The 70091-nt window shown below is 33.5% G+C and overlaps 3 protein-coding genes across 6 annotated transcripts; 2 read left to right on the top strand and 1 right to left on the bottom strand.

Moving 5' to 3' along the window:
- The first annotated feature begins 29684 nt into the window (after positions 1-29684).
- On the top strand, positions 29685-33356 carry LOC120091115. Of its 2 annotated transcripts, none has more exons than XM_039048955.1 (4): positions 29685-29873; positions 31075-31239; positions 31325-31612; positions 32393-33356. In XM_039048955.1, exons 2-4 carry the CDS (start codon positions 31099-31101, stop codon positions 33038-33040), a joined length of 1077 nt encoding a protein of 358 aa, XP_038904883.1. In that variant the 5' UTR covers positions 29685-29873; positions 31075-31098; the 3' UTR covers positions 33041-33356. The 2 variants fall into 2 exon arrangements, with proteins under 2 accessions (XP_038904883.1, XP_038904884.1); XM_039048956.1 differs by lacking the exon at positions 29685-29873 and adding an exon at positions 29887-30042.
- Positions 33357-34421: 1065 nt separating this feature from the next.
- On the bottom strand, positions 34422-38783 carry LOC120090391 (replication protein A 70 kDa DNA-binding subunit A-like). Its single transcript, XM_039048021.1, has 2 exons — positions 38269-38783; positions 34422-37087 (listed from the first exon to the last, which is right to left on the bottom strand). Exons 1-2 carry the CDS (start codon positions 38562-38564, stop codon positions 34804-34806), a joined length of 2580 nt encoding a protein of 859 aa, XP_038903949.1. The 5' UTR covers positions 38565-38783; the 3' UTR covers positions 34422-34803.
- A 6117-nt stretch (positions 38784-44900) lies between these two features.
- On the top strand, positions 44901-50779 carry LOC120091229. 3 transcript variants are annotated; one of them, XM_039049155.1, is made up of 3 exons: positions 44901-45359; positions 45941-46071; positions 50181-50779. In XM_039049155.1, the coding sequence occupies exons 1-3, from the start codon at positions 45146-45148 to the stop codon at positions 50193-50195; spliced, it is 360 nt and encodes a 119-aa protein (XP_038905083.1). In that variant the 5' UTR covers positions 44901-45145; the 3' UTR covers positions 50196-50779. The 3 variants fall into 3 exon arrangements, with proteins under 3 accessions (XP_038905083.1, XP_038905084.1, XP_038905082.1); XM_039049156.1 differs by lacking the exon at positions 50181-50779 and adding an exon at positions 47396-47749; XM_039049154.1 differs by lacking the exon at positions 50181-50779 and having other exon boundaries at positions 45941-46281.
- Positions 50780-70091: the final 19312 nt, after the last annotated feature.

Raw genomic sequence — 70091 nt, 5'->3', positions numbered from 1 at the left:
CCCGCAAAGGCTTACAACTCTCCCATTCGATCACCTTAGGGAGGATCTCGGAAAGGTCTACCTTGTAGCACCGCTCGTGTATCCTGATCGTCATGGGAGGGGCCCCGCAAAGGCTTACAACTCTCCTATTCGATCGCCCTAGGGAGGATCTCGAAAAGATCTACCTTGTAGCGCCACTCGTGTATCCCGATCGTCATGGGAAGGGATCTCGCAAAGGCATACAACTCTCCCATTCGATCACTCTTGGGAGGATCCTCGAAAGGTTTGTCTTGTTATGTTACCCCTTGATCAAAATTTGAAGATAAGGGAAATATGTCATTGAGTATTTGAAGATGAAGTGGATATGCCATCAAATCTTGAAGATGAGAAGAATGTGCCATCAAGATTTTGAACGGAGCCAGGTTGGCTAGAGTTGATCTCGCGTACAAGGCGGAGCCAGACAGATCGAAGTTGTCCTCGCATATGAGGTGGAGTTGGATGGACTAAAGTCGTCCTCGCATATGAGGTAGAGCTAGACAAACCAAACTTGATCTCACATATGAAGTGGAACCACACCCACATTTTTTGAGAGGAAGCGAAGCTACACAAATTTTGGAGAAGAGGTGAAGTTGTACCAATATTTTGAAGAGGAAACGAAACCGCACCACGACTTTGAAGATGGAGCGAAGTCGCATCATCAGTTTGGAGATGAAACGAAGCCACGCCACGACTTGAAGATGAAGCGAAGCCGCGTCATTAGTTTGGAGATGAAGTGAAGCTGCGTCATGATTTTGTAGACCGAGTCATTGAAGATGGAGCCGAGCCATGCACACCGACCTTGAACTTGAAGATGGAGTGCAGTCATGCACACCGATCTTTAACTTGAAGATGGAAGTGGGGCCATGCATGCCAATCTTGAACTTAAAGATGGAGAGGCATCAACGAAGCCTGAAGCCTTTGAACTTATATATGGAGAAGCATCGACGAAACCTTCGCACTTGAGTTTGACAAAGCATCGACAAATTCTTCGCATTTGAGTTTGATGAAGCATGAAGCTTTGGTAGTAGGCTTGACTTTGTGACTTTGAGTATGAAGATGAAGCATTGATGGAGCCTCTAAACTTGAAGAGGGAGAAGCGTATAAGTTTACTTTTAAAGAGGAAGTGAAGCGCATTCCACGTGTGTGCCTTTTATTTACTATGTTGGCTCCTTACGAGGGATGAACATCTTCAACCCATTGTGTTACCCCAAATAGGGATGAACATCTTCAATCTGAAGTGTCATTCTTTGACAGGGATGATCAACATCAATCTTGTAGTATTATACTTAGGTCATTGTGGTACCTCTTCTAATGGACTAAACTTAAATTTCTTTAACTTTCCTTCGTACCTTTAAAGAAAGGGATCGAATCATGACGTAGTTCAAGTTTTTTTTTTAAACTAGACTGAACTTGAAGTTTCTTTCAAGCTACCTATATACCCTTCTTAATGATAGGGATCAAGTTATAATGTAGTTTGAAGAGAATTTTTTTTCTTTTTATGCACGATTGAACTTAAATTTCTTTAAGTTGCCTACGTACCCTTTATAATGAAAGGGATCAAGTCGTAATGTAGTTCATACAATTTTTTTTGGGTCGTTCACATTTTAAGCTCATGTGGGCTAGAAGCATCATGCAGTTTAGGCTCGTGCGATGAGGAGCTTCTTCATTTAAACTTCAGAAGCTCTTATTTCATCATGGTTTTGATTATCCTCTTTATTTGTAGGATTCGTCAATATGATAAGTTTTGGCTTCACTATCAAGGAACCTTCTGTACTTATGTCAACAGAAAATTTCCTCTTCATGCGTGAAGGGACACGACTGTGAATATTTTCGTCATTGTTTTCTTCATGAAATGACGTTGGCTTCAAGATTTTCATCCTTCCTTTATGTTGATCACTTGTTGTCTTGAGACGATCAAAAGCAGATGCTGGAGGCTGAGACCTTTCTTTGATGTGGATATACTTAGCCTTTTGAAGGCTAAATTTCGAGCAGAAGTAGTCGGGACATTGATCTTCTTCTCCTACCGTGGCCATACTCAAATCTTTGAAAAACTGAAGATCGAGCACTTGAAGGCTTAATACGATCGAAGACAGAAGTTATTTGCTTCATTTCTTCTAAGACTTTGACTTTTTCAACAGTCACATGATTGTTGTCGACTTCCACTATGCCGACAATGTGACATGCAATAACTTCTGATACTTTCTCTGGATGATTATTGAGAAAGCTTCTTAGGAGAAATTCTGTCGAAGTTGTCGGCCATTGGAATCGAGGTAAGTCTTTGTCTTCTTTCTTAGCAGGATTAGGCTTCCATGTTATCTTTTTTCCTTTCTTTTTATGAGTCTTGTTTCTTCTTCTATAGCTTCGATAGGAACGCGACTCTTTTTGGATGGAGTTTGGTTGTCTTCTCTTTCGATGAGTCACTTCTATCCACCCTTCGTTGTCATCTTCAACAAGCTCATCTTTGTTTTCGGAATTTGCTGTTTGAATCTCTTGTTGGAACCGAACAACTATAGGCTCGAATTCTCCAAACTGGATCGGACTTTGTCTTTGAGCATGGGACACAGACAGTATTGGAACATTTGAAGTCACTGCTATTGTAGCGTGATTTGTCTGAGCTACTTCATCCAAATCTAGCTCAATCTTCTTTTCACGAGCCAACTTCATAATTTGTTCCTTCAGCACGAAGCACCTTTCAACTGGGTGATTAATGACCCGATGATACTTGCAGTAGTTAGGATCATCTATTTTTCCTTCTTGTTCCGACCGCTTGCATTCCGGTAGCTGAATAAGTTGCTTCTCTATTAGTTGCTCCAACATATCTGCCACATCAGAGTCAGGGAATGGATAAACCTTGTCTTGTCGTTTTTTAAGAGTTGGACGACGCTTCTCGCCCTCATTGTGCCTTCTTTCAAATTTTGTTTGTTTTCCTTTGGAGGAAAATTTCAGCGGGGTTACATGAACGATCATAGATTCTTTTGTGGCACTACCCATGATCTTTTCAGTGCCCTTGGCATCATTTTTATATTTTCTCCCTTCAGAGACTAGGAAATCTTTAGTTCCCCTATTGGCAATGCTCAGCTCCATATCATGAGCGCGTGTTGCCAACTCCTCAAACGTACAAGGTTTTATCCCTTGTAAGTTGTAGAGAAGCTCCCAGTGCAAGCCTTGAGTGCACATCTCCACTGCAGATAATTCAGTAAGTCTATCTTTGCAATTCAGACTTAAAGCTCTCCATTGGTTGATGTAATTGATGACTGTCTCTCCCTTCCACTGTTTGGTATTTGTCAGCTCAATCATGCTAAAATATGTCTTGTACTGTAGAAGCGGTTCAGGAACTCCCTTTCTAGTTGTTCCTAACTGATCACTTCTGGCTCTAAATCAGTATACCAATCGAAAGCATTTCCTTTCAAGGTACGGACGAACTGCCTAACTAGCTGGTCTCCTCTGGTTCCTGCATTTTCACAGGTTTCAATGAAGTGTGCAACATGTTGTTTTGGATTGCCCTTTTCATCGAGCTGTTGGAACTTTGGAGGTTGATACCCAGCTGGCATTCTCAGGTTGTCGATTCTCTTGGTGTATGGCTTGGAGTACATAAAGGAGCTTTACAACGGTCCTTTGTACTGAACTCTTATAGAGTTTGTGATCATATCCTGGAGCTGTTGAATTGACAGGGAGGCAACAGAGGTGGATTGTGGTGGCTGACTTTCCTGCAAGACAGTCTTTCCTTTGTCATTGGCTTGTGTAGCTAAGGATTGACTTGATTCAGCAGTATCTCGAGCCTGTATCTGATCTCTTAAAGCAGCGATTTCATGATCTTGCTCCTCTACAGCCTTCATTAGGAGATTTATCTTTACCTCCATCTCTGCCATGGTCAACTCAGTCGTTACGTCAGTCATCATGACAGACACTACATCAAAATGTGATTCTTTCTTTGATAGATTAGTAACAGAAGCATAGTTTTCAAACAAGGGATTTTCTCTGATGACGATCTCGCCTTTAGGAAATTCCATCAGCTGGCCCTAGATTTCCTCTGTGATGATAGAGCTTATGTAAGTGTTACTTGCGATAGTAGCTTTGGATGCAACTTTCTTTGGTGCCATTTGTAGATTTGTTGACTCGGATGACGAAAGAGAGATGAGAGGTAGAGAGGTCCCACTGGGCGTGCCAATTTGTTCACACGAGTTTCCAGAAAAACGTGTTTTGTGGAGTTGAACTTGAGTTGGTGTTGATGTTGGAGTTGATTTGATACGATGTGGTTCGATCTCTAACACTTGATCCTTTAATTCTCTCTCAGTTGGGTGAATATGCTTGACTTGGAAAAGAAAAGCATCGAACGTTCTTGAGTAGAAGTCTGGAAGCTTGAAAGTAGAGTCATTGGAAGATATTTGTATTTCAAAGGTCTTCTTCTGGGAGTGCAGCTTAGAGCTTTGGAGCTTGAAGTAGAAGTCTTGAAAGAGTTATTTGTTGTCTTCAAAGTTCTTCTTGCTTTATAGAAGTGCAGTTTCAGGTACTTGGAGCTTGAAGTAGAGTCTTAGAAGAGTAATGGTGTCTTCAAGGTCTTATGCTTATAGGACATTGCAGTTCAGGAGTACTTGGAATGCTTGAAGTCAAAGGTCTTGAAGGAGTATTTGTGTCTTCAAAGGTCTTCTGCCTTATAGGAATGCAGCTTCAGGAGTCTTGGAAGCTTGAAGTAGAAGTCTTGGAAGAGTATTTGTGCCTTCAAGTCTTTTTCCTTATAGGAGTGTAGCTTCAGGAGTCTTGGAAGCTCGAAGTAGAAGTCTTGGAAGAGTATTTGTGTCTTCAAAGGTCTTCTGCCTTATAGGAGTGTAGCTTCAGGAGTCTTAGAAGCTTGAAGTAGAAGCCTTGGAAGAGTATTTGTATCTTCAAAGGTCTTCTCCTTTATAGGAGTGCAGCTTCAGGAGTCTTTGAAACTTGAAATAGAAGTCTTGGAAGAGTATTTGTATCTTCAAAGGTCTTCTGCCTTATAGGAGTGCAACTTCAGGAGTCTTAGGAGTCCTCTACTTGTTAGTGAATTCTCTCTGGGTCTTCTAAGTGTAGAAAAATGTTGCCCTTACAAATGAAGAGAACTTCTCTATTTATAGAGTTCTCAGGTGGGCTTCGTGGGCTTGGTTGGTCCATGGGCCTGACCCTTGGGCCCAATTAGTTGGTTTTGGCCTGATCTGGAATTTGGGCCAAATTCAACTTTTTTTTGTAGTTTGGACTTTAAGCCCAAATAGTAATATCAAATTGGACCAATTTAATCTCATCTGATTCATCCGCGTGACGTCATCGAAACTTGACTTCAATTCAATTCGGGACATATGTCAACTTCTAATTGGACCCAAAGTCAATAATTTAGAAATTCGTCGTTAATTTAGCAAACGACGTGGTGGCTTGTGATTGGTCCAAAATTTCTCATTCAACAAATATCACGATACGATAAGGAAAGAAAATAATTTATTTTATTATATTATATATAGCGATACAACAAATCATAATTCATGTTATCTCAGAAGAAAATCATAATTTATGTTATTTCAAAAGAAATAAATTGGAGTGTTAAAAAGTTATCGAAAATTTTCCTATGAAATGACTAGGCACATGTATGTTTTTTTTTTTTTTTTTTTTTCATTTTTTGAAGTGTGAAAACATGTTTGGTGCAATATGACTATTTTTTTTTTATTAGTTAAACCGTATAAAACTACTACATCTTAAGGTCTAGAAATTTTTTTTTGAAAAATGTTTTTTTCTAAAAAAATTATTATTATTTAAAGGACTCTTTTTAAATATAAAAAATATTTAAAAATATTTAAATTTTATAGGAAAAAGTTCCAAAAGTACAAGCATTTCTAGAATTTTTTTCTATAAAGTGTAAATATTTTTTGGATTTTTTTATTTATAAGAATTTTTCTTATTTTTAAACTCTTTTGATAAAATCTATTTAAAGTACATTATGAAGGTGTTTCAAAAGCTATTTTGAGTGTTTGTCAAACACCTCATTTTTTTTTTTCAAAATGACTTATTTTCAAAATTAAACATTTATACATATGTTATACATTTAAAATCATTCTCGTCTCTAACTTATTTGGTTTGAAATCATTTTCGTACAAATATAAGTATTAATACACATTTGAAGCTACGTCATTAATTTAATTTGTTAAAATTAACATAATGGCAATGACAAAAACAACTATTTATTAAAAGTTCAAAATTTAAAATAACATTCTAAAATTTAAAAGTTCAATGACCAAAATAGAATAAGCTTGAAACTTCATAGACTAATATATGATTTTAACTTAAAAAAGATTTATTTTCGTCTAGGTTACGACGTCAAAACCCCATACCTCTACTTGTATTCTTAGAAGAAAAAAAAATTGTTTTTCTTACAATTCGATTCAATTCAATTTTTAAAAATTAGTTTAACAACATAGGAACAAGAAGATTTGAATCGTTGATCTCTTGGTCCGTTATATGTATTTGAACTATTAGAACTATATTCGGGTTGGCTCAATTGGATTTATTTCAATTAATAATGATACTTAGCCAACTTGAGCACAACTCATTTAATTTAGACAGGTATTCTTGATTAAAAAGTTTCTATTAATCTTTCATTCTTGTATTAAAAAAAGAAAAGAAAAGAAAAATAATGATACTTCGTGAAAAGTACATTTAACACAATTTATAAAGCCTTTAAGAAAAAGTCATATTATAAATATGTTAAATTAGGTGAAATGTAGATGTTCATTATTAGTATCCATTGGTCATGTATCACCTTTACATTATCCCATGTGTTGTTCACGTGTCTCAAAATTACACACTATTAGTGTCCATGTAATCCGTTTCCTATTTCCCAAATTGCCTATAAATAGTGTCATTTCATGGGTTTTGAAAGACACACATATTGGTGATCAATCCAAAAAGATTGGAGAAAATGGAGAAATCCATTCTTTGTTATTTTATTTACTTTTTGTTATTTATTCATTTTATATATTATATTATATTCATTTTATTATATTTTATTATTATATTATATTTTCTCCATATCCGTGTTCTCGTTGTGCATTGTTGTGCTTCTCAAATTCACAATAGTTATTAGCACGAACTCCTACAATTTCCAATCCCTAAAGGAAAAAGAGAAAAATGTGGAAGTAAATTTTGCATACTAGGATAATGACATATTTAACCTATCCCATATGAAAAATTTGGACGCGGCGGACTTCTTTGACTCTCCTGAAGAGGAAATCGGAATTAATGGAACATCAAGTGTTTCCTTTAACTTTGAAAATATCTAGACATAATGATGTTTTTTATTCATCTCCATGTTTTTTTTCCTCTTAGTAGATGTTAACCTCTGTATATTCTAAATGTTATTTTTATTATTGTAATTATTTTCTTTTAATCAAGAAACTTGGATCATTTTCATATGTTGGATGACTAAAAAATGATTAAAGAAGATCTATATCTGATAGACAATGCAACTACACATACAATACTTACAAGTAGAATATATTTTTTCAAACTAACAATGCTGGAAGCAAAAGTCAATATAATATTAGGTTCTGCAAACCTAATTGAGTAGTTTGGAAAAGAAAATATTATTTTACCTAGAGGAACAAAATTTACAATTGACAATACATTGTTCTCTGGTTAATCAAAGAGAAATCTACATTGTTCTCTAGTCAATCAAAGAGAAATCTACTTAGTTTTAAAGATATACATTGCAATGGTTATCATATTGAGATTGATGGAAAGAATAATATGGAGTATCTTTATATTATATCTACTATCTCATATGAAAAACGTATACTAGAAGAGTTGCCTACTTTATCTTCTGGATTATATTATACTTATATATGAGTAATTGAAACATATGCAACAATGAACCTAAAGTTCATAAATCCAGACATATTTACAATTTGGCATGACAGATTAGGTCATCCAGGGTCTATAATGATGAGAAAAATTATTAAGAATTTAAATGGGTATCCATTGAAAAGCTAGAAGATTCTTCAATCTAATGAATTATCATGTGATGCTTGCTCTCAAGGAAAATTAATCATTAGATCATCACCAGTTAAAGTGGAGAATGAATCACCTACATTTTTAGAACGAATTCATGGTGATATATATCGACCTATTAACCCATCAAGTAGACCATTTAGATATTTTATGGTATTATAGATGCCTCGAGCAGATGGTCACACATGTGCTTATTATCAAGTCGAAATCTTGCATTTGCAAGATTATTTGCTCAAATAATTAAGTTAAGAGTACAATTTCCTGATTATACAATTAAGATCATTCGTCTTGATAATATTGGTGAATTTACATCCCAAGCTTTTGATAATTATTGTGTGTCAATTATGAGAATTGTTGAACATCCTGTAGCTCATGTTCATACACAAAATGGTTTAGCATAATCATTCATAAAACGTTTACAGTTAATTGCTATACCATTGCCTATGAGAGTTAAGCTTCTTACTTATATATAGGGACATGCAATTTGCATGCAACGTCACTTGTTCGCATTAGGCCAGTATTTTATTATAAGCACTCGTCATTCCAATTAGCTTATGACCATGAGCCAAATATTTTCCATCTGAGAATTTTTGGATGTGCAGTATATTTTTCAATTGCTCCACCACAACATACTAAAATGAGTTCTCAAATGAGGTTAGAAATATATATTAGATATGATTTCCCACCAATTATCAAATATTTTAAACCCCTTGACAAGTGATGTATTTACTGCACAATTAGCTGATTATCATTTTAATGAGACAAATTTTTCAACATTAGGGGGAGGAATTCAGATATTGGAAAAAGAAATTACATGTAATGCATCATTATCATCTCATTTAGATCCCCGTATAGATCAATGTGAACTTGAAGTTTAGAAGATAATTCATTTTCAAAATAAATAAGTTACCAGATGTTGGGATTGGTGTCCTAGTTCTCCCAGAGTCTCGTAGTTTGTAATATGTACACATTGTTATGAATAAAATAAGAGTTATTTTATTTGGCATTTACTCATATTCAATAAACAAAGCTCCATGGTTATTGTATGTAAACTTAAGCATGTATATGAGATATACAAGTGGATCATGCCTTAAGTGATAACCTAAATAGGTTTGTAGTATAAGGATTAGGAAGGATACCTGATCCTGGTGACATTACAGATATGGCCCGCTTTGTAGAGGTTTGCAAGTAATGTGAACTACTACAGATGGTAGATCCTGACCATTCATGTGGAGACATGCGAGCGGGGGTGTCCTATACAAAGAGTTTGTATAAGATCGAACCACAAGATGATTCGTCTCTTTATATAACGATGTTGATACTTGATACTTACATCTCACATAAATGATCATAGGTGACATGACATCAATCTTGAGTGTTTTGGAAACTTCTACCTTTGAAGGCAGTTCTTTGATTAGAATTGGTGAGAATGGCCAGAATGGCAACTCAACATGCCTACCTTTTTGGGAATTTGTCTGATTTAAGAGCTGGGAACTCAGTTACACAAGATGGAATTCACTCCTTCCTTAAAGCAGGGGTGAGTAGATAGATTGCTCTCTTAAGGGCTGATTTCGGGTCTTTAACATAGTGGCCACAACTTCTCTTTGGAAGAGATGACTTAGTCATAGTAGGACTTTGACTTATGTTCATTAGAGGGGTCAGTGGTACTTAAGGAGTTAGATGTAACTATAGGGGCATAACGGTTATTGGCCAACTGTACTTACGAGCGATCTGTGAAGGGTTATCGCACTGTTGATTGGTTGATATAGACACATAATATATTTGTAGTAAGGAGAGTTCAGTTGTCCATCTTTAATGGAGTGCCCGATTGTTAACGGATGGTGGATTCCGTGACTAAAGAGTTTAGTCAGTTATTCACGTATCGTTGGAGCTTCAAGCTACAGGTTTATAAGGTCCCCTTGATACAATGGATTCAAGTTGAGAATCAGTTCTTGGTGTTGATTTGAAATGTTCAAATTGACAAGAGACAATTCGATTATATATGATATGTTCGGTGTGATGTATGAGATACATCAAGTGGATGATTAATGTAAATGAGATTTACATTAAGTACCATGAAATAGAAAAAGAACTATGGTTCATATGTTTCATGAGATGAAATATTAAAACTATAGGTTATAAATATAATATGGTAAGTTAGTTATCATATATATTTATAATAATATTATTTATTGGATAATTATATTTTTTTTTTCTCTGATAACCAATTGAGTGGGAGGTTATTGGTGGTTTCATGGTAACCGTGAGATAAAAGGAAAAATGTTTTTCTAAATTTAGAAGTTGTTGTGAGAGTTGCCATTCTCGAAAAGAAACTCACGGTATGTTGTCAAGTGAATAGGATTCATTAAACGATAGCTGAAGAGAGACTAAGTGATCGTGGAGTGACACTACATGATAGTTCACTTAGCTGGCCATTAGCTAAACGATCGCGGAGTATTTGCTAAGTGATCGCGGAGCTTTTGTTAAACAATTGGGCATTCGTCTATACGATAGAATTTTGTCATCTCCTACTTGCTTAATCGTTTACACAATTGTTATGATGGAACTCATACTTAGGATTTAATTACACTCTAATTGCTTTTAATTTAAAGGAAAAATAAACATTAATTAGCTTACCTTTGTAGCTCCCGAAAACCGCTCTTCCTCGCTGAATCTCGACCCGAACTCTTTTGGACCACCACTAGAGTTGACCTACTATCCTCTGGACTCAGAACCGGGTTGTGGGACCCGATGGATGAAGAAAATTGACAGAGAGAAAAGAGATGGAAAATAAGAATAAATTTGGGTTTGGGTTTTTTTTCACTCAAAGAAAAGAGAATTTTCCAGCCCAAATTTAGAAAACTCTTTTGGCAAAATGGCAAAAGTTTTTTCATCCAAATTGAAAGCCCAATTTATAGAAAAAACTATGCAACAATTGCATGAACCAAATCCATAAAAACTCAATACCTATAATCCACTATCTTAGTGGGCTTAATGTCTCCACTATAAGCCAACACCTAGCCCACTATTTTGTTAGTAGAATTATCCAACAAAAGTATGAATTTTTCCACTAACTATAGTCGAAGGGAAAATTTGTCATTTGGTCAAAGTCAAACTTTGACCAAAAGTCAACATTTTGACTTTTTATGATTTTTTTCGTGTTGACTAATTTTGACCTCCCGAGCATGAATCCGCATTCATTTTCTCGAAATTCAAATCAAATTTGAATATAAGGTCGGTCAAAGTATGACTTCTCAAAGTCAAAAAGTCAACTTTTTAACTTTTTACATCTTTGACCATTTCCAATATTTTCGAGCTTCCGAATATGAAAATATTCATATTCTTGATATTTAAATCACATTTAAATATTAAAGTTGTATCTCTAAACTGAAAACCCGACTACTATATCACATATACTTGTTGGTTTCTCTCTCTTCACCTAATTCGAACAATTCAAATCATTCTATCATACTGTTCTAAGTTTATTCCATATGAGCTAGTAGGGAACCTAATGGACCTATAGATCATGGGCTTCAACGATCCGAGATTGGCTAGCTAAACTCTTTAGACGAAGCTAATCAACATTCGTTAACTAATGGGTTATTCCACGATAGTCCCGTAGTTGCACTCCCCTCACTATAGATATATTTGTATCCATCTGATATAACCATGATTAGTAAGCTAATCCTTCACAGATTGTTCGTAATCTCGGTTGGGTCATAAAAACCGTTTAACAAAAAGACTACATCTTGTTCCTTAAGTTCCACTGATCCTCTAATGAATAATTTGTTTAAGGTCCAACCTATAAACCGAATCCCTCTTGGGCCAAGGAGAGGGTGGGGCCCTTTGTTCAAGACCTGGATTCAGTACTAAAGGGAACAACCTATCTACTATCCCTATAACGGGTATGAGTGAATTTCTTCTTGCACCCTATGTTCCCAACTATCCACCTGATCTTACCACTGAAATGGGAGGTTTATTGGGTCAGCGATGATGAGCTACCCTCACCTATGCAGATCTAAGGATAATTCCGAGTAAACAGGAGTTCATAGTTAGCTCAGGATTAAGATTAAGTTACCTAGGTCACCAATTAACGAAATAGTCAGTTTTATTCATAAAACGACATTTAGAACGTAAAAAGTGACTATTTCATGGTTCAGTCTTATGCAAACTTATTGCATAGGATGCCCCCACTCATATATCTCTATATGAACGATTCAGGATCACATCATTTATACTAACTACAAAGTGGGCCGCATCCATAGTGTCCCCAGAATAAGGCGCCCAATCTTATTCATATACTATAGACCATTTTGGCTATATATTTGAACTTGATCTACCTTTATGTCACTACATAAAATTCAAACTACATTAAATAGCCTTAGGACCTTGGTTTATTGGATTCAAGATTACTATTTCAATAACAACTTTATCGAAAAACAAAACAGAATATGTTTATTAATTTACAAACTTCGAGTTTTAGGACATAAAATCCAACATGTTATTCCTCCGGTCTCTTCCTCTAACCAAGTCCACACAGAGCCCACACTCCTGGATTCTCACATTAAGAATACTAAGGTAGTCATTATGGTGGTGTCTTACTCAACTCGACTAAATCGAGGTTTTAGAGTTTGTTCATTGAGTTTGCGGTGTTCGTGTGGTGGATGCTGATTGATCATGCGCTGTGTTCGAGCGTTCGCGTGTTGCAGTCTTGGAGATTGAATGAGCGTTCGTGATCAAGGGAGTTTGAAGATGAGTCTTTAAAGGTATGTATTATCTTTCTCTTGATTATCATGTAAAGCATGCTGTAATTTCGTTTTGTGCATGACCAGTTAGTTTTCATTTGTGTACTGTAATTGTTGTTGTTCAATTTCTAATGGAATTTGAAACAATCATTCTGCTGCTCATGAAAATCCTCATGTCAGATTTCCTTCATTAGATGCATTCATAGATGCAAAGAAAATAACTAAGTCACATATACCAGCTGCAATTATTCCATCAAAAATTGATATCCCAACACAACAAGTTGTCACTGATGAGTTTAAAACATGTCAGAAGCGTGGTAGACCAATGGGTTCCAAAGATAAAAATGATCAAAAAAGAAAAATAATTAATAGTCAAGAAAAATTGGTAAAGGATGTGAATACCCATGAAGAAATTCATGACATGACTAATGAGGAAGGTGAAATACATAAAGATAATAATGAGATTTCAATAAACTATGTCATGATAGGAAAAAGATGGAACCGAACTCATATAGTTATTGACAACATTTTTGCATATAATGTTGCTCTTGATATTATATCTGAAAATGAAGATTCTGAATCAAATTTTTTTGAAGAATATCGACATATAAAGGATTGGCTTCAGTGGAAAGAAGCAATCGATGTAGAATTAAACTCACTTTCAAAATGTAGGGTTTTTGGACGAGTAGTTTGAACAGCGGAATGTGTCAAACCTATGGGATACAAATGGGTATTTATGAGGAAAAGAAATAAAAATAATGAGGTCACAAGATATATCAAATAAAGCAAGACTAGTTGCACAAGGTTTTACACAAAGACCTGGTATTGATTATAAGGAGACATATTCTCCAGTGGTGGATGCAACTACACTAAGATATTTAATTAGTCTGACTGTGTATGAAAGTTTGGATATGCATCTTATGGATGTAGTCACAATATATTTACATGAATCTCTTGATAATGATATATATATAAGAATCCCAGAAGAATTTAAGGTACTTAAAACATATAAATAAAATTCTCGGGAATTGTATTCAATAAAGTTATAGAGGTCATTATATGGATTGAAACAATTAGGACGAATGTGGTACAATCGCCTAAGTGGATATTTGTTGAAAGAATAATATCAAAATAATCCAACATGTCCGTGTGATTTTATATGGAAATCACAGCCAGGATTTGCTCTTTGTATATGTTGACGACTTAAATATAATTGGAACTCCTGAAGAGCTTCCAAACGTAATAGAATATCTTAAAAAAGAATTTGAGATGAAAGATCTCAGGAAAAAAAATTACCTTGGTTTGCAAATTGAGCATTTAGCAAATGAGATATTTTTTTCATCAGTCAACTTATACAAGAAATTTTTTAAAAAGATTTTATATGGTCAAAACACATCCATTGAACATTCAAATGGAAATTTATTCATTAGATGTGAAGAAAGATATATTTCAACCTCGAGACGATGATGAAGAACTTCTTGGTCCTGAAGTACCACATCTTAGTACAATTAGTGCACTTATGTAACTTACTAATAATACAAGACCAGATATTGCATTTTCAATAAATTTATTAGCAAAATATAGTTTTTCTCCAACAAAAAGACATTGGAATGGAGTTAAGCATATACTCCGTTATCTCCAAAGAACGATAAATATGAGTTTGTTTTATTCAAATAAATCAAATTTCGATCTAGTTGGTTATGCAAATTCTAGATATTTGTCTAATGCAAACAAAACTAGATCTCAAATAGATTATCTGTTCACATGTGGAGGAATTGCTATATCATGGTGATCGATGAAATAGACCATAACAACACTTCCTCAAATCATGCTGAAATTCTTGCAATTCACGAGGCTAGTCGAGAATGTGTATGACTAAGATCAATGTCTTCTAGTAAAAGTCTTCCAACAATGTTATATGAAGACAAAACAACATGCATATCCCAAATCAAATGATGATATATTAAAGGAGATAGAACAAAACATATTTCACCGAAGCTTTTCTACACTCGTGATCTTGAAGAAAATGACGACATCACTGTACAACAAATTTGTTCGAAAGATAACCTAGCAGACTTATTTACAAAGGCATTACCTATCGCAACCTTTGAAAAACTGGTGCAACATTAGAATTCGACGACTCAAAGATCTCAAGTGATGTTTCCATGAGAGGGAGTAAATATACTTTTCAAAAGTATCAGATTATATAAAATATTTACTATTTTTTTTCAATAAGATTTTTTTCCCAGTATGTTTTTTCCTATTAAGGTTTTAACGAGGCATATTTCATATATAATGGACATCTAAGGGAAAGTATTATAAATATGTTAAATTAGGTGTAATGTAGATGCTCATTATTAGTGTCTATTGGCCATGTGACACTTATCCATTACCCCATATGTTGTCCATGTGTCTCAAGATTACACACTAGTGTCCATTTAATCCATTTCCTACTTGCCAAATTGTCTATAAATAGTGGCATTTGGTGGGTTTTGAAAAATACAATTAATCCAAAAAGATTGGAGAGTGGAGAAAAAATCATTCTTTGTTATTTTATTTACTTTTTGTTATTTATTTATTTTATATATGTATATATTATATTATAATTATTTTAATATTTATTTAGTTTATTTTATATTATTATTATATTATATTTTCTCCATATACGTGTTCTCGTTATGTCATTGTGCTCCTCAAATTCACAACAACTCAATTTATATAGTTATTTTTTCAAGAAAAAGAGAGAGAGAAAGACCTTATTATAGAGATTGAATTGAAATTTTATGTCCTATAAACTAAATGGAAAGTAATATCAAATCCATAGACCAACTCAACTAGATAATTTAAGAGGGAGAGGGAAAGAAAAGGATTCATAAATTTTCAAGGCAAATATTCATTTACATCTTTGAACTTTGGAGTTGTATCAATTTAAACTCTAAACTAATAATTATATCAATTTAAATCCTTAACTTTCATAAGTATATCAATTTAAATCTCAAATTAATAATTGTACAATTTTAAACCCGAAACTTTTATAAGTATATCAATTTAAACCTTAAAGTTTCATAAGTGCATCAATTTAAACCCTCCATTAAGTTTTATTTGGATACACTAATGAAAATTTAGGGTTTAAACTAATATACTTATATACAAAATTTAAAGGTTTGGTTGGATTGACTTGAAAAAAAAATGTTTTTTTAAGAAACTCATTTTTATTTAAATATTTTTTTATAAAAATTGATTAAAATACACATAAAGAACTATTTGAAGTAGATGCCAAACACTTCAATTTATTCTAAACTGACTTATTTTTTAAATTAAACACTTGAAAATATATTTCAATACAACCTAAATCGATACAATTATTATTTTGAGATTTAAATTGATATTACCTCAAAATTTAAATTTTTTAAATTGATGCAATAATTAATTTAGAATTTAAATTATACCATCTACAAAATTCAAGGATACACGTTGATATTTGCCCTAAATTTTCACCTTACATTTTCTTTAGAAAGCCCAAGGGCTCATCAAATTCTTATGATTATGATTATGATTTTTGTTAGACGGGGAAGTTTCATGGAATTTTTTCAACAAAAGCATTGGAAGTGTTTTAATCTTCACTCAAAAGATATTTTCATATTTGGTGGTCCACTTGGAATCTACCACCACTTATTCTTACGAAATTCAAATTCTGTTAGGTTAAACCTCATAAAAAGACAAAACTAGGGCTGGTGGATAATCATTCAACCTATTTGATAATCATTTTCTTTTGAGTTTTTAGTGTCTAAAATCAAACATAAAAATACTTATTCCAATTATGTACATTTTTATCAATATTTTTAAAAATTAAGTCAAATTTTTAAAATAAAAAAAAATAGATTTAGAAATTTATTCTTTTAGAAATTGACTAATAATTCAACTTTTTTTACCTAAAAAAATCATTTTAAGAAATTAAATGAAAAATAGACATAATTTTCAAAAATCAAAAACAAAAAACGAAAGTCACAATGGTTTTTTATTATTGAAAATTAAGTCTTATTTTCTTACCTTTTTTTAATCTACTTCTTACAAATATTTTAAAAAATTAAGTCAAGTTTTGAAAACTACAAAAAAAAAATGTTTTTGAAATTTAGCTAAGAATTCAACTTTTTTACTTAATATGTAAAACATGGAAAGAAATTGAAAAAAAAAAAACTTAATTTCTAAAAACCAAATAGTTATAGAATGAAGCTGAAATAATTACCAAATGAGATTTTGGTTTTTAATTTTCGATTTTTTAAAAATATGTTTGTTTTTTCACATTCTTTTAAAAATGATTTTTGTCATTCCAAAGTAAACATTTGAATCCTTAATAAATTCCAAAAAAAAAAAAAAAAAAAAAAAAAAACCAAGCATTTTTTTTTCCTTTCAAAACTTGGCTTACATTTTGAAAACACTTTTTTAAGTACAATCATTACAAAAATGAGGCATTGAACTTCAATCAATGGAGTGCATGTCAATTATCCATTGACTACCATTCAGTTAAACTCACTTAGGCAATAACACTCATAGAAGGTATACAACAAAAAAAAAAAAATAGATAAAAATAGTTCTCATAAGCTAAATTTTCAAAAGCAAAAAAAAAAAAAAAAGGTATTGCATGAGGTCTAATATAAATTTTATTTGAGTTAAACTACTAGTCTAGATAAGGCCTTGTTTTTATAATTTCGTTTTCGATTGTTTAATACTAAACTTATAAACAATACTTCAACATATAGTTTTTTTTTTTTTGCTTCATCATTTATCCCTATTGAGATTGAAGGTTCAAATCCTCACATTTCCATTTATTGTACTTAAACAATGAATATCATTGTCATACTTTTTCTTTTCTTAAATTATAAATTCTTGCATTTTAGAAAAAACATAACTAACTTATTTGATTTAAAAATATAGATCTTCTTGTTATTTTCTAGGATTCTAAGGGTTAGATGTGTGGTCTCAAATAAGAAAAGCAGAAGATTTGGAAATCTTTCACTATATTTTCTTGAATTTCATAGAGGTACAGAGGCCTATTTTATACAGCATTTTCCCCTAATTTAAGGACAATAAAAATAATAATAAATGAAGGAATATAGGAATAACAAATTGTACAGATGGCCCAATCAGAGTAAGAGAATGGGAATCAATATAACAACCTATAACAAAATGAATAATTGGGGAGGTTTTTATACGTGGCCTTCTTGCCTACTTGGCACCTTTGTGTGTGAGTTGGTTGTATTAGATTTGCTGACCTCTTCCACTTGGAAATTCTCCCTAATATCCCCGTGTAAAACTTGAGGGTAGTTCAACGATCCCAAGTTTGTTACGCAACATAAAAATCTGTGAGTGAGTAAGGGCCTTTGTAAGACAGTCTGCAAGCTGATCAGTGATGGAAACATATCTTATTTCAAGAGTCCCTTTGTGAACTTGATTTCACACAAAGTGAATATCAATCTCGATATGTTTAATGCGAGCATGGAATATAGGATTGGAGGCAAGAGCATTCACACTAAGGTTATCACACCAAAGAATAGGCTTGACTGAACATTTCATATTGAGTTTGCCTAACAGTTGTTGCAACCATACAATTTCAGAAGAAGCTTGAGCTAGGGCCCTGTATTCTGACTTGGTGCTTAAGCATGCCACAGCTATTTACTTCTTTGATGACCAAGATACAAGGTTGGTACCAAGGAAAACACAATATGTAGCTGTAGATTTCAGATCATTAGTCTGCATTAGAGAAAGCAGAGATATACAAGTCAGAGCTAGGCTGAAAAATTATAGTCCCACTGATGTACCTCAATACCCTCTTAACCGCTTGCCAGTGAATATCAGTTAGCTTTTGCATAAACTGACTAAGATGATTTACAACATAAGATATATCAGGTCGTGTTGTGGTAGGATATTGAAGTGCCTCTACTGTGCTTATGTAGATAAACGGATTTGCAAAAAGGGTCCCATCAATTTTTTAGAGATGTTTGCCTTGAACACAGGGAAAATGAGTGGGTTTGAGGTCAGACAACTTCAATTTGTGAAGTAGATCGTCAACATATTTAGCTTGATGAAGTATAAAGCCAGAATCAAGATACGTTACTTGAATACCCAAGAAGTAGCTAAGATGTCCCAAGTCTTTTAAAGCAACAGTTTTATCCAAAACTTGTATCAATTGAGTAATTAGGCAATGACCATTCCCAGTTAATATAACATCATTCATGTAAACTAAAAGAAAAATAACAGTGTCCTTCTTTCTATATATGAAGAGAGAAGTATCAGACTGTGAGTGAACGAAGCCCCATTGGAGTAAGACCATTTTGAGTGCATTGTTCCAGGCCTTTGGAGCTTGTTTTAAACCATAGATTGCCTTATTTAGCTTACACACATAATGTGGATAACAAGAATCAATATATCCTTGTGCCTGTGACATATATACATCTTCGGAGAGCTGGCCATTGAGGAAGGCATTATTAAAGTCAAGTTGCCTAAGCTTCTATCCTTTTGATATAGCAATACCGAGAACGACACGAATGACTGAGGCTTTTAAAACGATGCTAAAATTTTTGAAATAAATTAACACCTAGATGTTGGTGAAATCCTTTAGCAACAAAGCGAGCCTTGTATTTCTATATTGACCTATTGGCATTGCGTTTCAGGTGAAAAACCCACTTGTTACCAACAACATTAAACATTGGTAAAGGAAGAACCAGCTGTCATGTATTGTTGTTGACAAGAGCAGAGTATTCACTATCCATTGCACTTTTCCACTGTGGAGTGGAATAGCATCACGTACCCTAGTAGGTTCAGTGCACGTCCAATCTATTAGGTCTTTAGATAGAAAAACCTTTGGTTTGAAAATTCCAACCTTGCCTCTTGTGATCATTGGATGAGTAGGAATGAAAGTGGGATTTAGAGGTTTATGTTGAGGAGATGGAGTACTTACGGCAGAAGGAAAGGAAGTAGGGTTGAATGGTGCGTATATTGAGGCTGGTGTTAGAGTGAAGGATAGTGGGTTGGTGGAGACATAGGGTATACAGAATCAGGAGCATTAGAAGGATAAGTTTTAGTAGCATCAGGGGAATGATCTAATGTGGTTGTCGGGGCACCAGGTGGGCCAGCATGCTCATGAGGAGAGGGGCTGATGGTGGGCTGAGAAGGTAGTGAGGGTGATGGTTATGATGAACTGGAGAGTTGGGCCTGATTCAGGTGAGGAACATTATTCAGGATAGTTTGAAAATTGAGTTGAATAGGCAAGTTGGTCTCCGAAGTCTTTTTAGACTGAAATTCAGACGCAAAAGCGAAATCCTGTTCATTGAATTTCACATGGCGAGATATATATAACCGGCTAGATATGTTAAGACATTTGTATCCCTTGTGTAAAAGGCTTGGCCCAAGATAAACACACTTCTCAGAGTGATACTGGAATTTGCTGGATTGATAGGGTTGCAGACAAGGGAAACGTGCACAACCAAAGATTCTTAAAGCAGTCAGATCTAACTTCGTATGAACATTAGTTCAATGGGAGCTATTCCACGTAAAACAGGTGTGGGTAATCCATTTATCAGATATACTGTCGTTGAGAAAGCATCCCACCAGAATGAAAGAAGCATGGATGCCTGTGCAAGGAGTATTAGGCCCGTTTCTACTAGATGTTTATGCTTCCTCTCAGCCCTTCCATTTTAGGTTAAGGTGTAGGGACGGGTCATTCTAACTCAAATTCCCAGTGTAGCGTAGGCTTGATGAACTCGATGGTACTCACCACCATTATCAGATTCGAGCACTTTGATGTGTGTATTGAACTGTGTTTGTACAAATTTAACAAAGTGGTGAAAGTCTGAGAGTGTTTCACTTTTCTGCTAAAGAGGATAGATCCATAGGTATTGACTGTGATCATCTATAAACAAAACATAATACCTATAGCCATTTGTTGAGGTTATGAGAGCTGGCCTCAAGACATTTGTGTGTATGAGGTCAAAACAGTGTATAGCACGAGATGTAGATAGAGGAAATGGTAACGCATAAGGTTTTCCCAATTGGCATGATTCACATAACGACTCTTCATTTGATTTAGTAATAAAATTACAACGACTAAGTAGATAATCTAATGTTTTGGACGCTAGATGACCCAAACGCCTATGCCAGACAGTACGTGATTCTACAACATTTACTTGAATTCCTGATAAGACAAAGGCTGCAAACTTCTTATTTTTATGCAAGGATTGTTCATGGCAGACTTCACCATTGTGCACGATCTTGACTCCATCCAGACGATACAGACCATCGCTAAGCTCCCCTTTTAGTAACATGTAACCAGTATGTTTGCCCTTTATAAGACAATGATCAGCATAAAACTTAACAAATATAGCATTATCATTAGCAAGTTTGGAGACACTGAGTAAATTCTTAGCTATATCTGGTACACATAAAATATTTTTCAGTTGAAAGTTGATTTTCCCATCAGACAAACAAGAATTTCCTATATAAATAATATGTAGTTTCTCACCATTTCCTACAGTAACTAATTCAGTACCTCCATATTCGGCTGGATGAGCAATGTTTGAGTGATCAGCTGTGACATGATTTGTGGCTCCACTGTCAGTATACCAGTTAGGATCAGCTACCGTTTCAGGGGTTGCGAGGAATAAATGACTACTTTATGCAGTCATTAAGGTAGCTGGATTGGTGGGATTGTTAACTGAACCGGATGTATTCCCACTGCTTCATCCTTGATTGAACGTTGGAGAGAAGTCCTTCTCAAATCAATGATAGCAGACCAAGGTTATGTGGCCAAACTTCCCACACACTTGGCACATTGGTCGATTGTTCCCATGGCCTCTGCCTCGCCTTCGATTGCCTCTATTATTACTTATGTGAAAGTAGTTACTAGAGACATTGTTGCCTTGACCATTCTTACCAGTGGGCTGGTATCGATTAAAATTCTGATTACCCGAGGTCGTGATCCATTTGAGGGTCAATTGAACACTACATCGACAACAATATTCTGATTGAAGGAGGTTTTGGTTTTCACAACATTCTGATGTTCTAGGCGTTTCTCATATGACAAGAGTTCGGACTGCATATCTAGCCACGATATACTTGGCTTTCCTTGAATGCCCACAACTATCAAATTATACTCTTCATCTAACCCGAGTAAAACTTGAGAGATCAGTGCTTGAGTCGTAAATGGACATCCAACCTAGGCTAAGTTATCAGAGTGAGATTTCATCAATAGCAAGTATTCACTCATTTTAGTGTTACATTTGTGAGTTTATTGAAAAATCTACATTTGTGAGTTTATTGAAAAATCTGACACATATAGTCCTCCTTAGCTCTGGATTGAACGCCAAACAACTCTTGAATGGCTTCTCAAAGTTCTTTTACATTGCCAAATCCAATCAACTGCACAGCTACCTCTAGCATCAGTGAATTGTAGAGCCACCCGAGGAGGAGCTTGTCCACTGTTATCCAGGCCTCATATTGAGGATTTAGACTACGCTCAGTAGTGGTGCTAACAGAGTCTTCACGAATCACCTGAGAACTTAAAGCTTCACTTGCACTGCTTGCATCCGGTGTCAAGTTATCACCAGGGGGGGTTGGGAGAAGCATGAGAGGGCAAGGGTTCTTCCCAGACAGGCGACCTTTAAGCTTATAGCTTCAAAGAATGGGTAAAGCAAGAGTTTTCCACAGCAAGAAATTTGCTCGATCGAGCTTCATGCTTATTATCTAATTCAAAAGTTGATTCAACGGTGGATTGTTGAACTTTGCAGGCTCAAGTCCCCTAGATATGGCATTTGCCATGGCGCTCTGATACCAAAATAGGAAATGCACAACAGAGGATTTGGAAATCTTTCACTATATTTCCTTGAATTTCAAAGAGGCACAGAGGCCTATTTTATACAGCATTTTGCCCTAATTTAAGGATAATAAAATAATAATAAACAAAAGAATACAGGAATAACAAATTGTATAGATGGCCCAATCAGAGGAGAATGAGAATCAATATAACAACCTATAATAGAATGAATAATTGGGGAGGTTTCTATACGTGGCCTTCTTGCCCACTTGGCACCTTTGTGTGTGAGTTGGTTGTGTTAGATTTGTTGACCTCTTCCACCTGGACATTCTCACTAATAGTCTCTAACATTTGGAGGAAGAAGAGGTAGAGAGAATTTGTTAAGAGAGTAAGAAGGAATTTGGTGGAGGCTTGGGTTTTTTTTCTCGCAAATGAAGCATCTTATCTTAAATGGACTATAAAGATATATTTATATAGAGAAGGGATAACCCCTTCTTCAAGTTTTTCTTTTTCACCCTTTTAAGCTAATTAATTAAATAACCCTTATTTAATTAATTGGCATACAAATTAAATAATCATATATTAAATTCAATTTAATATATAGTTAATGAACTGACATATAAACATCACATATTTATATGCATACACCTATCCAACATTAACGTTAATTAATTCTTCGTGAATCTAATTCACATGAATTTAATATTTGAATCTCATTCAAATATTTCTCTCTTTCATAATTTGGATTATAGATCAGATTTATAATTAACCATATTATACATTAATCATATTAATATAAAATTTCTTCAAGTGATTTGAACAATTCAAATCATTCCTTATAACTATCCTTTAGTGAACTAATAAGAGGACCTTATGGACCTATAGATTAGAAGCTTCAATGATATGAGATTAGTTAATTAAACTAATTAATGTTCATTAACTACCGGTCACTCCACTAGAGACTGAAAGCTACACTCTATATATTTCTGTGTCTAAGGATATAACCAATCAACAGCGCGTCGACGCTTCACAAATTGCTCATAACTACAACTGGATCAAATTTCTATTTTAACCCTGTAGTTATATCTAACTTCTTAAATACCACTGATTCCTCAAATGAACAAATAGTTTATAGTCCAACTATAAACTAACACCTCACGGGCCAATGAGAGGTTGAATACCCCCGCTCACATGTCTCCACGTGAACAATCAGGATCAGATCATTTGTAGCACTTTACGAAAATTATAACAACTACAAAGCGGGTCGTATTCGTAGTGTCGCCAAGGTAAGGTACCCAACCTTATCTATCTACTACAGACCATTTAGGTTATTATTTAAACATGATCCACTTGTATGTCAACCACATGCATGTTTTAAGTTTCAAAAAACAACCTTGGATCGTAGTTTATTGAAATGAATTAATGCAGTTTAAATGTTAATAAAATATCTCTTATTTTATTAGATATATGATTTGTATTTATAAACTACAAGATATATGAGATTTAAAACACCAAATCCAACAATTAGAACGAGAGATCAAACTTTAAATCAATTGAATGTATGTCAATTACCTATTAATTACCATTAAGCTAAATTCAATTTGGCAAAACACACCCATAAAAAGTATACGACGAAAAAAAAAAAAAGGATAGAAATAGTATTTATAAGCTAAATTTTAAAAAACAAGAAACAACAAACAAATACTCATCACATGAGATCTAATATATTTAGTATTATTTGGGTTAAACTACTAGTCGATAAGGCCCTGTTTTTTCAATTTTTGTTTTTTGTTTTTTGCTTTTTTTCAATTATTTAAAACTAGATTTACAAACAATACTTCAACACATAGTTTTCTTACTTCATCACTTGCCCTTCTTGAGATTGAATTTTTAAATCCTCATATTTCCATTTGTTGTACTTAAAAACAATAAATATCATTGCCATACTTTTTCTTTTCTTAAATTATAAATTCTTGCATTTTAAAAAATCGTAAATCTATTTTGATTCAAATATCATATTGATCATTTTACTTTGAATTTCATTCTATTTTAGTCTCTATAATTTCAATAGTTCAAATCTTAGTCCATATTCACAAATCTTAAATTTAGTCATGACAAAATTTAGTCATTCACAATCCAATTTTATTGAAAATTGGTTAAATATTAATAGTAATAAATGTCATGCCAGAAAAAAAAAACACTTTATGAATATATTTTTCAAAAATTACAAAATGAATGCTAATAAAAGCCTTTAGTATAATTATTTTTTAAATATCAACAATTAACTATAAATCATATTTAAATCAGAAGGGGCTTTTTCAATATAAAAAATATTTAAAAATATTTATACTTTATAGCAAAAAAATTTCAAAAGTACAAACACTTTTAGAATTTTTTATTATAAAGTATAAATATTGTTTAAATTTTTTTATATATAAGAATTTCTCTTTATTAAAAGTACAAAGACAAAAATAAAACAGTCCAAATATCATGATCAGAATAGTAATTTAACTTTTTATTTTAAAAGAATTGAAAAAAAAATTTTATTACAACAATTACGAAAAGGAAGATCAAATCTCTAACCTCAAGAAAAATAGTATATATTAATTATCGTCGAATTAAACTTCTTTATGTGAAATTGTTGCACTACAAACATGAATTTCAATGGAAAACGTTTATCACGTGCCACCCTTCTATTATTATTATTTTTTCTTTTTGTTATTACTATTGTTATTTTCTTTTTCTTTTTTTTTTTTTTTTTTCGTTTTTTTTTTTTTTTTTTTTTTTTTTTTTTTTTTTTTGAGAGGGAGGCTAAAAACAAACAAATGTACACCTCATAAGAAACTATGCCATACAAGATAACTATCAAACTTCGCTAATGTTGAAAATATTGAAAAGAAAATAATTTTAACCTATAAACTTTGATAACTTGTATTAATCTTTATGTATAATTACAAACTTTGTTCTTAGGTATAAAAAAAAATAGTTAGAATTTAATTTGATTTTAAAAATTAAAATTTAGTCTTTATGGTCTATAAAGGGTCATAAATAGTTTTTATGGTTTGGTAAAATTCTCATATCTAGTCCACACATATCGATACCGTTGATATTAAATTATAATTATAAATGATAGAGACTAAATTCTAACTTTCTCCAAACTATAGAGATCAAAATTTAATCTAATATTTATCTTAAATTTTCAATGTCATTAAATTAAACTCTATTTTTAATTCTTAATTTAATGGTGGTTAATTCACATATTAATTTTAACAATAAATAAATATCGCTCGTAGTTCTTAATTTAATTGTTGTTAATTCACGTCTTAATTTTAACAATAAATAAATAAAATAAAATAAAAACTCAAAAACTTTTATGTTAAATAGAATTTAGATTGCTTATAATTAGAACTTAATTCACATAATTCGATAAAACTATTATAGCGTAATGAATAAATTTTATTTTTTTGAAAAACTATAAATTACAATTCAACGTAAAAGAAAAACTAGCTATAACCTAACGTTATTTTTTGTTTGCATCTGTCGAACTTTGTCTAAATTTTATCAATTTCATATCAAATGTGTTTTATATTTCAATTGACGCACGTAAGCATATCTTTTTTTCCCTAATGATTTCTAGAAAGAAAACTTGCCCTAAGGTAAAGTCGTAAGGTTGCAAATGCAATAGGATGATGTTATAAATTTAGATCTCGTTTAGTTATCTTTTCATTTTTAAAAATTCAGTTCATTTCATCTATATTTCTTATAATGATATACATCTTTCTTTAAGTATAATGGTTACATTTTTAGCCAAATTTCAAAAATAAAAATAACTTTTTGAAAGCTATGTGTTTTAATTTTTAAAATTTGACTTATTTTTTAAACCATCGATGAAAATTAAATTAAGAAAAAAAATCGAAGGTGGAAGTAGTGTTCATAAAGTTAATTTTTAAAAACAAAAACAAAAAATAAAATTAGTACGGAGCTTAATATTAAAATTGATACACTTTTTTTTAGGAAAAAAAAAACTCAAGAAATTTGATATATTTCTTTTTTAAAAAATATATTTAGGTGGATTCAATAGAATTATGGAGATTTGATTAAAATTTCAGGTTAAATTAAGAGTTGAGTTGATCTTATGTGTATATATATATATAGTATTAACAAACATTTTCTTAAGTTAACAATCTGTGGGGTGAAAATTTGATTCTATAGCTTTATTTTATTGGTCGAGATGATGTAACACCTTAATGCTCATATATGAGGAAAATTAATGAACTTAATTGATACAAATTTTGTTTTGGGTGAATTTTAGGTCAATAAAGTTACGTGTATGATATATATACATATATAAGAGAGAGATTATTACTTTCTGATTATTATTATTATTATTTTTCTTTTACAAAGGTATCGTATGAATCGAACTTTTAACCTCAAAATTACGAACATTATGTCAGTTGAACTACACTCATGTTGTCTAGTTTGTGAAAATTTGAGATACATTAAAATTTCAAACACTTATTACATGTAACATTGAAAGTTTAAAGATAAATTTTTTTAAGTCACATGAAAAATTGTGAATTTTTAAAATTAAAATAACAATAAAATTATTTGATCTATAAATTTTTATTTTGTTAAAACACCATCTACAATCTAATATTTTAAGGATTGTATCACTTATTTTACGGTGTCTAATTTAAACTTTTAATATTTAATAACTATTTTTTCGTTCAACAAGTGGGGGTAGAGGATTCTATACTCTTAACATCTTGATTCATGATATGCCTATCTTAATCGGTTTAATAATATTCAATTCCACAATAATTAATAAATATTATATAATTTTATATAGAGAGAGAGGCTTTATTTGGTTAGAATAGGAAGAAAATTTGAATGAAAACAAATTATACTATTTTAGGTCAATTTGATTTGATTTGATTTAGACATCATTTATTTGGTTTATTCAAGCATATCAATTTGGTTCCATCTTTCTTTAAATTATGCCACTGTCCATTCGAGAATAGGTTAATGGATACAACATTGATTACTATCCCAAATATAGATGATTCGATCTTCAACTTGCAATTGTTGAACTAAAAAAAATGTGCAAAGTTTTTTATATATTGTGTTGTTCTATAGATGTTACACCTAAAATGTTTGTCAATATTACACCAATTTTTTTTTAGCGGATTAATTTAAATATTAAAGCGAACATTTGAACATGTTAAAAATGATAATATTATACTTAGGTCAATCTTGAGTCCATTTGAGTACAAGTCGACTTTTCTTCTTAGCCTATTTTCTCAAGCTAATTTTAACTTTTAAAAAGAAAAGTAAATATATATATATATAAAAAAAATCACAAATTTAATGAAAAAAAAGTTTTTACATAAAATTAAATTTGAATAACATACAAAATCAGATATTAACAAACTTTACTAAAACTTGCAATTTTCAATTAATATACCAATTCTCTACTTTTCTTTTTATTGTTCATATCAAATTTAAATCGGATATGTTTTACGATTCATTTGACACAAAATATATTTTCTAACGATTTCTCCAACTAAACACCTACTATATGGTATAGATTATATTATTTTTTTTAAAAGGTTAAAAAGTTAAAAATCACAAGATTTATCTATGGTAAAGTACAATAAGATAAAATTTGATAGACCTCAACTTTTAGATGCGTAATAACACTTTATTCCAATATTATCTAACATACAAAATTTGAAAGAAAATAATACTACTTACAATAGTATGAAAAAATTTCTATATTATTTCATTTGACACTATTCTATTCAAAAGTTCAAATTAAAAGATCTTTTTCAACAATTCTCCATCGAACATGTAACATGAAGCATCGATTATATTATTTTTTAAAGTTTCAAGTTAAAAATTGCAACATTTATTTGACACTATTCTATTCAAAAATTCAAATTAAAAGATCTTTTTCAACGATTTCTCCACCATACACGTACCATGAAGCATATATTTTATTATTTCCTAAAGTTCAAGTTAAAAATTGTAACGCTTATCTATTTTAAGAAGTCATGAGATAAAATTTGATACACGCCAACTTTTAGATTAGTCATGACAGTTTATTCCAATATTATCGAGTAGATCAATTTTGAGAAAAAATATAGTACTATTGTAGTATTTTACTATTTTCCATACTACTTTCCTCTATTACTTGTCCATAATAATATATTTTAAAAATAATGTGGAAGAAAATGCACAATACTGCATTAGTATGTACTTTTTCTCACACATATTTTATCACGTCACAAAATGATATATTAATTTACTTAATGAACTCTACATTATTCTTAAATACTACTATTGTGACAAACGATGAGTCGAGGTAGGTAATAGTAAGATTAAATTTTCATTGATATGTCAACATTTTCTATCAGTGTATCTATTGACTAAATATCGATATGAAGATCAAATCAACATTTCATTATTTCATAAAAGATTTTAGAAAATAAATTAACAAAATACTACTGAATATAATATAAATAATAAATATTTCAGCTTGTTTTAAAAACTCATAGATAAATATTTTTAAAAAACCTGTTGAAGAAAATATATTCTAATTATCCTTTTAATGAATTTTTCTTCTTATAATTTTTCCAAAAATATTCGATATTTTAAACTTAGGGTAATTGTTTTTTATTTCTAATTTTTTATACAATAAATTTATTGACCATGCGAATCAATAAAAAGTCAAGAATCTATCCATAGAAGGTGGTTGTCAAATCAAATTACTGAACATCCAAAATTTCGCTCATAGATGACCAACTCATAAGCAATAAAATCTGTTCAATAAAATTTAGTTTATGTCAGTTGAGCTATACTAATTTTTCTTACCTAAAATTTTTGAAAAACACAACAAATTATACAAATCGGGATAAAATGACCATCACATTAGGACTATGATAGAGATGATCATCCATGATTCAATAAAAATTAGATTTTAATTTGTTTGTGGGAACGAGTCATCAATCACTCTTGAGAAGGTCATTCATATAAAAATATATGATATTTATCCACAAAATTTCCATCGTGCCCACATTGAAACGGCGTCGTACGGGGACGATTATTCGAACAATTATTGGCAAATTTATTGGGGGAGTGGTTAGCCGTAGGCAGCCATTCTGGAACAGAGAAAAATACGTTGAAGTTCGTGTTTGTGGCCACCACACGTCTGAACCTGCTCCTTCTCTCTTCTTGGCTGCGATTTTCCGGCTTCAATCACTCGCCGATACTCACTTTCTTCGGTCATTTTCTCTCCCTCAAACGCTTCTGATCTTTCTTTCCTTCATTTTCGATGTCTTTCAATGTCAATTTTGTAGTTTCTTCATCTTCAAGCTCAAAAGAAAATCCGATTTGTAGGGTTACATGTAATCAGATACTTGCTTTCTAAATACCCCTGTTTCTGAAATTTCAGTGAGTGTGTTTCTATGCTATTTTATGCGAATTACTCTCCCGTTGCGGGAGCATGATGTATAATTGATTTTACTGCTGGAGAAATTCATATGGGCTTTCTTCTTGTTCTTGCCGATCGATGCATTTCTTTTCAGTTTTGTAGATTTTATTTCCTGTGCTTGGTTAGTGATTTGAAAAGTTTAATTAGAGATTAGGTGTTCAGGATCATCTCTCATTTGGGTGTAATGATATAGACTGTTTATTGGTAATCGGTTATAATTGTCAATCTCTCTTCGAAATAGCTGGACTCCGGTTGTCGAAGATTGACGGAGAATCATCTTTATGATGTGTTCTTTTTGTTTTAACGAGTTTGATTCAGCACTGGCTTCCTTGTGAGGGTGGTTATACCTCGAAATTTAAAAGCATGTATTTCTAACATCTAATATCTGAGGAGGAACTGGGGCGTGTGAATTAAGTAAAGTGACGTAACCATCATGGATTTGCTTAGTGGTAAATATGAGGCATGACCTTGATGAAAGGTAAAGAGGTCATGGGTTCAATCCATGGCAGTCACGTATCTAAGATTTTATATTCTACGAGTTTCTTTGACACCCAAATATTGTAAAGTCAGGCAGGTTGGTAAGATTAGTCGAGGTGCACGTAAGTTGGTTCAGACATTCATGGACACCAAAATAATAATAGTAATAATAACAATAATAATAAGTAAAGTGACTTTGGGGTAGGATCAAACTCCCAGGGGGTGGGGGAGGGAAGTTCGGCGTATGTATGGGACCTTTATCTTGTGAGATTAGTTGGAGTTCATATAAGATATCGATTACTCACAGTATACAAAGCAAATTGAATTTGGAGAGAAACTACTATGATTCGATTTGAACTGATATCTTTATGGTGTTATCTTTTGTAAAGTTCACTCGTGCCTTGCTTTTTCCTTTTGTGTCTTAGCATATGGAAGTTGATAATCATTTATCCTAGAGGGCATCTGACCTTTCTACTTTTTATCCCCTTTTGTTTCTAAACCCTATATTTTTGCAGGAAAACTCTTATTAAGAAACAGTAATGGAGTTTATATTAAGAGGAATGAATGATGAGGGATCTGAGTGCTACTCTAATGAAATGGACATTCAAAGATGCCCTTTCCTCAGAAATATCAATAAACCAACCTGCTTTTCCTTCTCCACCTTGAGTTTCACCTTACCGGTAGCTTCCTTATCTGCTCTACCCCTACACATGTGCAATGGCAGATCTGTTTTAGAAAATTCATTATATGATTTTGTAATTTCAGGTTCGGGGAGCGAAAGGGCCAATTTTTGAGGATGGTCCTAATTTTGACACAGCATTTAAGCTCTTTCATGGTAAAGATGGAGTTGTCCCACTATCTGAGAGAACCGGCTTTGAGAAAATATCGTCAGAACCAGAGACGGCTCCTCATTTCAACCCCTTGGCAGCAAAAGCTGCAACCATCAGTCTGTCAGCTTTTGGACCAGGAGGGCCATTCAGCTTCGGTAACTTCTCTGAGAAATGGAAGAAACAAAAGTCTGAGGCATCCAACAAGAATGATCATTCGTCAAAGGTAGACTAGATGTGCATTCTTCTTAACCTTTAAACTTGGGACACAAAGTTGGATCATCCATAGTACTTTTTCTATGGGATGCCTACTTACGTGGAGACTGAATTTCAGAATTTAATTTAATTTGCTTACGAAAATGTGATTGACGTTCAATTCTATTGCTAAAAAAGAACAAGAATTTGACAATGCATGAATATCTTGAATCTAGCATGTTTATGAAGGAAAGCTAGAAAATATGGGACTTGAACTTGTGAAACGTCACATGTGGAGGAGATAGTCTGATAATATGATGTTTGGAAGACATTTGCCCTGTCTGTTTCCTTGGGATTTGAAGGGTCCTAAATCCCATTGGATTGGAAATGAGAATTTTCGTTTGTCATCCGTTGAAATGGTCAAAGTATACCAGATTTTAAAGAAAATTATCTCATCAAAACAAAAAAAGATTTCTTAGTCAATTATTAATTTAATTTCACTAGGTTTCATTTTTCATTCACAAATTAAGATTTTAAAGTGTTCTCTTCTTGCCTGCCCCCTTTTTATAAAAAGATGAAAATGGTTATATTTGTAAAATTCGTATTTTCTTTTCGTTTCTCGCAAACAGTCCAAACAAAATTGTTTAATCAAATCAATTGCAGATGTTTCTTATTCCAAACACAACAATCTTAAGATCAGTTCTAGTTTCAGTTTGTATTACAGTTGCGTGCATGATTGAAGTTGGTAAGCCGTTGCTCATTGGCCTTCTTTCTGTATTTAGTTCATTTTTGTTTCTTGCATGTTTTCCAGAAAAAAGAAAGTTCATCCAAGCACGAGGCTCTGGGAAATGAATGGTTGGAAACAGGAAACTGTCCAATTGCTAAGTCTTTTAGAGCTGTTAGCGGAGTTCTCCCACTTGTTGCAACAGCTTTTCAGCTACCACCTGGTATGAAGCTTAAGTGCCCGCCTGCTATAGTTGCTGCTCGTGCTGCCCTCGCTCGTACAGCATTTGTAAAAAATCTGCGTCCTCAGCCCCTTCCTTCAAAAATGCTTGTCATTGCGGCCTTAGGCATGGCAGCAAACGTTCCTCTTGGTATATGGAGAGAACACACTCAGAAGTTTTCATTTTCATGGTTTGTGGCAATTCATGCAGCTGTACCCTTTATTGCCATGCTTCGGAAATCTGTCTTGATGCCAAAGACAGCCATGGCGATGACCATAGCTGCTTCTGTACTAGGGCAGGTTATCGGCTCGAGGGCTGAACGTATGCGATTGAAAGCTATTGCCGAGAAGGGAAAGGCAACAACAGTTATACCAGCACTAGAGTCTACTCCAAGCTATGAGTTAACCCAGGTGGATGCCATAGTAGGTGGTCGTTGTGGTGTAGAAAGAATGGTGTTTGATCCTCTCCGAAAGGATGGTAGGCAAACGTCTTCACCGGCAAATGTATGCTCGTAAGGTGACTTCGTATAGATACAAGCATATTACGAAATAAATGAAGTGCCATTGATATTGTTAATGGGACTGGACTTGTTATGAAATGTAGATTTAATAGATATTCAACCTTTGTCATGGCTGGCTATCATATAATGTTATGCATTACGCTTTTGAAAAGTTACCCTTTAGCTAAACATAAATGAAAAATCCTTATTAAAGACTGGTTGAATGTGAAAACCGATCTTGTAATGTAATCCCAGTTCATGTTGCCTTTTACAGAGCCCCTACAAGATGGCGATTATGGAATGAAATAGACCGTAATTATTGTGCACTGATATATAGTGAATTTCCGTGTATGATTTGTTGAGAAGATCTTGTGTTATCATAAGAGCTCTTTCAATCTTTGTATTTTCAACTCAGATTGATCAAATTTTTTTAGGTCCAAGTGTTCTTGTTTACTTTGAGCTATGTTCGAGGGTGCTTTTCCTCGTACTACAGGCATTTTTCATTCAAAATCATCACGGAGAAGACTAGTAAATTGGTCAAGTATTTAAAAAATATTTGGAAAAAGATAATAGATTTAAGGTTGTATCAGTTTAAAACTCCAAACTAATTGTATCAGCATCAGTTAAAAATCTAGACTGCCGTAATACTTTTCATCATGATTAGTTTGCTGTTAATTTTAAGAGTAAGAATAATTTTATTTAGATGATCTTGAAAATTTAAACTGCAATGTTTAATAGAGATCAAGGTATGTTGAACATGGCCTTATCTATTCAATGGTGTATCATGTGCCGGCCTAATGATGAACAGCTTTTCCAACATTACACGTTTGTCTGAAATTTTTGGAGTAAATTTTGCGGTGCTTTCAAATGAAATTTGGTGCCACCTTACATCCATTCTCTTAGGTCACCCTTTCAAGAATGCCAAAGATCTATGGTTGCTCAAAAGCTTTTTTAGGATCTTATGGAAAGAAAGAAACAAAAAAGTCTTCCAGAGCAAGGATCACTGGTTGAGCAATTATTATGTACACTTGTACGCACAAAAAAAAAATAATAATAAATAAATAAATAAATAATTTTAGAACAGAATTGTCACATGACAATTTGACAATTTCTTATTGGACAATTATCTGGACTGGACAAGGATAAGTGCAGTCCAAGCACTACCTAGCTATTTTGAAATTGCCACTTTGTCATCTGTTATATCCTGGTATAAAAGTTCTCTATCTTTTCGCTTCATTCTCAAATGCTTCCCTTATAAACAAGGGAGAATGCCTATTGTAATACCTTGGATTCTATAGCTTTCTTGTGAATTTCATACATTAAAAGATACTTTCTTGTCAAAATAATAATAGGGATCAGCCGTTTATGAATTAAGCTTTTGACGAAACTGCACAAAGTAAACAAAAAACTTTCACAAACTATTTATTTGATCAATAGACCAACTACACTATATACCATAGAGAAACTTGAGAAAAAATACGTGCAAAAGAAAACTAAAACACTGTACAAAGATACATTAACTTAGCAAAATATAAACGCAGCCATCAAAGGAAAATTACTACAAAGGTAAGTAGACTCCAAACTATGATTACAAATAGACTAAGATGCAAAACATAATTTCCAAGCAAAAGCTGTACAAGAAAATTTCAGGAACTCAGGCCCCAAAAAGCTAGCTAAGTCCACGCTTTCCACCTCGGCGCTACTCCTGCAACATCTTTTCTAATGAAAGTGAAAAAAATGAAACTAGGGATTCAAAGAATTTAGGAACTTCCCTGAGCATTATCTAGCCGTGAAGCCACTGTTACCGTAAGCTGGAGGGACAGTGGCCAAACCAGGGCAATCCCTAGCCCAATGCCCAGTTTGATGGCATTTGAAGCATTCACCAGAGGCACCACCAGAAGGGCCAGAAGATCGACTTGAGTACATCCCCCCTCCAACAGAGAGCACAGGACCGCTCATGATACTCGGGCAGTTCATTGAGCTGTGGCCAGAGCCTCCACAGCTGTTGCAGTATGTGCTCGAGTTAAGTGGTGTGGATTGAGAAGGCCTAGAGCTGCTGTACTGGTTCCCATACTGAATACCTTGGTTGGGTGTACCATATTCTCTGCCGACATTGGTAATATTTCGAATAGGTGACACGAACTGTCCACCACCAATATTCACAGATGCAGGGTCATGAAATCCAAGATTGTGTATGGCGCTTTCTGCCTTTGGGGTAACAGAACTATTGTTCTCTGCTCTGTGTTTTTCCATCAAATCTAGAAGAAACCTGGACTCCATCGAAAAATTAATGCTTTCTGCTTTCACCACTGTTGATCTTACTCTCTGTTCATCGCTAAAAGTCTCTTCCTTTATTTTCAACTTCATTATAAATTTTGTAAAAAGAACCTTACGGATGATTTCTGCAAATTTCTCATCATCTTGCTCTTCGTATTTCAAATAATACAATCTTTTTGCAGGTATGCCCATGATCTCCTCACCACCTTCTTGAAATGCAGTTACCCAAGTCAAGCCAGTATGATCCTGTATTTGCAGCTGCAGTATGTACCTGTAGTCACATTCGTCAACAGACTCATCACACCTGTCACATCTCCATTTTCCATCTCCATTATTTGTAACCTTTTTGCTACATTGTCGGTCCCCAATCATTATAGGACATGCTGTGTAACAGAAATTGTCAACCTTAATAAATGAAACAGTTGCACTAACCGTGATCCAATCTGGCTTTTCAGAGGTTCCTAACCTCTCATCTTTAATTTGAGATATGGTCTTACGGGCATCTGTTCTGCCCACACTGGCAACTTCCCTGGATAAAGAGACAGAAGGAGTACTCCTCCCTTCCTTCTCAAACCACTCTCTCAGCGTACGAGCCTCAGGGAAATCTGGCTCTACAAAAAGCTGACTTGTTGAAATGGTTCCCACTGCCTTCCCATTGAAGTCGCTTACTCTACTAGATTTCACAGCCAAAACTGGAAACAACCCCGAGTCACACATATTTTGCAATCTTTGCCCTTCCGCTTGACAGAAGTTTCCCCAAAGAGTCAATTCAACACTTCGGCCAGACATATCTTTCAACTGAAGGGATCTCTTCTGAGTCTCAGTACCATTTTTTCTCATTAGAGAAGTTGCAGGATTAATGGAAGAAACAACACCAATTACATCAACAACACTGTTGCTGTCCATGCCCTCAATCTCACTAATCTGATGGAAATGAAACTGCTGCTGCGGGATTGATTGGTCATCCTCAAAGCAAGGTTGGATTGTTGATGTGTTTTCAAGAACTATTTCGTAGTCATATTTGAGATGGTTATAGTTCTTTTGAGCAGGTTTCAAGCTTCCTTTAGAAATGAAGTAGACTTTACCAGATTCAATCTGGTTGTAAAACTGGTCAGCTACTGTATTGAAGCATGTTACACGTATTTCTCCACGGTATGCATCAAGTAAATCAAATGAAAACACTTTCCCATCACCACGAGGATTATTGTAGTGTCTGAGTTCTCCTTTTGAAGTAACTCGAGCCTTTATTGTCCACCTTCCTTGGTAAGGGTTCAGAGCAGAAATAGGCATTATCCTTGGGGCAGCTTCATTTTTCGCCACTGGTCCTCTGTTACTGTACAATGAAGGTGGCTGTTGATATGTTGGCTGAGGACAGGGATAAGAATTTAGAGGTGGCCTGGGAATATCTGATCCACTGTTGTGATATGCCATCTTCTGATTACCATATGATCCAGTTAAAGGAGATGGCCCGTTAAACCTTGTTCCAGGATCTGTCTTAGGATAAGGAGGAGGCACAACTGATGCAGAGAATCTTCCGGTCTCAGGAGGGTTAGAATAAGATCCCATATGCGGTACATGTGATTGATTCACTTTAGGCTGTTCAAGAGATGCACTAGATACATTCACCTTACCAATCATTCCACTGCCAGGTGAAGCCCCCAGGGCCCCCCCAGATGATAGGGAGTTTCCAATAAATGCACCTGTTGCCGATTTTGTTGCTGATACGGGCTCACCAATAATTCCACACATTTCCTCTATCACATCCAACTCAATGACAATTATAATCCTGTGATTGGAATTAACAAGTTATATGGAGCTTGTAAAATAATAACCCCCCTTAAAAAAAGGAAATTTAATATGAAGAAGAGTAAGAGAGCACCAACATGAACAATATGCATATATACATACATACATACATACATATATATATATATATATATATATCATCTCTTCAAAGGCAAATTCGGTAGATTTAAAAGGAGGAAGCAATAAAATGACCTTGATGCATGTGCTTTTTTGTAGACTCAGTTGAATAAACAACCGTTAAGACCTTAATATAAGGAATGCTGATGGAACCCTTCAGGCAAATTGTACACTAACAATTGAACAACATTAGACATCAAAAAACAACAAAATAATAAAACCAGAATGACTCATTTGGGTTGGAAACTAGAAATTAAAATGGTGCTTTCCTTTAAGAATGGAACCGGAGATTTACTTGAGAAGATTGAAAAGATGGCAGGCATACAATAGGGTCGCTACACTAGAAAAATTCTTAGTAGGTACGTCAAGGGGCCCTTGATCTACTATGTTTAAATTCACGACACTGGAGGACCCTTGCACAAGCTATGAAATGGATTGAGAATCAAGTTTTGTGAAGACAAGTGAGCCTTTTACTCCCTGCTTAACGTTTTTCATTCCAACGTTGTTTTCCCCAAAAACTTAAGGACGATCTTGATCAGTGAAGCAGTAGAAATTTGGGGGTGGTTTTCTGAACTATAATGACGATCATACAATGTAGATTTTTTGTACTCTGGGATGGTTATTCAGTAAATTTTCCTTCTCTCTTTCGATGTCTCTTCTCCAAAATTAGAGAAATAACTCACGAAATCCAAATTCTTCACCTAGTCCCTAGCTTTGAAAGTTAAAAACCACAGGATATAATGCAAAGAAATCAACCGTGAGAGATTTCTTATCTGCTTTACTCCTATTTTTCATAAATAATGTGACTTATCTCTTATCAACAGAAAACGAAAGAGAGAAAGGGGCAAAAATGAAGAGAGAGGTAAACTCCAAATATACACACAATCTGCACTCAAGTAGTTCCCAGTAATCAAATTTCGAAACTTAAATAAAGGAATACTAATTTCCATCTCTTTACACTACACATCGATTCCAAACTATCTTCTATCCAAAAAAGCAAACAAATATCGAAATTAACAGATTCAGTTAACCAGAAAAACTTACAGGCGTTCTTGAACGGGGTTACAAACATACTGCCGCAGTCGAACGATGGAACCTTTCTGTAACTTCCCGGACTTAACCAGTTCATTGAGCTGAGTGCCCAGCATTCCTTGCTGGAAATGGGTTCCATCAGAAACCAACAATCTGAACCTCTCGCTGCCCGATTGTTGCGAAGTGTTAACCAGTTTTAAGTCAATTACTTGTAGAATCGGCTGAAACGTCTCTGCAGACGATTCCCGCTTGCATATCACCATCACTGCTCCTTCCGTCAGCTTAGACGGCGCCATTGACGCTGCCATTTCAAGAAATGGTTACGAAACTCGAAGTCCCCAACGAAGAACTTAGTTCGTTCTTAGAAGATGAAAATTCAATCGGAGAAATGGGAATTGAATCCGAGAATGTGGAATCGACAGGAAGAAGAAGATTGGGGGAAAACGAGAGAGTATCAGTTACAGAAATTTAAAACCCTAGAAAGAAAATGGGGGAGCGCCATGAATTTGCGATGAAAACCGCGAAAATCTATTATTGTTATGGCCTTTTATGAAAATTCCAATTGTATCCCTTCAGCTTCCACGATACGCATCTCAACTCAATCGTGATTCCACGTGTCACACTGCCACGTGTAAAAGCTAGAATATAAATTTAAGGCTAAATTATACGAATGCCTCCATCTATGAAGTTTGTTTCAATTATTCCTTGAATTTTTTAAAATAAAAATAATAAATCTAAAAAATTTGAAAATTATTTTCAAAACAATTCGGGTAGGTCTTTGTGGTTGAATTCATAGACAAAAAATTTTAAATATACTTATTTAAATAAATTATCTAAATATATTGAAAAATAAATAAACAGAAGAGACATATAGTACATATGTGAACCATACATGTTATTTTCTTCCTTTCAACACAATATTCTTAATTTTATATATATATATATATATATATATTTGCTAACTTGAATCCACTAATATACTTATCGTTTGTGTTTAGATTTTGTTCATTTGAACAATGTATAAACTATATATATGTGTCTATGATTTTAGTAGCAAAAACTTTTCAAAATTGTTTTTAGAGAAGATAAAAGGAAATGAAATCGTATAAAATTTATGATTATAATTGAAACCAATACATTAGAGATGTTTTTATACTTTAGAAGTTATTTGTAATTTTTAGTATGGATTAACCTCTTAGTTATCACTCTTAATAGATGATTAAAAAAAATAAGCCCACCACTCGAAATGAAGAAAGACGACACTAAATTGAGCTTTTTGTTGAACTTTGAGGCAATGAAAACATAAGATGGTTAAAAAAAAGGTCACCAATAATATTTCACAAATCTAACTTGAGAAATTAGTAATTAAGAAATCTTTTGAATGGGCGGAAACAAAATAATTCGACAAACTGGTAGGATAACAAGCTATAGAATGAGCTATTAGCTTTAAGGCTTCAATCAAATCAAATATTTTGATGATAACAAACTCAGATTTTTTGTACTAATATTTTCAGAATTTCGGAGTTACTATCTTGTAGAGCTCGGAAAGACGATTCCAACGCAATTTGAATCGCTCAAATCGGAGTTCAAACGAGAAAGTTATAAGCAAAAGGAGATTGGATATGAAATCCAACGTGGCAGTGACACGTGGCACACAAACGGTCAAATATTGATGATGTGGCAACTGACGTGGCGGGTGACGTGACACTCAAACCGATCACTTTTTGTTGACGTTGCACATGACGTGGCAGTGACGTGGCGGTCGTGGACGAATGAGATAATGACAGGTGGCGATCACCCAACTTCACGTGCGGACGCGTGCGTGCACTGCACGTGCCTGCGGTTTCTTCACAGAATGCGGCGCGTGACGCTCAATCTCCTCCCCTGTGCGCTTGGTGCTCATATCATCCGACTATTTTTTATTTTCATTTTTATTCTCTTGTTTTCCTTTAATTTCATGATCCAATTTTCTCCAAATTCTCACCAAATTTCAGCCTTTTCAAATTTGATCTCCTTCCTAAATTGTCATCCTTCAAATCTTTTTTATTTTCCAAATCTCAATAATTCCAATTTTTTAATTCATCTTTTAATTACAAATCCTTTTCATTTTCAATTTCTCTCTTAATTACAAATCCTTTCCTTTTCTATTTTTATTCAATCTTCACCCTTCATTTGCAATCATATCCAATTGCCAAAATTTATCTCCTCGTCTATAAATTCAACTTGATTTTACTCTTCATTCATACACCAAAAGCTATTAAGTCTTAAGCTCTCAATTCTCTCTACTCTCAAATTCTTGTCCTCCTTGCTCATAAATTAGTCTAGAGTTTTTTTTGTGAGTTTTTTTTTCTGAGTGCTCAACTTGTGTATTTAGCCTTCAAGAGGTAATATTGTGAGGTTTTCTTTTAATTTTTGGGAATTGTATTAAGATGTGAGTACATCTTGAGTTATGAGAAAAAGAAATTGGTTTGATCCTGAACCAATAAAAAGGATCTTGGGTTTCTCTTTAGCCTAAGAAAAAGAGAGTCGTGTGTCGGTTTAGTCCTCACCTGCAAGAGGACTACTGAGTGAAATACCCAAGAGGAGTCTTGGAAAGTGGAGTAGGCAATTTGCACAACCACTATAATTCCCTGTGTTTTCTCTTCCTCTCTCTTTTATTTATGGTTTTCAATTTTTTGCTTCTTGTCTTAGTTATTTTTTAATATTTTATAATTGCATGATTTAATTTTTAGTGTGCTATTTAACTTTATCCTTGATTAAATTGTCTTTAAATTTGAAGTTATTATAGCTTGCATGATTTAAGTTTTGTCTTGCATAAATTTCTTTTAATCAAATTAGTGGGTTAACTTTATTGAGCATTGTTTGAAGATAAAATTATTTTTTTAAAATTTGTAGTCAACCCTATTCACCCCTCTAGTGTTGCCTTTAGATCCTACGTGAGCAACTTGATTTCTAACACGAGCACAAAATGAGAAAAGAATTATTGTTTCGTTGAAACTATAATATTTTAAATATTTGTTAAGTATTTATTAATAAGTTTAATTACAAGTTTAATCTTTTGAAATTTGAATTTGTATTTATTAAGTCCATGAATTTTCATGTCATGTCTAACATTTATTTTTTATTTTAAAAAAATATATTAATTTATTAATAAAAATTTGAATCTTATATCTAATAAAACTCCAATGTTTTAATTTTGTGTCTAGTAAATTCACAGATCCGAAAAACTCCGAATGAATCAATAACTTATTAGGTACAAAGTTTAAAATGCTTTCAAAAGTTCATAAATTAACATAGATACAACATCGAAGGTTTAAAAAACTAAATTTACAATTTAATAACTAATTAGAAAATTGGAAGATGAAAGAAAATCTTATATCTCTAAAAATAAATCATAATTTACATTTTAGATTAAAATACTGTTTTGGTCTATGTGATTTAAAACTTGTTCAAATTTAAACCTACATAGACAAAACAATTAAGCAAACAAGATATTGAGTTTGTAATCACACTTGAATGAACTTAAAAGATAATTCTAAATTATCGAATTAGATGATAAAAAATAAGCAATAGAGAACAAATAAAATAAGGTAATACTTGGGTTATCATCTTTGTACATGAAATATTTTAAAAAAAAACAGAGAGAAAAATAGATTTACCAATATGACATATTTATGATTGGACAATCTGATAAAATGTATAAAATAGGTACTCTTCGATATACACCTAAGTATTTTTTTATTAATAATGTATTAGAGTTCATAGTGATTGAATCCCAAAAAGAAATCTACGTCTAATGTAGTAAGCTTCTCCTTCTTTACTTGTAATGATAAGAATACAACCACTCATCCATCCTCTCACACCATCTTCTGCTCATCATGAAGAATTCTAACTGAATTCTATGACTAATGGGCTCAACCTGAAAACAGAAGACCACAAGTCTTCTAAAGCTTTATAAAATAGAGGAAATCTTTTATACTACGATAATATAGATAAATTTCATTATTCTTCATTTATTGTAGTCACGTTAATGCATGTTTAAAATTAGGATGAGATTCACTAACAAATATGTGGGATATATATAATATATAAAGGTAATTTATAGTGTGAACAACTAAAGTTATGATAATCTATAGTACTACAAACAAATTCCCAACATAGACTCCACATTAGGGTTGGCAAAATTCCCTGTGGGGCCCTAGATTGGGGCGGGAATCTTCGGTTTGATCGGGATGGGGTCAATGGAAAAAATTTTTCGGGCCCCGTCCGACCCCGACCCAATTTTATATAGTTATATTTTTAATATTTTATTATAATTTATATATAAAAAATAACTTATTTATATGTATGTTTTATAATGTATACTATGCTTTATAGTGTTGTAAGACCCAATATTGAATATATAAATTCTAATTTAAGTCCAAAAGTCAAGTTCAAACTTAAAATTTTAAAAGAAAAAATAAAAAAATCCCCGTGGAAAACGGGGAATGGGGTCCTGCAGGACCCGTTTCCCCGAAGGGGAATCTCCGCCCCCGTCCCCGCTTTCAAATGGCGGGGACAGGGGCAAGGATGGGAAATTTCCCCTATAGGGCCGGGGATGGGGACCCTCTCCCGGCCCGCCCCGACCCCGTTGCCAACCCTACTCCACATCAATAGCGTTAAAATATTTAAATGGATGTGATGATGTAGACCTCCGCATCATCCATACAAGTCAGCTTATAGAAATGGTCAAGGCAAGGCTAGCAATTTTATAACACATCTTTCAATAAAGCTTAAACTTAGTCATTAGAGTTCATTTTAATCAAAATTGGCTAAATTATAACAATAATTTTAAATACAATATGTAATAAATAATAATAATCTTAAATATAATATGTAGATATATTTTCAAAATTTATCGTGAAAATGCTAATAAATAACCCAAAATTTTTGAAAAAATAAACAACAAACCCTAGGAACTAAATATATGTTTATATTAGTAAATGTACTAAAATTGGACATTTTAAAGTGTATAAACTGGAATTGAACAAAGTTAAAATATTATTTTAGTTCATATACCTTGAAAGTTATTATATATCAGTTTCTTTACTTTCAATTATCCAATTTTAGTCGATATATTTCAATAAATCTTAAATTTAGTCTCCAATACTAGTTTATTGTTGATTTTTTTTATATATAAAATATTTAATAACATTTTTACAAGAAAATTTGAAAACATATTCACATATTGTATTTTTATACATGAAAATTATTATTATTAATTAATTTTGCTATAAATTAATTTTGATAGACTAAATTTGAGATTTATTAAAAGTAGGGGACTAAAATTAGATAATTGAAAATACACCAACTACAACTTAACAAATTTCGAAATCAAAGTATTGGCTAAAGTGATATTTCAACCTTATTTTTTAGAAGAAAACAATATCTTTTTTGTCTCTAAGTTTCCGCCTTTCAATATGGTTTTCATTGGGTTCATATGTTTCAAAACGTTACACTTTTAGTCATCAGATTTTGTATTTGATTTCAATTAGTCTCGATAAAGACAAGTAATTTGGATCAATGGGTGTCGTTTGGTTGCTTTCTTTTTTTGAATATATGTTTCAAAATGTTAAAGAGGTTTAAATTTCGTTTTAATTTGGTTTATAGGTTGAGATTTTGTTTAAATTTCGTTTTAATTTGGTTTATAGGTTGAGATTTGGTTTAAATTTCGTTTTAATTTGGTTTATAGGTTGAGATTTACGCTCTTAATCTTTTTTTTTTTACTAAATATCAAATTTTCAGTTTAATATTTATTTAAATAAATTTTAAAAGTTAAAAGAATTATAATTAATCAAGGTCACATTTACCAAACCATAATAAAAATTGGTGCAATCGTAATGAAATTTCATTGATGGATAAATTGTAATAAGTTTGAATCGCAAATATATTTGGATTGCCTTTGATTTCGTTTACTTAAAATTATGAATTTTATTACATTTACTGTTATTGTTATATACGAAGGTCAAACATTAATGGTAATAGAAACGGTAATAGTAAATATGTCAAAATTCATAATTTTTCCTATATAATAGTCACAATAATGATAATTATAACAGTCATGGTAATGATTGACATAATTTCTACATGCATTAGATTGAGCACACTCCACTCGTCAATCAATTTGCGTTTTTTATTATAGATTTTAAAGTGGGCCCATGTGTCATACGAATACCGAACACGAGTAAACAATACCAAAAGTAATCAAACGAGACCTACTTTTCACATTGCTATTGATTTATTACCTTTTCACTAAGTTAGATGTGACCTAAGTTTAACTATTTTTCATCACTATTAAAAGTAATTTTAAATTTTTACTTCATAATTATTTAAAATTAGTGAAAAAATCAGGTTAAAAATATAAATGATAAAATCTAGGGTCAAGTTAAAACAAAACTTAAATTTTAAAAATAAAATTGTAATATTTTGAAATATCCCAACTAAATTGAAATCAAACTCAAAATAGTTTGAAAAAATATAATTGGAAATGAAACTAAAATTTCATTTTATTTATTAACCATCGAAAAATTTTCGCTATAAATATGAAAAGGCCACGTGGCCTGTCGCCATGGAATTATAAATCTTTTTAAAGTTCTAATACATTGTCCAAACATTCATAAAGTCCAAAAAAGAAAAAGAAGAAAAAAGAAAAAAGAAAACAAGAAAAGAAAAGAGTCGATCGTCTCCCCTCTCTTCTGCAAAATAAAATCTAATCTTTCACCTGGTCAAAGGGACTCCGATCACCGGATAGATGTTTCCGGTGGCCGGAGCTATCGTCTCTTCACAACTTAGAACTTTGTGCCGTACATCACAGAAATCGGAGTGATTAGCTTTCAATTTCAGTACTCTGATGGATTCTGAGGACGATGAGGTCTCTACCTCTGAGAGGACGACGAAGGGAGGTTTTCTAGCTTTAACTATGCGATGGTGTGCCGCGCTTTTGCTTCCAGTAGTTTCATTTTTTTTTGTGACTCTATCGTTGAGTTTAGTTGCAATTTTTGTCGCCAATTCGTCAATTACAAGTCCCATTTCTTTGCGCTCTCAGTGCAAGATTGTTTCCAGCAGTGAGTTTTTCTTTTGCATCTTCTATTTTAGTTTGTTTTCAAATCAATTTTGATAGTTTTGGTTTTGGAAGTGACGAGGACGTCCTGCTGAATACTGAGTCTGAGACTATCTGACATTGAAATAGTAGGTTCTATCATCTAGGTGTTTATAATCACAGAATGATTTGTAGACTGTTCTAAGGTTGGTCTATATATCTTCTCGTGAATCTCGTGACTATGGATATAACTATTATTTTATTTTGTAAACAATGAATCTCGTTATCGAGTTAGCGGATGGAGTAATATATGTACAAACTTATCTTAGAATTGACTCCGTTTTCTGGATAATCTAAAAACTAAGTCAGATATCAATGACCATATAACAGAAACGACGGTATTCTGAAAGTGCAACATTATCTTCTCGATTAGGGGAAGTATTAGAAATTGTTTAGAGTTTAGATATTTTGATTCATAATAAACTTGGGGTTTTAACTGCTGTCAGCTCTCATTTCATATTCATGGTATTTCGTTATTCTTTTAGTCTTCTATGAAAAGAGGCAGTTGGCTTCACCACCTATTCTGAGTGATTTTTCTTTTGGCAGGTGTGGACCTTAGGTCATCTAAGGTTTGTGAACTTGGGCTACTGAATTATAAAGCCAAGAATGTTTTCTATCCCTATGAAAGAAATAAGTTTAGATGTCGTTATGATTACTACTGGGCGTCAGTGTTCAAGGTTAAAATGATTTATTCTCAGCTATATCTCTTTGGCATTTTTGCTTCAATACACAACTTAATACTTATCTTCTGGCAATAACCTTGTGCTATTATGAATTTGTTTATGAGACATCATACAATGACGTAAATTTCTAACCATGTTGAAGATTTGTGTTTCTTCTTTTCATGCCCACGACTCATCAATGAATTCTGATTTTTTTTTTTGATATATAGATTGCTAATTGATACCTTATTCTTTAATTATAGGGTTGCATTTGCTTTACATGTCATTTTACAATATTTATTGAGCAATATTATGGATTTAGTTCCTTTAGAAGTCTTTGAACATTTTTGGGAAGCAATGAATTATGGACACAACATGGGACTTAGATATGACACAACAATGACATGATTATGTCCCATTTTTAAGAAACTAGGACATGGACACCGCAAAGATACATCCAATAAATATAATTTTAAAAAATTATACACTTTACACATTATTGCTTTAATGATACTCAACTATGAAAGGCGTTTGCTTCTAGTAAAAACCTTTTTATTCAAGGGGGGGAGGATGATATTTATCCAAATTGTACTCAATGGGATGGGATACCGACTTACTTTCTGATTGTGTTAAACATTGTCTCTGTTTTCAACTTTGAGAAAACTATGAGCAATTTTCTATTGGAAAGAGTTGAATGAGGGAGGGGATGCTCGTCCAATTAGGTGGGAGGTAGTCTCATGGTTGATTGATCAAGATGGGTTGGGTCTAAGTAATCTGAGACTTTTTTACAAGGTTCTGCTAGCTAAATGGTTGTAATGATCGTTGTAATGATCCCATGTGGAATCAAACTTTCTGTGGCATGAGGTCAGTGCGATTAAGTATGGTCCTTGTCCTGTTTTAAGGCATTTTCAAAAAATTCTTGAGTCTCTTTCTTCAAGGAAGACTCGAGTTCACTTTTCTAGGAAAATTGTTGGGTGGCTAATGAATTGGTGTATTGCTTCTTCTTAATATGCCTATACTCTTAATATTTGGTGGAGGCTTGATACTTTTGGGATCAATACGATCATTTTATTTTTTACTTGATTAGGCCTACATCTGTTGTTTTTCTGTCAAAACCTAACTCAGAACGCAAAAGCGTTGGTTGAATGCAGTTAGTGCACCTTTTTTTTGGAGTTTTGGGTAGAAAGAAGGACTCTCCAAGGTGTCATAGGCGGTAAATTTGGGATATTATTGTCGTTGTTTCTTCTTCTTGAGCACTCTTTCCAAATGCTTGAGCACTCTTCTTCTTTTTTTTTTTTTTTTTTTAAACTTATGGGTTCCTTGGGTCTTCCATTTGTAGGTTCAGTAATTCAATCAATTCTTTGTTCCTTGCAAATTAAAAGAAAAGGAAATACAAAACCTCTGAATGTCTGATAGTGACCAACAAGCGTTTTTTTATTACTAATTCAATTCTCCATGCATATCCTCCACGCTCAAATCGTGTTATATGATAGTTAAAGTATACCAATGAAAAGTCTGAAGTAAGATCAGAAAGGAGACATCAGCGAGATGATCAGAATGGAGTTCCTAAAATTGCAAGTTTGAAACCTTATCCTGGTAATGCTACGGATGTGGCGCATTTTATGGAATAGTTACAAGTGTTGTAACTTGCTACAGATGGTCTGGTTCTAATCATTCATGTGGGGACGTGCGAGCGGGGACGTCCTATACAAAGAGTTTGTATAAGATCTGACCACGAAGTGTTAACATCTCGTTATATAACGTCGTTTATGACATAGAGTTCACTTCACTAAGATGACCATAAGTAACATGACCTCAATCCTGAGTGAGTTGAGAACTCCTGCCTTTGAGGGTGGTCCTTTGATTTGCATGGATGCGAGTGGCTAGATCGCCAACTCAAACCTACCACTTTGGGGATTCGTCTGATTTGGGAGCGGGGAACTCAACTACACAAGATGGAATTCACTCCTTCCCCGAAGCAAGGGTAAGTAGATAGATTGCTCCCTTAAGGGCTGATCTCGGGGCTTGAACGATGTGGCCACAGAAATAGTAGGACTATATTGTATTGTTCATTAGAGGGATCAGTGGTACTTAAGAAGTTAGATGTAACTACAGGGGCAAAACGATAAATTGGCCTAGTTGTACTTATGAGCATCTGTGAAGGGTTATCGTACTGTTGATTAGTTATATCCGATGGACACAGAAATATATCTGTGGTAAGAGAGTTCAGCTGTCAATCTTTAGTGGAATGCCTGGTAGTTAACGGATGGTGGATCTCGTGGCTAAAGAGTTTAGTCAGCTATTCACGTACCATTGAAGCTTCGAGTCATAGATCCATAAGGTCTCCTTAGTAGCTCAATGGATTCAAGTTGAGAATCAGTTTTTGGGCCAATTTGAAATGTTCAAATTGACAAGAGGGAGTTCGATTATATATGATGTGATTGAATTGGTTAATAATATATAATATGATTGACTTTATGTATGAGATACATTAACTGGAGGAAAATAGATATAAATATGATTTATATCTAATGGAGGAGAAAACACTATGGTTTATATGTGATATTAAACTATAGGTTAATGAATATAATATGATTATATTTATTATTATTAATTGGACAATTATGGGATAATTGGCTGCCGTTTTCTTCGTAACCATGTATTAATGGGAAGTTCCAATAAGTTTTCTTAACTGAAGAATAAAATGAAAATTGTTTTCATTTTGCAAGACATCATGTAATTTGCTCAAGAAAAGTGTGTGCTGCCTATAGCTTAGTAAACTGAGAGACTATACGATAGCTCGAATTTACTACACGATCGCATACATGCGCACACATCTTCTAAACGATCGCCTTCGTTTTACTAAATGATCGTATAGCGCCCGAGCATTTACTAAACGATTGTATAAACGATCGCTGCCTTTTTCCTACATGATCGTGTACTTCACCTAAACGATCAAACATTTTGTCTTTCCATTCTCCCACTTGCTTGATCGTTGTATACGATCTTCATATCCTCCTCCCCTCTACCAAATCTCAACAGAGCCCATTCTTTGGATTCTCACACCGAGAATACCGAGGGTTCTAAGTGGTGGTGTCGTCCCAATTTGCTTTTGTTCATGTGGAGACCGCCCATGAGGAGACAATCGGGTGTTGGTGAGCGATTAGCTTGACATTCCAGTGAGAGCGAGAGTACCTGTTCCCTTGGAGAGAGCGAGATTTGGGTGAAGAAAAGAGTCTTCAACTGGTACATATCTTTTCTCTCTATTGTTTATTGTTCTAAGCATGCCGGTAATTTACAGTACGATGCATATCTGTATGTTTAAATGTAAATGTGGTAATTCTGTCACAATGTATTTGGAAAGATTCGCTTTCGCTTAGAGGTACTATTGTATAAGGGTTCATTCAATTCACAACAACAAATATAAACATTAATTCTTTCTTCACCCAGTCAGTTTTCTTAACTGAAGAATAAAACTCCTCTATCTAGTCTAAAGAAATTGTATCTTGAAATGCATGAATATTAGATATGAGTTAGTTGTGAAGGGTTCTCACCCATAGTTGGATGCTCGCATGACACCCGTGAGGGCAAGCCAAAACGAAAGTGGGATACCTGGAACAACGCATGGGTAATTAAAAATTCATAATTTTTTTTTATCCAACATTTATCTTAAAAGGAGCATCTGACGCATTACTAGTTTAGAAAAAAGGGAATGTTTTGAGAAACGAAAGGAGTTGTTGATAAAAGGCCTGCTGCATCTGAAACTGAACATTAGTCCTTTTAGAAAAGAGTCAATTTGAGTTACATTTTCTAAACTCTTGTCTCAAGATTATGACTGAATATGATGAGAGGCGAACTCTGTACACTTAAGACAAAGGAGATAACAAAGAATTATTTTGGAATGCTCGAGGACAAGCATTGTTCAAATTTGGGGGTGGTGATAACTTATAGAAATACAAGTTATTTTTGCTCTTAAGTTGGAACAACTAAGGTTTTTAATGATAAATTCTCCTCATTTTTAGTAGAAACGTATGGAATTACTCAAACATTAGCAAACTCATGCAAAAGAAGTTTTATTACTAAATATTGCGGCGCTAACGCATTGTATTGCAAGATCTTTGCAGAAAGCTAAAGCATAATCAAGAAGTGCCACAGGGAAAGCTCTAACGCATGGGCCATGCGTCAGAGAGAATTCAATGCAGAGAAGATACATTGATCCAGGCTGATTGTGTCACATCACCACTTGCAGTATGGGCATCTACAGCAGGCGGCATCTGAAAAGCTTCCAAGAGTCAGGCGGCTAACCAGGGCATGGACTTTAATGCTGCCCATTCACCAAGTGGACAAGACCAACGCCTATAAATAAATGAAGTCGCTCCAGAGTTCGCAGACAGTTAGATAGTACATAGAAATTTATCAAGACTCTCACTCTCTAATTAGCATAGTCGTAGTTTAAGCTGTGCTGTGGTGCCAAGACAATCAGAAGGGTTGAGAACCACCACCATCATCGGTCAAGGAGCGGAGGAAGCCAAGCTTGAGAAAGACACTTCGTCCAACTCCTATACAAGTGATTGTACACAACAGAATTGAGCCAAAGATTTACAAGTACTTCTGGTGCTTGACTCAGTTCCTTTTATCTCATTTATCACTTTCATTGCATTTGATTGAATATTGCTTTTGTAAAGACAATTTGCTTCTTTATAAAATTCATATATTTGATCTATCACATTTTGCAATTGTTTATTTTTGTTTATGTTGAATTGCATTTATATTTTATGCAAAACTTCATTTCAACGCTTAAGCCAACTTGTACAATTGGTAAAAGCCATCTTTAACTTAGATTGTTCAAGAGAATAACTAAGCCGCATCAAGTAGGACGCCTAGTACATCTAGAGATAGACTTACTGGTGTCTATTGCATTCTGTGTTAGACGCATGCATCCTAGAGATAGGTTTTGTATGTTATTCACATTGAGAAGCTTTGAATAAAGTTTAATGCATAAACAAAGATAAGCAAATCATCTCATCTCTCATCACAATCAAATTCTGGTTTGTGTACACTCATCTTAGACCGACGCATATCACTTACAATAAAAAACCATTTTCGCATGATCCATTTAATCACTACTAAACTCTTTTGTATCTTCTTGCACAGGCATAACACTTTAGTGTAAATAATACATTTTTCTCATATTATTTAAGAAAACCCCTACAATAACTACAACGCAAAGGTCTGCGTTTGTTTAACTGAATCCCCGAGTTCGACCTTGTACTTACCAGGAACCTAAAATTGGATTTATACTTAGGTCTGGTTTAGGAAAACTTGAACGTCATTAATAGGAGTGTCATACGTTCTGATTGCATATCTTTAACGTACCAACGCATTAAACTCTTAAACACATCAAAGCATCAATGCCTCCATTTATACTTAGCACTTATTTTTCCAATTTAATTTTATACAATACACTCCTTGCTCGAATCACGATAGCAACGAACACCCCCCCCCCCCCCCAACATAATTATTTTTCCCTTCCCTCCTCCCTCCTCCACTCACACATTCACACACTGAAAAAAAAAAAAACATAAATACTCATAATCCCCCTTCCCCTATCTCCATGCAAAAATTACAAAATATTTAGAACTATATCACCAATCACAATCAATTGATGAAATTACTATATACAAGTTAAAACTAATTTGACTAATATGAACATAAGTTGAACTAGTGCAATTACATTTCCAAAAGAAGAACTTCCTTTTGTGATTCTTTCTAGAAATTCATTCATTTGACCGAATCTTCTTTCATACTCTTGACATTGACTTTCTAATACTTCTTCCACAGTAGCTCTATTTCTTTCATTCTCTCGACATTCACTCTTCATAAGTTCTTCTGTCTTTACAAGGCGTGCCCCTAGTGATTGGACATAATCTTGTGAGTATGTTTCTTTTTTACTTCGAGGTGGTTTTGGTCCATATCCCATCCTTTTAATATCTGTATTTTTTTCCCTAAAATGGTCACCATAATTTCTTCATCACTCATTGGCATACTTGAGTTTTCTTGCTCTAGTTTTGAAGCAACAATTTTCTCATATATGATCCAAAACAAACAAATGTCATAAACATCAAAATATTTGAAATTAATATTATTCGTTAAAACATTTTAAATAATACTTACATAAACTTCACGTATTGCATCGTCAGTCCATCCTTTGCAACAGACCAATGAGTTTGGTGGAAGATGTCGATGGGACTTAAATAAGTGCCATCATCCCTTATCTTCAAGAATAATACTCAATATTTGTAAGCAATATAATATAAATGACCACGGATAAAATATAATATCATACTTTTTCAGCTCACTTTCTTTCAAAAATAGTATACAACCATTCTTGCAAGCATGTATGCATGTATAACCTAAAACCAAGTCACACAACGTCTTTTTTGTTTCATAATAACATTTTGGCATTTTGGTACCCTCAGATAAAGCTTCTTTAATATAATTTGTTTGAAACATGTTTTTTTTTTTAGTCAGTGAAGTCTCACTTTAGTCAATTTCATAAAAATATGGCAAGTACATTAAGTTGATAATTTTTAAATGAATAAAATATCAAAATAGACTTGACTTTTGCTCAAAATTTCCTTTGTTTTAGAACCAATCTTTTTTTTTAAAAAAAAATATACAAAATTAGTCAGACTATTGAAACTAGATTTGGGACCAAACTGAGCCATGGTTATGGGAAGAACATGGAAAGCTTATCTCCAATTCATCTACATCAATATGTCCACTCAATTACATTACCCATCTTCTTTATTAAAGGTCAATACCTACATGAATTTGGTCAGTTCCACTCCTACAATAATCAATCCTTAAAGTAATAATTTTGTATATCAAAGCCTTTGAGATAAATTTGAGCAAGAAACTTATAGAAATTCCACCTCCATTAACTGGATTTAAGAAATAGAGAAGTAATTAAAGGCGAATGGCGAACGAATACAACCTTTCTGGCTCATGCAATGGGGAACAACGGACAAACTCCCTAGTTTTAGACGAAGGGCGAAAACGATGAAAAACCTCCCAATTTCAAACGAATGGCGGGCGAACGATGAACGAGCTCTCCAATTTTAGAAAAACAATGGACGAACGATGAACGAGCTCCCTAGATGACAGCGAATGGCGGATTTTTTTCTTTCAGAAAAACGATGGACTTGGGTAACAAAAAAGAAATGGAAACCCTCACTTTCGGGTGAATGAAAGATAGAGTGAAAAAGAAAAAAGGTTTGCGACGAATCAAAAATTCATTGCAAGATGTGACGAAAGTGACTATTGTCACATGTCCTCATGTGCCAAAACTCTCGTTCAATGAATTGAGCCTACGACTATAGCCCAATTCGTCGCAAAGTTGCCTGCGTCGATTGAAATTTTCGTCACATCTGGCAACGTAGTCACGATGAAATAATTTTCATCACTTATTGCAACGACGATTGTGAAAGAGTTACAAACGTGATAGTGGAAGAAATTTGGATCGAAACCACTTTGATTACATTAATTTCATGGATTAAGCATACTAGTATAAAAAGGAAAATATGGGTTTCAAGAACACCAACCTTTGTAGCTCAAAATTCTCTCTAATCACTTGATGATTTTGATCACGAACACGTCGTGGACCACTGTAAGATTCTTTCCCATTATTTCTCGACCTTAGAATGGATTCTGGCATCTAAAATTGTGATGAATTTTGAGGAATTTTGGAGTTTGGATGTTCTTGGTTGAAAGAAATTTGAGAGAGAATTTTTCATCAATTTATCATCAAAATCACCTCTTAATCTCATCTTCTTTTATTCTATTTATAGAAGAAGCTATGAATGATAGGATTAATAACAAATTGATAACAAATTTATCAATTTATTTGGTGAAAATTATGTGGCAAAATGTGGCTTTTGAGAGTGTTTAAGTAAGGAGATTAGTCAAATATCCAACCAAATCCACTAAGTATTAAAATGAATTTCTTAAATTCAATTTTTTAATTTGAATTCTCAAAACACATTTTGGATTTTAAAATTAAAATTAATTTAAATATTAATTTTAAATAAATCAATTTTAAATAATTAATTAAACCTTAAATGATAATTAATTAAACATTTTAATTAATTTTAATTAATTTAATATCAAATATTAAATTAATATTTTCACACCTAATCACAACTTCTCTCAAAATCAATATTTAAATCGAATTTAAATATTTCCAATACTTCTTATGTTTTTAATTCATAATTAAATAACTTTTTGTTTAAGTATATCATATATAACTAACCGTTATCTCTTTAATTGAATTTGAACATTTCAAATTCGCTTATCACATTACATTAAGGATTATCTCGATATGAGCTAGCAGGGGAACCTAATGGATCTATAGATCATGAGCTCCAACAGTCTGAGTTTAACCAGCTAAACTCTTTAACTTAGTTGACCAACAATCGTTAACTATTGGGACACCCCACTAAAGTCCAGTAGTTGCACTCTCTTCACTATAGGTATATTTCTATCCACTTAATATAACCCTAATTGGTAAGTCAATCCTTCACATGTTGATCGTAATTATAACTGAGTCAAAATTATCGTTTTACCATGTAATTACTTTTTGTTCCTTAAGTTCCGTTGATTCTCTAATGAACAATTGGTTAGTGATCTAACCACCAAATATAGTCCATCTCAAGCTAGCGAGAGAGTGGGGTCTCTTGTTCAAGACTCGAAGACAACACTTAAGTGAACAACCTTTCTACTATCCTTAGAAGCAGGTAGGAGTGAAATCCATCACACACCCTATGTTCCCAACTATCTACTCAGTCTTACCCTTGAAATGGAGGACTTATTAAGCGTCAAACTTAGGCCACTCTCACCCATGAAAATCTAAGTATAATCTCGAATAGACAAGAGTGCATAGTTAGCTCAAGATTTAGATCGAGTTACCTAGGTCATCGTATTGAAATAGTCAGTCTTAACAGTAAACGACATTATAAAGTAAAAGTGACTATTTCGAGGTACGGTCTTATGCAAACTCATTGCATAGGACACCTCCACTTACATGTCTCCACATGAACGATTCAAGATCACATCGTTTGTATCAAAATACAAAGTGGGTCGTGTCCAATAGTGTTTTCAAGATAAGGTACCCAAACTTATCCCTATACTATAGATCATTTTTTGCTATTTGCTCGAACTTGATCTATTTTTATATCTTTACATAAAGTCCAAGTATTCATGATATAGCCAAGGGTTCTTAGTTTATTGGATTCAAGATTACAAATCACTAAATCAATAACAATTTTATTGAATATAGAACATAAAACCCAACATACTACCACTTGGACTAAAACTCCAGCGAGATCATATATATGTGTATATATATATATATATATGTAATGCTGAGTTTAAGATAGAAAAACATATAAATACAATAAACTAGGGCATATACCCATGTCTTCTTCCATTTGCCCTAGATTATACAACTTGTAATCCTAGACTCACTAGACGACCCTCAAACACTTTACTCGTGAGGGCCTTTGTAAACGGATCAACAATGTTGTCTTCGACAACAATCTGTCTCATAATAAAATCTCCTTGTTGGACATCTCTTAGATGAGATGATATTTTCTTAATGTGCTTCTCGCGCTTATGGCTTTTGAGTTCTTTGGAATTTGCAATTGTTTCACTATTATCACATTAAAAGGTGATTGGCAGATGCATATTCGAAACCACTTCCAAATTCGTTAAGAACTTTTTAAGTCATATAGCTTCCTTTGTTGCTTCACACATAACTACATACTCAGCCTCCATGGTGGAGTCAGCAATACAACTTTATTTGATGCTTCTTCATACTATTGCTCCTCCATTCAAAGTGAACATTGATCATAATGTGGATTTCCTTGAATTCTTATCAGTCTTAGAATCATAGTCAATGTATCCTATAATGATCAGATCCTTAGTATTATGCACGGGCATATAATCCCTTGTTCTCCTTAGATACTTGAGGATATTTTTAACGACAGTCCAATGATCATATCCTGGATTGGACTGATACCTGCTGACAATTTCCACAGCATAACACATATCAGGTCATGTACATAACATGACATACATCAGACTATCCCTGCTAAAGCATAGGGAATTCGTCTTATATCTTCAACTTCTTGAGGTGTTTTAGGACATTATTCCTTTGATAAATGAATTCCATGTCTAAAGGGTAACAAACCTCTTTTGGAATTCTGCATCTTATATCTGGACAACGGTTTATCAATATATAATGCTTGAGACAAGGTTAACATTCTTTTCTTGCAATTTCGAACAATTTGGATTATAAGAACATATCGAGCTTCTCCCAAATCTTTCATTTAGAATTGGGTTGCTAGCTATTGCTTAATGTCAATCAGGTATCCTACATCATTTCTAATGAGTAAGATGTCTTCTATATAAAACATTAAGAAGGCTATAGTAGTGTTGACAATTTTCTTGTAGACACAAGATTCGTCAACATTCTGTTCAAAGCCATAAGATTTGATCACAGCATCAAACCTTATATTCCAGGAACAATAAGCTTATTTCAACCCATAAATGGATCGTTCATGAAGGAAATCTAAACATAGATATCTAATGAGCAGAAGCGGATCGTTCCAAATCCCATTGAGTAAGAACACGACAATTACAGCCTAAACACAAATGATTATGCATATACTATAAATTACAGCATGCTTCTTATAAACGATGAACAAGGGATAGAGTATGCAAACCTTTGAAGAACTTTTTCTTCAAGTATCCCTTGATCGATCTCCAATGCGTCCAAAGAAGTACTCGAACACACGATCAGTACAGCCAACAACACGAATTGAAAAATCCTCGAACTAAACAAGAACACCACCATAAATGTTTTCCTGGTATTCTTGATGTGAGAATCCAGGAGTTGTGGGCTTTGTGTGACTTTGGATAGAGGAATGAAGGAGGAAGACAATCGAGCAAGTGGGAGATGGCTGAAGTCTATCGCATAGACTATATACTCGATCGTTTAATAAGAAGAAGGCTATCGTATAGACTTTGCTACTCGATCATGTAGCAACGAGTGAGCGAGTAACTATCGTATAGTAAACTCAGTACTCGATCGTGTAGCCTGTGAGACACTATCGTTTAGTAAAACGTTTTTACTCAATAGTCCTTTCTTTTGTCAAACGACACAAATGAATGATTTCTGATTTTTGAAAAACGGTTTTTCTTTTTATCTCACATTTACCATAACTTCCAATAACCTCCCACTCAATCGGTTATTAAAGAAAAAGAATTAATTATCATATAATTAATATATTATAAATAAATATGATAACCAACTTATCATATTATATTTATAACTTATAGTTTTAATATTTCATCATATGAAACAAATAAACTAGAGTTCTTTTTCTATATTATGGTATTTAATATAAATCATATTTATATTAATTGCCCTTGTAGTTACATCTAACTCCTTAAGTACCACCGATTCCTCTAATGAACAATAAGTCATAGTCCTACTGTGACTGAGTCCTCTCTTCCAAAGAGAGGGTGTGGTCACTATGTTCAAGAACCGAAATCAACCCTTAAGGGAGCAATTTATCTATTTACCCCTACTTCAGGGAATGAGTGAATTTTGTCTTGTGTAACTGAGTTCCTAACTCTCCAATCAGACAAATCCCCAAAATGGTAGGCTTGTTGAGTTGGAAATCTGACCACTCTCACCCATACAAATCAAAGGACCACCCTCATGAGCAGGAGTTCTCAACTCACTCAGGATTAAGGTCATGTCACCGTGATCATCCTAGTGAAATGTAAGTCTCAATTATCAACGGCGTTATATAAAGAGACTAATCATTTTGTGGTTAGATCTTATACAAACTCGTTGTATAAGATATCCCCGCCCGCATGTCACTACATGAATGGTCAAGATCAGACCATTTGTAGCACTTTATAACACTTGTAAAATCTACAAAGTGGGTCGTATCCGTAGTCTCACCAGGATAAAGTATCCCTCCTTTATCCTTATACTACAAACCATTCAGGTTATTACTTAAGGCATGATCCACTTGTATGTCTCCACATACATGCTTAAGTTACATGAAATAACCACGGATCTTAGTTTACTGGATTGATTAAATGCTTATAAACTAACTCTTATTTTATTAAAAAAAATAATATGTTCACAAAGTGTTTACAAACTACGAGACTATCAGGAGAATTAAGACACCAGTCCCAACAGTTCAAGCTTATAAACCTCTTGCTCTTGACCCTGTTTTTAAACCCCTCTAGTTGAGATATATAGATACATTCTTTGAGATTGTCATTCAAAAAGGCTGTCTTGACATCAATTTTCCAAATTTCATAATCATAAAACGCGACAATGGATAAGAGTATTCTAATTGACTTTAGCATGACAATAGAAGAGAATATTTATTCGTAGTCCACCCACTCTTTATAGATATAACCCTTTGCCACTACTCGAACTTTAATAGTTTGTACTTTACCAGCTTGGTCTATTTTCCTCTTGTAGATCCATTTACAACCAATAGGTTTTACACCATTTGGTTGATCTTCAAATTCCTAGACTGAATTGTAGTTCATAGACTCCATTTTGAGGTCTATGGCTTTGATCCATTGGTCTCGGTCTACATCATTCATTGTTTGTTTATAGGTCAATGGATCCTCAACACCATCATCAAGTATGACGATTTGATTTTTCGGTAAATCTAAGTAATGGTCAGGCTGATGAACAACCTGCCCACTACGTCGGAGCATTCTCAATTCTTGAGATGGATGTGACTGACTAGAAGTGTTGGTTCGATCTTATTGACAACTTTTATTGATTTATCTATAGCTTCTTCAAAAATTTCACTCAATCATAGTTTACTACGAGGTTGATGATCTCTCATATGGTCTTCCTCTAAAAATGTAGCGTTTGTCAATACAGACACTTTGTTTTCTTGAGGATCGTAAAATAGACCACCTTTTGTTTCTTTGAATATCCTACGAATAGGCACAATTTTGAACGATGTTCTAGTTTTTTAGGGTTTTATACTAATACATGTGCAGGGAATCCCCATATCCAGAAATTATGTAAACTACCTCTATGCCATCTCAATAACTCATAAGGTGTTTCAGAAACATTTTTAGAGGGAACATTGTTCAAAATATAAGTTGTAGTCTCTATTACATATCCCCAAAATGAATCAGGTAACAGAGCATAACTCATCATTGATTGAACCATGTTTAACAAGGTTCTGTTTGTTCTTTCCGGTACACCATTTTGTTGTGGTTACCAAATGCTGACGATCGAGATTGGATTCCATGTTCTATCAAATAGTCTTGGAATCTCATATCCATATATTCTCTACCTCTATCTGATTGAAGTATCTTGATTGTTATATCTAATAGGTTCTCAACCTTAGCTTTATATTCCTTGAATTTTTCAAGGGATTCAAACTTATGAAGCATTAGGTAAAGATAGCCTACCTAGAATAATCATCTATAAAATTGATGAAATATTCATATCCTCCTCGTGCGTTGACATTCATCGGTCCACAAATGCCTGAATGCACGAGTGCTAAGGGTACTTTGGCCCTAAGACCTTTTCCAGTAAAAGATCTCTTGGCCATTTTACCTTTAATACAAGACTCACAAAGAGGTAGAGAGTTATCTTCTAACTGATTTAGGAGTCCACTTTTAACCGATCTCCCAATTCTATTGAGATTTATGTGGCCAAGTCTTAAGTGCCAAAGATAGGTATTAGAAGAAAATTTATGCCTTTTATTATGAGTTTCAGATGTTTTGTCATACCCTTCCCAAGATTATCCTCTTAATCCCAGAAAGATATGAATGCAACAATTGTCAAGCCTCTTATGATAACAACTGTCCAACAATCTTCTCGAAACCTATAATCTTAGCACCTGTTAAACCTGATTAGCAGTTTATAATTCTTTAGAACTTAACACATAATTTTAGCAACAACTTTAAACATATAATTTACTGCTAACCAGAAATATCAACATCAACATATCCAATAGATTCATGAACTAACTTAAATACAAGATTCATGAACTAAACTTAAATACAAGATTCATCCACTTTATTTTCCTACCCCTTGGCATGGACATAAGAACCAATAACAAAACATTATGAGCCACCTAAACTACAATATTCCGTGAAGGAAATCAAACACGAGGATTTTCATAAGCAGCGGAAGGAATCGTTCCAAATTTCATTCGAATTGAACACAAACATTTACAGTCTAAAATGGAAACTAACAAGTTATGCAACAATAGAAATTACAACATGCTAAAAGATGATACGAGGGATAGAGGATGCATACCTTTGAAGAATCATTCTTCACGAATCCCTCGTGCGTCCAAGACAGACCTCGAATGCAACAAACAGAACACAGCACGAACACAGCCTCCACGAAACCAATCGAGTCTAACTCGATCCATGAACTGAGTGAGGACACCACCACAATGGTTACCTTGGTATTCTTGGTGTGAGAATCTAGAAGTTGTAGGCTCTGTATGATCTTGGCTTGAGGAAGAGACTGAAGGTTTACGATCGAGTGGATGATCGAACAAGTAGAAGATAAGATGATGTCTATCATATAGATGATGTGCTCGATTGTTTAGTAAACGGTAGCCTATCGTATAGACTTGCCACTCGATTGTTTAGCTACGATCAAAAGGTCAACGATCGTATTGTCAACTCTTAAACGATCGTTTAGCTACGATCAACTGAATGACTATCGTATAGTCAAAGGTAAGTGATCACTTAGCTGAACATGTAGTCTCTCAAAGCTATCGCTTAGTGAAACTCTTTCACTTGATAGCTTATCCGTGAGTTCTTTCCAAATGAAGTAACTTGTAAATTTAGGAAAACCATTTTTCCTTTTATCTCACGGTTACTATAAACTTCCAATAACCTCCCACTCAATTGGTTATTAGAGAAAAAGAAATTAATTATCATATAATTAACATATTATAAATAAATATGATAACCAACTTATCATATTATATTTATAACCTATAATTTTAATATTTCATCTCATGAAACATATAAACCATAGTTCTTTTTCTATTTTATGGTACTTTATATAAATCATATTTATATCAATTCCTTCATTTAATGTATCTCATACATTACACCAATTATATCATATATAATTGAGTTTTCTCTTGTTAATTTGAACACTTCAAATCAACACCAAAATCTGGTTCTCAACTTGAATCCATTGAGCTATCAAGGGAACCTTATGAACTTGTAGCTTAAAGCTCCAACAATACGTGAATAACTGACTAAACTCTTTAGTCACGGGATCCACCATCCGTTAACATTCGGACACTCTATCAAAGACGGACAACTGCACTCTTCTTACTACAGATATATTTCTGTGTCCATATTAACCAATCAACGGTGCGATAACCCTTCATAGATCGTTCGTAAGTACAGTTGGACCAATTTACCGTTTTTCCCCTGTAGTTACATCTAACTCTTTAAATACCATGATTTTTCTAATGAATAATAAGTCATAGTCCTACTATGACTGGATCCTCTCTTCCAAAGAGAGGATGTGACCACTATGTTCAAGACCCGGAATCAGCCACTAAGGGTGCAATCTATCTACATGCCTCTACTACGGGGAAGGAGTGAATTCTGTCTTGTGTAATTAAGTTCCCAGCTCCTCAATCAGGCAAATCCCCAAAAAGGTAGGCTTGTTGAATTGGCAATCTGGCCACTCTCACCCATACTAATTAAAAGACCGTCCTCATAGGCAGGAGTTCCCAAAACACTCAGGATTAAGGTCATGTCATCTATGGTCATTTTATTGAGATGTAAGTCTCAATTATCAATGGCATTATATAAAGAGACAAATCATCTCGTGGTCCGGTATTATACAAACTCTTTGTATAGGACACCCCTGCTCGCATGTCTCCACATGAATGGTCAGGATCAAACAATCTATAGTAGTACACAACACTTGTAAACCTCTACAAAACGGGCCGTATCCGTAGTGTCACCAGGATAAGGTGTCCCTCCTTAATCCTTATACTATAGACCATTTAGGTTATTACTTAAGGCATGATTCACTTGTATATCTCATATACATGATTAAGTATACATACAATAACCACGAATCTTTGTTTATTGGATAAGAGTAAATGCAAATAAAATAACTCTTATTTTATTAATAAAAATGTGTACAAAGTTTACAAACTACGAGATTCCGGGAGAATTAGGATACCAATCCCAACATTGTAATGAGAAAGGAAAGCAAGGTTAGCACATTTCCATACTTGAGGTTGTCAGGCATAGGGAGTTTGGAGGGTCTGAGAAGTGACTGACTAATAAAACTGGTAGGCCTTGGGACGTTGACCACTACTTAAGGAGGAAAACATTTTTAAAAAGTGAGCTAAAAAGCCAATGAGTGAGTATCTTAAATAAAACATACTTTAAATCATAGTTAACATAAACATGCTTATCAAAAAGAATTTATTAAAACATATTCAGGATTTTAAAATGGAACTAAAATCATAAGTGTGCATCATGTAAAAGAAGAGAAATCATGAAATAATTTATTAGAATTTTTCTGAGACTTCACTACTTCATTGCCTGAACATGTGGGAGAGCCATTTTGCTCAATCCCTATTAACCTTAGTAGAGAGAGGGCCTTTTTGTTTGATCTCATCAACGTTGATAACATAATCGTACGTGCACGTAGGGCTGAATTGGGTCTTGATCACCTTACCATACCTTCGGTGCCAAGGATCCCTAACATTACTAAAATCTGGGTTCCTTACTATACCTTCGATAGTAACATTGGAGTAGGGTTTGTACAAGGCACAAACATTTGAACATTTAAGAACATATACAAAATATGCATATTTAAAATAATCATACCTCATAGTTTCATGTCAATACATGGTGCCTTGTAAAACATGGAATATACTTAATCAATTTCATCATGCAATAAAACATGGCATAAGCTTAATGGAAAACGCATGCTAAACTCTTAAATAACTTCATCATTTAAAAACATGGATCATGTGGTCAACATTCATTATAAGGCATGCATTAATGAAAATCATTGTATAATAATCTCATATAAAAGGGTTTATGCGTTAAAACCATTCATAAAACTAACATTGGAAAAACATTTATTAAAGTTTGTCACTCATTGTTTTAAGCTACTTATCCAAGGGGTTGTACGCCTCAGCAATTTGTGTTTGCCCTAAAAAGGAAAAATCCCTTGGTCAGTATACTTATCTCCATTTTGAGCTCAATGCATAGTTTATCTTTATTGCATACCAATAGTCATTGCATCATAGCTAAGTTCGATGCATTTAAACTATCATTAATGCATCAATTATCCTTGGCCATCTTACTTGATAACTTGATGAATAATTGAGAATCTTTTCCCAAGATGCTCGGTTAAATGCTGAAATACTTCTCAATCTATGTGTGACATACTCAAATAGCCTTCGTTGTGGATTGGCTATGTTATACGCATCAACGCATAACATCACTGAGTCAGCTGCTTGCTTATTCTTCATATGCAGCTACTTGCTTTTTCATCCACAACATCATTCCAAATTCAAACTTCCAGACTTCATAACATTAATTCCCTTATTATTTAAACCAAACTCCTTTCAAAGAAAATGCTCCTAAACATCTTACTTTTGCTTACCTTAGAATTTGAGCATTATTTCCTCCAGAATCGATTAGAAATTCCTCAGATTCTTCTTCATTTTACCGAGAGCTCTTCAACTTTCAAAATCTTCAGATGGCATAAGACTCCTTCACTTTTAGGCATTATAGAAAAATTTTGGCAAAACAGTCTTTTTCTTGGTTAAGGCTTTTTGTACTTGGGTTTGCATGAAAAGTTTGCTTAATTACTTGCCACCTGGCAATCTTATCACTTTATTGACGTTTGCAAGGCTGGCATCTGGCTTACTTGTTAATTAAGCTAAATTTCTTATCTTAAACTTGATCGCATGACCTTGTGGTCACCCAAGCCTTTTCCCATCAACGCAAGACCTTCTACCACACCACTAGCCAGCTTAGCCCTATCAATGGCATACAAAGTTAGTCATATGGTGCCTCATAGTTCCAACGCGTGGAACCTTCCATCTTTCCTAAGTGTTAACTTGTTTATACTTCACCCGAGAATGCAACATTTCATACTTAACATATTTTCTTACCTTTTTCGGCTTACCATTGTTACTTTCCCCTCTCTACGCATTGACCAAGCTACAACCTGAATGCATACGATCATATCACTTAGAAAATTTTCCTTCTCTTACATTTCAGACACATCATTCACCACACTTACTTAACTTACTTATTCCATTAATGTTGATTCACGTCTTAACTCGTAATTAAGAGGTCGTAAACTTGATTTACTAGTAAAAAAAGGTTCAATGGTTTATATGTTTTAAACATCTCTATATTTAAAATAGCTCTTGCTTTGGCCAATTTTAACATATATAAGTTGTCTTTATGTTCTGCAGAACAAATTTGAATAACTCTTTTGCTAATGAACGCTTCATTTATATCAAAAGATACTTTATATATTTTTTTCTAGCAGAAACGAGATAGATACAAGATTTCTTTTCATTTCAGGAACAAAAAGGACAGTTTCAAGTAAAATATATCTATCTCCATAAAACAACTTTAGGTCTCCCACGCTTTAGCTTAGACTACCTCTCATGTTCCAACTCTGAGAGTTATCTCGTCATCTATAAGCTGCTTCCAAGAACTAGTTTCTTCAAAAAAGGAATAACAATGGTTAGTGGCCACTGAATCTAGTATCTAGGTAGAGTTATCAATCTCCACTAAACATGTTTCAATAACTAGTAAATCATATTTACCTTGTTTTGCTTTTCTAGCCTTCTTCTTTGCAAGGTAATTTGGGCAACTATGTTTTTAGTGCCCATCTTCGTTACAATGGAAACATTTTCCTTTATTTACAACTTTTTTCTTTCTCTTATTTGTTGTAGGAGTCTTACCTTTCGCTTTACCCTTCTTTTTCATTTGAATACTTTTATTTTTAGAAGTGGAAGGTCTAGTCTTATTGAAGGAAAACCATCGAAGTTTTTGTAGTGGAAATGAGGATCGTTCCCATTTTACTTTTCACAGAATTCATAAATTTTACATATCAGAAAAATACGCATTAAGAAACATTAAATTATAGCATACTTTTGAGGGAGAATTAGGGAAGAAGGTGACATTTACCCTTGAAGACAATCAATTCTTCAAGTATTCCCTCGACCAAGATCTTTTTCTCTTAGATCTCCAATTTGAAATCCCAAATGGGCACCACCACAAAATGAAACCTCCTGTATTCTCCTTAAGGATTGAGAATAAGCAGGATGCGTGGGCTTTACTATAGATTTTGGAAGAGGGAAAGAAGATGAGAGGGAAAGGAGAATGAGTTTTCCCAGAGAGAACTCTTCTTTGTCAAACTTGGAGGAAGAAGATGATGAATGAATTGTTCAAAACTGAACTACCCCTGTACATAAATTTAATTTAATTAAATTAAAATTAATATATATAATAACTACCTTATTATATATATATATTATATGTTATATCAAATATAACACATAACCTATAGTTTTATATTATCAAATATAATATAACCTATAGTTTTATTTTCTCTCAACTATACATGAAATTTAATATAAATCATATTTATAGTAAAATTTAATTATATGAATCTCACCCATATAATTAATATTTGAATCATATTCAAATATTTAATTCCTCTCAACTATTTAGGGTATTTAACATAAATCATATTTATATTAAAATTATTTTATGAATCTCATTCATATAATTAGCATTTGAATCATATTCAAATTTCTCTCAAAATACTTTATATTATAATGTATCTAATACATTATATTAATTGTATCACATATAATTAATTTAAATAACTATATCATATATAATTAATTTCCCTCAATTAATTTGAACAATTCAAATCAATCCAAAATTAAATCTCAATTAAATCCCTGTTGAGCTACAGAGGGGACCTTATGGACCTATAAATTGAAGCTCCAATGGTACTTGGATAATTAATTAAACTCTTTAATTAAATTACCCAACATTCATTAACTGCAGGTCATTCCACTAAAGACCTGTTGGGGTTAATGCCCTAAATCTCTTAGGATCCTATAATTTTTAAATATTATTGAACAAACTTTTTATGTATTTAATAAAATATTTGATATTTTATTCAATGTCTATAAAATATGTAATATTTTAGTTGCATAAACCACAAACCAATAAACTGACATCCAAGGTTATCTTTTTAACTTAAACATGTATGTAGAGACATACAGGTGGATCATGTTTAAGTGATAACCTAAATGGTCTGTAGTAGATGGATAAGGCTGGGTACCTTATCTTGGTGTCACTACGTGTATTACCCGCTTTGTACTTGTTACAATTGTTGTAAAGTGCTACAGATGATCTGATCTTGATCATTCATGTATTAGACATATGAGCGGGGATATTCTATATAAAGAAGTATAAGACCGAACCACGAAATGTTTAGTCTCATTATATAACGTCATTCATAATAGAGACCTATATTTCACCAGGATGACCATAGGTAACATGACCTGAATCTTGAGTGAGTTGTGAACTCCTGCTCATGAGGGCAGTCCTTTGATTTGTATGGGTGAGATGGCTAGATCGCCAACTCAACAAGCATACCATTTTTGGAATTCGTCTGATTGGGGAGCTAGGAACATAGCTACACAAGATGGAATTCACTCCTTCCCCGAAGTAGGGGTAAGTAGATAAATTGCTGCTTTAAGGGCTGATTCTGGGTCTTGAACAATGTTGCATTATACCCTTTCCTGACCCGAGAGGGGTTTAGTCATAGTAGGACTATGATCTATCGTTCATTAGAGGGATCGGTGGTACTTGAGGAGTTAGATGTAACGAAAAAACGGTAATTGGCCTAGCTCTACTTATGAGCAATTTGTGAAGGGTCATCGTACTGTTTGATTATATCCAATGGACACATAAATATATCTATAGTGCAAAGAGTGCAGTTGTCGGTCTTTATTGGAGTGCCCGACAGTTAACGAATGGTGAATAATGTAATTAAAGAGTTTAATTAATTACTCATGTACCATTGGAGCTTCAAATTATGGGTCCATGAGGTCCCCTTGGTAGCTCAATAGGATTTAGTTAAGAATCAATTTTTGGATTAATTTGAATTGTTCAAATTAATAAAAGGATTTAATTATATATGATATAATTAAATTGTTTCAATTATATGTGATATAATTGTCATAATGTATTTGATACATTATAGCTTAATGAGAGGAAATAAATATTTAAATGAGATTAAAATATATTTTCTATTAATGAGATTCATAGTTGTTAAATTTAATATAAATATGATTTATATTAAATGTCATTTAAAAGAGTAAAGAAACTATAGTTTATATTGTATGTGATACAATATTAAAACTATAGGTTATATGTTATATTTGATATAACATATAATTCAATATAAGTATAATATGATAAGTTAGTTATCATATTTATTTATATTATATTATTATTATTTGAATAATATGGAATGAAGTTACAACTCCCTTTCCCATCTTTTCTCTCCACCCACATTAATGGGTGGTGGTTATCTTTTATGGCAAGAGAAATAAAAGAAAAATAGTTTTTCCTCTTCCTCTACGTTTTATGAGTGTGTTGAATGATTGATTGAGAAAAAGATAGAAGTGGTCTGTGAGCTTACCTTGTGTGAAAAAGTTCTCAATCTTCTTCCTCCTCCACATTAACCTTTCCTTCTCAACCAAAATAGTCAGAGTTCACCACTCTTGGGTTCTCACCTGAGAATACCAAGGTTTCATTGTGGTTGTGTCCGATTTTGTTCGAGTACTATTTTGAAATAGGTATTCAAGTTGTTCGTGATTATTCGAGGGAAATTTGTGAAGAAAATGTCTTCAAAGGTGAAGTTTTCTTGAAACCTGTTCTTAAATAGTATGTTGTAATTTAGTTTTAAATGCATATCTATTTGTATGTTTACTGTAAATTTGTATTCAATAATTAATGAAATTTGGTAGATCCGCTTCCGCTCATGGTTCTCCTCATACAAGTTCTTTCAATTGGTATCAGAGCCAAGTTGTAAGTTTCTGATTCCAAATTCCATTATTATATTGAATCATTTACAGTAATGGTGGATTTTATAATTTGCATGCTGTTTATGTGATGAATGGTTTTGGATGAATTGTTGATAGATGTTTCAAGATAGAACTATTTGGTTTAAGGCTTTCTTTAAATTTTACAAAGTGGGTTTGTAAGGGCCCATTGCATTTTTTGGCATTATTATTGCAATCGAGTATGTATTTTTGAAGTTTTGAGTCGCGCGTGACATTCCGGACGCTTTTCAAAGAAGGGTTGCAGTGTGTTGTTTCGGTGGAGAAGACGAAACAGAGGTTCCAAATCGTGTAGCTACAGCTAAATGATCGGGTAGTTTTGTTATGTGATCATGTAGAATTTGCTAAACGATCGCATAGCTAATGCTACACGATCGTGTGGCATTTGCTATAAGATCCCATAGGCACTCGCTTGCTGAATGATTGCACGGTATTACGATACTCGACGCATGGTTACGTGCTACACGATTGCGTAGACTATCATGCTCATCACATAGTCATTAGCTACGCGATCGCATAGTCAATCATACTCGACACATAGCTGCGCGACACATGGTGCGTTTGCTACACGATCAGCTGCAAGGTGTTCTTTGAAAGGCGGTTTGGTTCGAGTGGTTCAAGACCTGGTTCACCTGTTCCGAACTGATTGACTCAAATTTTGTAACAGTTAGCCTTTTATTTTTTTTTTTTTAGAGAAGTCCTATCTCAGTCCATCAATTTTTAGATTGAATATACATATGATGTATGTTTTACATCATATGTCATATTGTATGTCATATAGTTTTAAAACCTACCATAGGTTATGCATTTATTTTCATGCATCATTTTATATTATAAGTGTTATAATATATGAACATGCATGATTTAAATTACTTAAAGGATGCTCATGCATCATATAGTATAAATGTTATAGTATATATATGCGTGCATTATAGCATATCCATGCATCATTTATATTATAAGTGTTATAATATAAGGTTGTGTAATGACCTGACCCCCAAGGACTTAAGTTAGGCCGTTACTAAATACATGCATGCATGGAACTTAAAACGACACTCGGTTATGACAAAATAAATGCTAATTAAATAAGGTAAGTTCAAAAGATTTTCATTAAATTCAAATACTAAAACAATAGTAGGGTACCCATAAATCATAAAGGATAATAAACAAGTCTAAAAAACGATTCTTAAAAGTAAGTTTTAAACATCAAAACTAAAAGTTAAGAGAAACATGAAAAGAACTCTAAATTTCATGATGTGGAAGCGTAAAAACTAGTCCAGTGGCTCGATCACAAATTCCGCTTGTCCATCACCGGTGCATCTCTACCCTTTACCTGAAACAACAACATGAGAAAGAATGAGTATAAAATACTCAGTAAGTAACCCCACTACTAGGGTCAGGCTGGGCATTTATGTCCTCTAGATACCCACCTCTGGTGAAACATATAAACTGCTCTAGTCCTCATGAGACACATATGCACATGAAACAAGAATGAGATTGAGTCATTTCCTACTATAGTTAAGTATGCCCACTACCTCTGGTGAATCCCGAAGGAGACACAAACTGGTGAGTTCGGAAGGAGACACAAACTGGTGAATCTCGAAGGAACACACAAACGGGTGAATTTCAAAGGAACACAAGAACGGTGAATCCCAAAGGAAACACAAACGGGTGAATCCCAAAGGAAAACACAAACGGTGAGTCCCGAAGGAAATACAAACTGGTGAGTCTCGAAGGAAAAAAACCTGGTGAGTCCCGAAGGAAACACAAACTGGTGAATTCCGGAAG

This window comes from Benincasa hispida, chromosome 11 (genome assembly GCF_009727055.1).
Source record: "Benincasa hispida cultivar B227 chromosome 11, ASM972705v1, whole genome shotgun sequence".
NCBI classification, from domain to species: Eukaryota; Viridiplantae; Streptophyta; class Magnoliopsida; order Cucurbitales; family Cucurbitaceae; genus Benincasa; species Benincasa hispida.
The sequence above is the reverse complement of the archived record's forward strand: the minus strand, read 5'-3'. Positions and strand labels throughout refer to the sequence as shown.

Coding starts and splice junctions, on each gene's coding strand:
- LOC120090391 (XM_039048021.1), bottom strand. CDS start 38,564: ATGGCAGCGTCAATGGCGCCGTCTAAGCTGACGGAAGGAGCAGTGATG. Junction 37,088..38,268: donor AACCCCGTTCAAGAACGCCT/GTAAGTTTTTCT, acceptor TTCCAATCACAG/GATTATAATTGTCATTGAGT.
- LOC120091229 (XM_039049154.1), top strand. CDS start 45,146: ATGGATTCTGAGGACGATGAGGTCTCTACCTCTGAGAGGACGACGAAG. Junction 45,360..45,940: donor GTGCAAGATTGTTTCCAGCA/GTGAGTTTTTCT, acceptor TTCTTTTGGCAG/GTGTGGACCTTAGGTCATCT.
- LOC120091115 (XM_039048955.1), top strand. CDS start 31,099: ATGGAGTTTATATTAAGAGGAATGAATGATGAGGGATCTGAGTGCTAC. Junction 31,240..31,324: donor CCTTGAGTTTCACCTTACCG/GTAGCTTCCTTA, acceptor TTGTAATTTCAG/GTTCGGGGAGCGAAAGGGCC. Junction 31,613..32,392: donor AGAATGATCATTCGTCAAAG/GTAGACTAGATG, acceptor CATGTTTTCCAG/AAAAAAGAAAGTTCATCCAA.